Source organism: Erigeron canadensis, chromosome 7, assembly GCF_010389155.1.
Source record: "Erigeron canadensis isolate Cc75 chromosome 7, C_canadensis_v1, whole genome shotgun sequence".
Taxonomy (NCBI): Eukaryota; Viridiplantae; Streptophyta; class Magnoliopsida; order Asterales; family Asteraceae; genus Erigeron; species Erigeron canadensis.
The window spans coordinates 22,782,394-22,854,482 of NC_057767.1; the positions used below are offsets into that span (position 1 = coordinate 22,782,394).

The following is a 72,089-nucleotide window of genomic DNA, read 5'->3' on the forward strand; positions in this document are numbered from 1 at the left end:
TTAAACCGTAACCGAACCGATGAACCCGGTTTTTCAAAACTTAAATTGTTAGACCAAACTTTAGCAATTCAATCTGACCAAACCAATCCATATATCCCGGATTGGTCCGGTTTTTACGGTTTGACGGTTTGATAAACACCCCTATGATATACACCACTTTAACGTCGTTGAACCCCTACCTAAGCACTTCGCTTTTTTCCACAAAACTGCAGTCGATTGTTCAGGCCGACCCGGTTTGAATATTATGCAAAAGTATACTTCTGCCATATGCCAACTAGCGTACAATTATAAGGCAGACGCCTTAGACGAGTACTTACAAATAGCACAAGATATCGAATACCAGTGTTTAGACCACTTCTGTAGGTGTGTTATACAGTTGTATTGTGTTGAGTATTTGAGAAAACTGAATGAAGAAGATATCTAACTGCTCACATCTAAAAATTCTAAGGTGCATGGTTTTTCAGGTATGTTTGGTAGCATTGATTGCATGCATTGGGGATGTAAAAACTGCCCTGTGGCGTGACAAGGGCAATACACCCGTGGCGACAAAGGCCACCCAACAATCATGCTCAAAGTAGTTCATTCATATGATTTTTTGATTTTTGGCATGCTTACTTTGGCCCTGCAGGTTCAAACAACGACATCAACGTCCTCAATGAATCAAATTTATTCGATGATTTGCTCCAAGACAGGGCTCCAACAGTTGAGTATACTATCAACCGCCAAAAATTTAGCAAGGGGTACTACCTAGCTGACGGTATTTATCCCGAGTGGGCCACTTTTTTTAAGTCTTTCAAGTGCCCGATGGAACCGAAAACCACAAAGTTCAAGAGATACCAAGAAGCTGCAAAAAATGATGTAGAGAGAGCATTCGGAGTGCTTCAGCGCCCATACAGCGTGAACAAGATAAAACGTATCATGTTAGTTTGAGTAATTCTGCACAACAAGATTGTTGAAGATAATGGACGCGCAATCACTGCGTTTAAAGAAGAGTTGATACAAAGGACCTAGCTCCCACCCCGTACATGGACCGAAAGGATTTCAACACAGCTTCGGATGTATGGGGAGTTACGCGATAGAAGGGTGCACCATGAATTGCGCAATGCTCTGGTGAACACGTTTGTAACCTCCCAGAAAACTACCGTCAACGTTAATTTGTTTTACTTTTAATAAATGTAATGTTTTTTTATTAATAAATGTAATGTTTTTTAATTTTCAATAAATGTAATGTTTGATTTTTTTTTAATAAAATATGTTGTTTGTTTAATTTTTTATAAATGAAAAAAGAAATAATAATATATTAGAAGAATGGGGTTATAAGAGCATTCACAATGCCCTCGTTCTCCACTCATCTTTCACTCATCCTTCTGCCTAGGTGTGACTCGTCCTTGACTAGTTCTTGGCTCATTTATCCCCCCAAGGACGGAAGACTATTTGACTAGCTAGTCCTTGAAAAAAAATTTTTGTTTGTTTTCTTTGGTTAGCTAGAAGTGTAAAGTGAAATAAATGGTGGTTCTTGGACTAGTCTTGACATTATGGGTGTTTTAAGGGATGAGTCATTGGGTTGTCCTTGGGTTGATGTGGTGCTGACAGGAACTAGTCCTTGGAGGATGAGTCCTGGGCACTGTGAATACTCTAAGGAGGGGAGTGTTTTTAGGGTGTTCCAAGAGAGAGAAAAGTTGACGTGGCAAAAAGAATATGGGAAGAAGAGGGGAAGAATACCCTCGTTATAAGGAGATGCCTAATCACTTGAAGTCAAAATTAGGGTAGGTCATATAACCCATTTGTGCTCTAGAGACACCCCTGATCTCCTTCAAGTTTACTTGATAAGACCCGTGATGAAAATTAATCTATGCTTATTTTTATTAATGAAAATTTTCATTAAGTCCATCAAGCAATTGTAATGTGACATATCTACGTTTATAAATACAACGAAATAAAGTAGAATCAAGGGTAACACAACTCGTTAATTTATCAGAGATCTTGTAACAATTTTTTTTTGTTGGTATTTTATCACTTCATCTTCGTCGAGGTGGATTCCAAAACCATCTAACATTGTCAATATGATTATATGATATGTATTCATTATTGCATATTAAACAAATAGTTCTGAAAACGATTTCTAAAATTAAAGAACACACACTGACAATGTATATGCATTTGCTTTTGTACATTCCATTTTATCAGAAAAACTGGAATAAAATCATGTATTAGTAAAGAATACTCAAATTAATAATAAAATTAACTATCTGTATATGTATTGGTTTTGCTTTCATTACACATTTACATTGTGCCTCACAACTTGAGCCAATAGGTACTCGTCTTGTATGTACACATGTATTTCTATTACACTACTGACAATTGTCATGTGAGGTAATACGGTTTACGTTTATAATCACATATACATAAAAATCTTCTTGTATGTTCATGTATAGTCTTCATGTTCGTGACGGATAAACTAAAATAAATAAATGAAAAATGATGAATCATCCTAATTAATCAACCTAATAATTCTCCTAATTATAAAAACATGAAAAAATCAAGGGGTAACAAAGAAAAATAATTAGTGGATTACACATGTCAAAGTTTTACACCATTAAGATGATTATTAGGTTAAAAACTTAGGAGGATCAATCATTTTCCTAAATGTATATCAAACATTTATCTCGAAAAGATTAAAAGAAAAACACATGACATGAAGAATGGATTCTAAAAAGTAAAATGTAAGGTTGTAAGTAAAACAAATGAATTTAGTTTTTTTTTTTTTTTTTTTTATTTTCATTTGAAAGTGCAAGAAAGGTTTGTCACTGTTTCTTTTTAAGGGTTTAAGACTTTAAGCTATAAATTAGACATATAATCTCACTTTTGTTTCGGTTTAGTTTAGGCATCTCAATAAATATAAATATCAGTCTAGGTTTAAAATTTAACTAGTTACTGGTTTCTCTCTTAAAAATAAATGGTAAAACCTGAAAAATCGTCACTAGATACTCTTGGTAAAGTATTTTAATTTTAAATTAAATATAACTTGTTTGTACAATATGTATTTGATTACTATTTGAAAATGAATTATTGAACTCAATAATAAACTTATATACACATCGTGAAGCTGAAACTAAAAGTCAAGAGGTTGACTTTTTTGTTATAACTTAAGAAGTGATGAAGAGATAATGTCGTATAACTTTAAAATAGTCAATGCAATAGTGCCCACTATATGTACATTTTCTTAAAATTTCTAAGTAAGAAGCTATGATGCACTGAAACTCCAAACAAGTATGTGTACCCGTTTCAGAAATTCCATGGAAACAGAAACTCGTACGAAACATTTTCTTAAAGTTTCTATATTTACCGAAACGTTTATGTGAAGCTTCCATGTTGTATGTAGTTAATATTAGGGTTTTAATGAGCTTTTTCTATTCCAAAAGCGATTGTCATCTTGCGACTGTGCATTCCCCAAACACAAACCAACTATATTATTATACAATTGACATCACCATCAGACTTAAACTATTCCAAAACTTATTAGTAAAATTTTAATCCGTGATCACCGGTCACCATCATCTACCTATATATATATATATATATATATATATTATATATATATATATAAGGTGCTAAATTCATTCCTAAACAAACAAGAACCCTTGGATGGATTTCATTCTTGATTTAGAACCATTAGATCAAATTTAATTATTTCATCTTTATTAAATGACAATATTAATACTTATACTTTTTAAAATTATACAAAAAAATCTTCCTTTATATTTAATTTACACTTTTTGATTTTTCCATCACAAATTTACATTTTTTACCCAATAGTTTTAATAAAATATATTCAATAGATTAATAGCTAATATGTATCCTAATAATTAAATAATATTATCTATCTTATATCTTATATAATATAATAATAGTTACGTAATATCATATGAAAAAATAAAGCATATTTTAGTTTGAAATATTTTAAAATATATAGATCAATTTTCTATTAATAAAAGTAGGAAGCTATATTTTAAACCATAATAAAATAAAATTGAATATTAATAATTTCGTAACACCCTGTATCTACAATATATATATATATATATAATAATGTTGGGTTTAGATATTATCAACGACAGTGTTGAGAAGACGAGTTTAGCTTAATTAGGTGAGTGACAACTTTGGGAACGTCAACCTTTAACATTGATCTGCAATTTTGGAACATGTGGTGATGGAAAAGTTGCGCTCTATTAAACAACATAAAATAAATTATCGAAATTAATGATATATAATTTAGCTTCTAAATATGCATGACTATTGTGATTACTATTATATATGAATTTGAAAAAAAGTATAACGTATTCAGAAAACAATCAAAAAAACAATTTTCATGTAAAGAATAATCATCGGTTGGACTTGATTTGAAAAATTCTCAAAAGTTCTCGTAAAAAAAATTTCTCAAAATAAATTTTCAATATATATATATATAATATATGCTTGTTAGTTAATTAGTAAATGTAGTTTGACATCCCAAGAATTTTTATTAGTAGAATCCGTTAAAGAAATGATCCAAGTTGAAATTACTTTAAATCACTATGATAAACTTGATAACATATGATTCCCAAATGTTACATGTTTATGTATATTGGTAGAATCAGTTGAATAAATGAAAGTTTTTATTTTTGTTTAAAATATGAACATAACATTTTTTGTTTTTGTTATGTTAAAAGGTGGTTTGTAAAAATATAAATTCTGTTAAGGAAGTTAGAATTTAAATGAATCTAACATCCACTTGTCATAATTAACCATGGGCATCCTATTATATTCACATTAATTAATTTATAATTTCCTTAAACATAAAGACTTTATAATACATACACTTAATTTACTTCTTTCTACCCAATTTGCCCTTTCCTATGTAATTCATCTTGATTAGTATATCCGTCCGTTTATGTGTGCACTATTTTTATATCGATATTATACTGTTTTTAATTTGTACAATCTTGCTTAATTTTTTGTACATTTGATCGGATATTCATTATGTGATCATCACTTGATATATATTTTTTTAGTTCAATTTTAGTGATTCCTTAAAAGTAGTATCTTCAAGTTCAATATCATGCAAAGTTGGAAGTAACAATGATACTGCTTCAAAACGGGCAACTAAGAAAAAGAAAATCACATCAGATCGAACATGAAAAGTTTAATTCTATTTTTTCTACAAAAGTTGTAAAATAGTAATTGTTTAAATGTATATTAATTCGAATGAACTCAAAATTACCTCCCCAACTATTTTGTTTCTCTTTTATCAATATATGTCATCTAGTGAACACAAAACTAAAAGGCACTATATGGACAAAACCAAAAGATGTTGTTTTTATTAAATAAAAGTAGATAAAATGTGATTTAGACATTCACTTAAAAGCTAAGCAATATTGTACAAATTAAAAACTAATACAGTACTGATATAATAACGGTCCATACATAAATAGTCAAATTTACTAATGTAGTATTGAATTACGAAGGAAAGGGCAAATTAGGTAAAAACAAAGCATATCAAAGTTTATCTAACATAGAGCCTTTATACTTAAAGGAAATTATAGGTTAATTAATATGGATCATCAAATGCCCTAGGATCATTATATAGCAATTTCCTTTTTTTAATGGTTGTTTCTTTACTTACATATTTCCCCTTTTAACTATAGCTTCTTCACTGGTTGATTTTCATATCTAAAATGCAAACAAGTTGCTTCGTGCATCTCGAGCCAAAGACCGACATTCAAATAAATTAGGATCACTAACGAGCCACTATTATTGAATTCCACTATAAGTAAACGAAAACATACTTACCAAACGTACATCAATTTTTTTTGTCCCATGTAATACTTAAGATCATAACTTTCTAGTTATTAAAGTTACGAAATACCTTATTGAAATCACTTAAAACAGATTAATAGATTATGATAAAATATGATGGAATTAGACTTAGGTGTTTTTAATTGTTCAAAAATGAAAATTTTTCATTCTTCTCATTAGTGTGAGAAAGGATTTTCATTGTGTTTGTCATTTTTAATTTTTGTAAAACAAAAGTACTTCTTTCAAATTCAGATTTATTAATATATATATTAAAAACAAACCTACGGATTTACGTGCAAAGAATAGTATACTTTATATATTTTTTTCTTTCATCACAACACTTTAACTCTTTACAACACTTTAACTCTTTACACTTTTAACACTAAACTGTTATAATATTTTATTTTCTTTTATTTTCACTACAAATTTCAATTAATTTTATTTTCACTACACAATTTCAATTCTTTTTATTTTCACAACAATACTTTAACTCTTCATAAATTTTTATATTTTTTTATTTTCTTTTATTTTCATTGTAAACTTTTTATTCTTTATATTTTCACCATAATATTTTAACTCTTTTCAATTTTAGCACTAAACTTTATACTTTTTTTAAAAAAATTTATATTTTCACCACAACACTTTAACTATTTACACTTTTAGCAGTAAACTTTTATATTTTTCATTTTCTTTTTTTTTTTCACTATAATACTTTAACTTTTTACACTTTTAGCACTAAACATTTATATTTTTTAATTTTCTTTTATTTTCACCACAATACTTTAACGCTTTTCACTTTTATCACTAAGCTTTATACCTTTTTATTTTCTTTTATAGTATACTTTTTATTATTTTTATTTTCACCATAACACTTTAACTCTTTACACATTTAACACTAAACTTTTATACCTTTTTATTTTATTTTATTTTTACCACAAACTTTTGATTCTTTTTATTTTCACCACAATACTTTAACTCTTTACACTTTTAGCACTAAACTTTTTAACTTTTTGATTATTTTTTTTTTTAATTTTTATTTTCACCGAGAACTTTTTATTTTTTTTATTTTCACCACAACATTTTAGCCTCTTACACTTTTAACACTAAACTTTTATACTTTTTGGGTTTTTTTTTTAATATTCACCACAACATTTAAGCCTTTTAAACTTTTAGCACTAAACTTTTATGCGAACTACTTTCACTTTCACACAAAAAGTTCACTATTCGTCTTTTTATCCGTCGTGTGCAAAGTATAATAACCTTTTTGTTATTTTCATTTTCACCACAATTATTTTAACCCTTACAATTTTAACACTAAACTTTTATACTTTTTGATTTTTGTATATTTTCATCACAACATTTTACCCTCTAATCCTTTTAACACTAAACTTTTATGCGAACTACTTTTATACAAAACTTTTACTGTTCATTATTTATCTGACAAATGTCAACTTTTGTTTTATTCTTAATCATTTAAATAATACATGCTTTCTTCAAAAAGTTTGTTGTTTTTTAACCTCGATCCATGAACGCATGCCTATTTCTAATGCATTATCTCATTGTTATCGAGATGTCGTAACTAATATACTCATTTCTATACGCTTTGTTATTTCTATTAAAAATTTATTTCAATAGATATGAATAATTCTTTCTATTAAATCGTAACAAATGTAATGTATCTCGGGGCAACACCCGGATGACATATTTCGTTTGACATATATGTGAACTAAATATGCTTTAAAGGTCATTCGTTCCTCGCTTACCTCATGGACCTCAAAGTGTAATGCATTTAGCAACTTTTGTTTTTTTTATAGCATGTATTTTTTTTTTTATAAATAAAACGTGAATTACTCGTAAATATCAAAAGGTATAACATATGTTGTCTTAAACGATCTTCATTGTTGGGCCTCATTTGCAGAATATATTCTTTCAATAAGTCTTCTATCATCCAGTGATTTAAAGAGGCAAACTCAACCATACTAGAAAGTTTAATAACATCATTTTGCTGTTTAAAAAAAAAAAAAATTTAACAACATATACCTAAGCAACTTAGAATGACAATTAATCTCACCTTAAACTAACCTAACCATAGTTAACAACAATGTCAAAATTTGGTTAACCAAGTGGGAATCCACATATCCACATCCCTATATTTAACCCACACCCACCCTTCAAACAATCCACACATTCTCAAACTAACATTTGAGATCTCACACTACAAGCACACACTAAAACTTTTAAATTTACATGCAAACTTTTTTTAAAAACTACTTTCTGGATTCTTTTATTTTATTTTTATTTCTCCCCCTTCTGAATCCCCCTCTTCTATGCTTCCCATTCTGTTAATCATCTGTATTAAGAAAATTATACTTTTTGAATTAATTTGACTTTTAAATGGGCTTTCTCAGGAATTTATCAACAACAAAAAAGCAAAATTGATTTGGAATATATCTTTTTTCCAACCAGGTGTTTTCAGAATAGTGATCCTTCTTTTTAATTGGGCTCTATCTAAATCACTTTTTATTTATTTATTTATTTCTTTTTTGTATATTTCTTTTTTATTTTCATTAAATTCACCACTTTTAAGGGCTTATTTTTGTCCCCTTGAAGTTGATTTATTCAGAAAATAAGGTTTTTATTATTTGACAAAACCTTAAATTTTCTGATTTTTATTTTATATTTTATTAATCCTGTTAGTTATATTATCTAAACTAAAAAGAAAACAAAAAAATATATAATTGTAAAATAGTAGATGACGTCAGCAACAATGGACTTTTGGAACACCATTGGATATGAACATTCTTCTGTTGCAGGTGGTGAGCTAATGGAAGCACTTCAACCTTTTATCAACAGTGCTCCTTTATCAAATTACCAAAATACCCTTTCTTATTCCTCCCCTTCTACTTCTTATTCTTACCCTTCTCCGTCTTTTTCTCCTTCTACAATCCCACCACAATCTGGGTTATATGACCCGAATTTCTTCTCCAACGGGTTTTCTGATTTTTATACCGAAAACCCGTTATCTTATAACCAACCCGAACCATTATCATCGTTGGGGTCGGAACAACTAACCTCATTTCAAGTAAACCAAATCCAAATTAACTTACCCATAAACGGGACCGACTTGGGTCCGAAACCTGTATCCATGAATCAAACTGGGTCACCTCCAAAACCCACAAAATTGTATCGGGGTGTGAGACAAAGGCATTGGGGTAAATGGGTCGCAGAGATCCGTTTACCTAAAAACCGTACCCGGCTTTGGCTGGGTACTTTTGATTCAGCTGAAGAAGCCGCGCTGGCTTATGACAGCGCGGCTTATAAGCTGCGTGGAGAAAGCGCACGGCTTAACTTTCCTCACCTCCGTCATAACTGGTGCAGTAATGACGGAGGTGTCTACAAGGTGTTACATTCTTCCGTTGACGCCAAGTTAACGGCTATTTGCCGAATCTTGGCTGAGGGGAAGAAAATTGACAGTTGTAAAAAGTCAACCAAAAAGTCAACGCTAAAGTCAACAAAAAAGTCAACTGAGGAAGTTTTGAAGGTTGACAACTCGGAGAGTGATGTTTCCGGTTCCGGTGAATCGTCTCCCTCTTCACGAGTGATGTTTACGGACTTTATGAACGAAGAAAACGCGTGGTGCGATGCCGAGAATTTTTCATTGGAAAGTTTGCCATCTTATGAGATTGATTGGAGTTCATTTTAGTTGTTTTTATGTTACATATATATGGTACAAGTTTAATTAGTAAGGTGTAGCTTGTAATTCTGTAGGGAAAGGGTCACTGCAATCAAGTTTTTGGCATTGCAGGGACTTCAAGACTTTCTATCATTTTGTCTATGTTATTGGGTTAGGAACTACAAGTAATTTGGCTGGTGGTTTTTTTCTTGGCCAAATTACTTGATATATGTTTATTTGTTTAGCCTGTTTTCTTGGTAAATTATATTGTTATTATGTTACTTTTAGTGGTAAAAAAAGTATGTTATTACTTATTAGCACATTACTACTATAAATTTGTTCAACAATTCATGTTATTCTATGTGTTTGGCAAACTTAAGGGATAAATCGATTAATTTTTGTAGGAATATATTTTGTATATGGGGTTGTTTGGCTTAGTTTATCAAAAATAAGCCACGGAAACAAAGACGTATCAAATAGAAACCAAACTTAAATAAACAAAAAGGCTTAAAAATAAGGTAGTAAAACAAAAAACATCTTCTCTAAGATTCAAATATGGAAACTTCTTTATTACTACTCGTAGTACAAATATGTTTCGATTTTTGCCTTTCGGGTATATAATGATGATGGTAATTGTCGTGCTAGACCTACTTGGTAATAGATAGCGACTCTAAACCGTGTATGAGTCTAATAGCATTCAAAATCGATTTCTTGTCTACGTTTCAATAAAATCTCAAATCAATTTCTTATAACATTCTTATTCGGTTTCTACCATATTGCTTTTGATGGCAAATGTGGTATAAGGGGTGTTTGTTATTGTGATTACAAAATAGATTTTGCGTTTTCAAAATAGATTATGCGTTTTCAAAATTGCGTTTTGAAAAATCAGGTGGGTACATACTTCTTTAAAACTGCGTTTTCATAGCAGATAATCACCTTTTCACACAAACAGTTTTTTAGATTATTTGCGTGTTACGAACTTAATAATCAGATAATCACTTCAAAACACATTCCCAATCACCCTCTTAGATATTGTTATAAATTATAACCAAGTTGTACGTGTAACATTCAAATTATAAACTACTTGTATATGTTTCAATAAAATCTCAAATCAATTTGTTACACTTATTCGGTTTAAGTTTCTAACATTAGAAGATAAAACATTTGGTGGGTTTTAATGATATGAATTTTCAAAAATAAAGAAGATTTTATACGACATTGCTCCTTTAAATTCAATTCGTTCAACATTTCGACATACTCTATATGTTTGACGAACTTTCGGTTATATAATGATGATGGTAAATGTCGTGTTAGACCTACTTGGTTATAAATAGTAACTTTAAACCGTGTACGCGTTACACTCAAATTATATATAGTGAATCTAAACCGTGTACGAGTCTTTAGCATTCAAAGTATCAACTTCTTATCTATGTTTTGATAAGATCTGAAATCAATTTCTTACAACATTCTTGTTTGGTTTCTAACATCTTTAATATATATATTAAAACAAAATCATTAATTCCAAATTAGAAAATTAATGACTGTTGATTAAATTTTATCTCTTATTTTCTACCATTTGATCATTTTGATGACATTTTTGGTCCTCATAGTTTTATAAAATAAAGATGTATTATAAAGTCTTTTATATATATTTATTTATTTTAGTTCAATAATGGTACTTCGTGGTTTTTAATGTATATAACTTATAAATAAATAAATCATTTATATAGTATGTTATATTTTCATGTATACAAAGTTTTATATATTTGTACTTCTAATGTGGTGTAAATGATACGAATATTCGATAAAATTTCCACTTAGAATGAGTTGATATAAATATTACAAATATCTCATAATTAACATACTGGTGAACTTGGGATCTCACCGTCAGGCGGCGTTGTAGGATTGCTAGTTTGAGAGGAAAAATTCTTCTACGGGACTAATGAGTTTTTGGGCATTTACCTTTTTTTTACACATTTATTGGAATATACGTGTTCCATGCATATTTTTTAGTTTTATGGCTGACAACATTATTTGTTATCATTTTTCAATGACAAAGAACATGATATTATTATTGTAGTTCAAAAGTTTATAAATACTTAGTTAGATGTTAATCGTTTTCATATATTAAAGGCTTTTTAATGTAAAATGAATGTACGAATCTCGCGTATTCCGCGGGTAATAAGCTAGTTACAAGATAAATTACTTGACAATGTTGCTTTTTGACATTTCAAGGAATAAAAGAGTTCATACTTTTAACCAAACTTCCTTTTTAGTACCAACAAACAATTTAGGAAAGTAATTAATCAACCTAACTTATATGTCTAAAAATTAACCTAAAACATTAAGAATTTGACATGTGGATTTCACTAATTCTCTTTCCTAATCTTGCCTTTTGATTTTTTCACATATCATCATCTTATTATTAGGCATATCTTTAAGCATACTAATTAGGTTGATTTATCAATATCCAATTTATTATGCTCTAGCGAGGAGCTAGACAAGAACAAAAACTTACACAGCATGCTAAATAAAACTATCAGCATGCGAAAAAAAAAAAACTATCAAGTATCAACCGAAGTTTTTAAAAGGTCTTGGCCACGACATGCGAGGCATAAGCTTGGGTCCCAAGCCCATATTGTACGTCACACCAAAAAATTTAAATTGGTCCACACATTAATCATCAATACTTGAGATCAAAATTTAGTTTAAATCAAGAGTTATCGACATAAATCATCTATGTGGTTTACTCAAAAACTCACGTTTCGTCTTTGTGGTTCAATAACCTCATTGACAGTCCTTGACAGGAAGATGAAGTTTGTGTTTCGTCCTTTGAGTTAACGACCGTTTTCTTACCTCCGTTAACACCCTTACGTGCTTCTCATGTGAGGGTATGTAGGTCATTTCCGCGTATAAAGGACCACACTTGAATGTCTTTTCTATTTTTTTTCCTTCTTTCTCTAGCACATATATTTCTGTGAAGGATGATTTCATATATATAAACATCAAAGCACAGAAAAGTAATGCATCATGATTCATTTATGTTGGTATGATTCAAAATTAATGATTTAATGCTTTGTGGTATTTTCAAATTTTTTTCATGCTTGTATCTAGTCGTCAATTGGTTGGCATGCTTTATAGTTGTCTTTATCTTTGGTTTGATAGTTTGGGATCTTTTACTGTCTTCGAGAAAGTACGGATTGTGAGTCTGTGGCAAATGCAAAAGAAATAATGGGTATCCAGTCTTTCTTGTAAATCGTCTACGTATAAATCTGTTCATGTTGTTTTAAAGAATTTTATAGTATAATTCTTTGATCTTGATTTTATTTTTATGATTTGGATTGAGTTTGGTTTGATTTTGTTTAATCTCTTGTAAATTGTATAAAAGAAAGAAGATATTAAAATTAGTAGAACATTATCTTTTAGTTTCAGTTTTATAGAGTTGATTTTAATTATTTTTGAGAGATTGAAGAGAGATTTTGGAGACTTAAGATATAAGGGATGAATGGTAGTTTAATAAAATAAAAGGATGAAGTTTGACTTTTTAGGGGAGAAGTACCAAAGTATCCCTCATGTGGGGATGAAGATTCTTTCAAGTTGTCAAGTTAGAGATATCATGACCTTTGATTTATTATCAAGGGCTAAAATTTAAAGATGATCATTGAATCTTGGCCCTTAATTTTAATCAAAGGGTCAATAATTTTCTAACTTGACTCAAGTTAGGGGCTTAACTTGAGAGAATCTCACTCCTCATGTGGGAGGCACATGCAGGTGTCAATGGAGATGAGATGACAATCGCCAACTCGAACGACGAAACACAAACCTTATTCTTTTATAAAGAACCGTCATTGAAGTTATTGAACCACATAGATGAAACGTGGTCTTGGGGTAAACCAGAGGGAAAATTTATGTCGACAATATATATTCAAGAAGTTACGAGTTTGAACATATAAATGCAAAATAAACATTTTATCATACTTTTGAGGGTGTTTGGTATAAGATAATCAATTAATTATAAGGAATGGTACAAAATAAAAAATAAAAATAACGAGAAAAAACATAAATTATCTGTGAAGAAAATAAATCTCATTATTTAGTATAAACAGAAAAATTGAGCACAAAACACTAAGTATAGGTAAACAAAATTAAAAAAAAAAACATAAAATACACGACTTAACTAGTGTTGCTTTTCAAAAACAAATAGTTTCTAAAAATAGATTTTTCGTTTCTAAAACTGCGTTTTGGAAAAGCATGTATGTATATGTTTTTCCAAACTACGTGTTCAAAGCAGATAATTACTTTTCCATCCATTGTGTTCTATGAACGTAATAATCAAATAATCACTTCAGAACGTAATCTGAAATACCCTCTAATCTTTTTGTAAATAATTTAAATTAATACATAAAATCTCATCAAACTAAAAATAACACAAAAATTAGTTACTTTTTAGTTCTCATTTTGAGTTTTAGTTCTCTTTATGGATTTATTTTCTCGCAAATTTGAATGGATTTATCATCAACCAAGATGAAGAAGTTATATTAATGGTAGGGCATTCATTTATATTGAGATGTCACGAATTATGTACGATTGTATAGATTTATTTTAAGCGTATGAACAAGTCTTTGAATTTGGACTTTCACATAGGATTCGAGTCTCATTCATTACATGTGTGAGATTTTCAAAAGTTTTATGTTACTTGCTAGGCATTCATTTAGTTTAGAAACAAAAGTATGATAATTAACAGTACTAAATGTAAAAAAAATAATTATATGAACTCTTTTTGTCTCTCAAAATGTTCTAGTAATTGAAAATGGCTCTAATTCTATTTTCAACCAAGTTAACATCTTGATCTATACATACATATTAACTTACTTGTATAACATACATTTTTAACGGAAATATTGAAAGCGGTTTTTTCATTATTGAGTATTGGTATTACTGTCCACATCTCACACAATCACTCATCTCCACTCTACCTCATCTTTGACGGGATTCAATATTGTTGTTATTTAATACTCTCTCCGTCTCATATTAAGTGTCTTATTTTGACTTTTTGAGTCTTTTTCTTTCAACTTTGACTGTAAATATTTTTGTTTGTGTTATATAACACTTAATATAACATATATGAATTGATTGAGTTTTAAATGTATTTTTTATTGATATAACTTTTATCAATTAATATATAATAACACAAACAAAAATATTTACGGTCAAAGTTAGATGAAAAAGACTTGACCAGTCAAAATAGAATAATTAAAATGAGACGGAGAGAGTATTTTAATTAACTTGTAAAGTGTGTTATTCTTGTAATAGATCCGTATAAGCTATTAACAACTTGCGTACGTACTCCCCTAATCAAGGTACACATCTTAGACGTAAAGAGCGATTAATACTTTGATAAACACTGTTTCTTTTCCAATAACACACCTGTTTCCTGTGCTTTTGTTATGATTAAAAAAAGAAAGGAATAATCATGTGAAAAGTTGTCTCATTGTAAGCAATAGTTAGGTCAACTTATGAATCGAACTATCGAAGATACCCAATTTGTTAAAAGCACATGAAACATCCCATTTTTTAAAAATAAAAACAGTGAGTACTTGAATCACCCCGCTTCATGATCATTTCTCAAAGGAGGACTCGATTAAGTTATCGAATGATTCAAGTCAAGAACGTATACGTCAAGGGTCGAACAGATCAACTAAATTCATTTTAAGCTTCGTTTAGAAACAATCAAATCTAGAAAGCAACATATACAATATATATCACTTTCGTTAAATTTTAGTAGCTTTGACCAACAATTCTGTTTACACTAACATTGTCAACAATTTTTTATTTTATTTTATTATTACTTTTTTTTAAGGTGAATTTTGCAGAAACTTCGTGTCGCGATTCGATAGAGGTCTAGCATACGTTTTCTTAACCGGATCCGCGCTAGAAAGCTCCCTCAAAGTAAAAATACTTATATCAAATACCCAATGGGAGGGAAAACACCCTACTAATTCGTCCGAAAGCACGACGATTAATAGGGGTAACCTTGCCTCTCATACTTGAACTTAGGTATACCCAAGTCAAACCCTCATAAAAGGACTACATATATCTCAAAGTTGATGGAATGGAGATTCGAACCTGAGACCTATAAGTCAGCAGGGAAACTCCAAACCACTACACCTTGCACTAACATTGTCAACAAATATACATTTAAATATATATAGATGAAGTACATGTAATATATATTTTTTTCATTTTGTACTTGTATAAAGGTTGTGATATAGAAATGTTTTAAGGTCCCCATGTTCCTGCATAATGTATGAACCAAATAGGAAGAATATATAATATTTTCATGATGGAAAATAATATACGAGCTAAGTTCAAGTTTTTATGTTTTTCTCAAATATAATAATAATAATAATAATAATAATAATGATAATGATGATGATGATGATAATAATAATAAAAAAAATATTTATTTGTTTAATATATATATATATATATGTTTGCAACTTGCAATGTCATCGTGTAATGACATAAATCAACATTGAGTCTAAAGTCAGTATAAGATTTGAACTCGACATCTATGAATATACAATTCTAAAACAACCTGTTATGTCAGTATGACTTTGTGCATCAAAAGCCATTACTCAATGCTTGTCTTTTGAATTTTGATAAAAGAGAATGCTTGCCTTTCTTAAATAAATAAATCCTCTTTAACTAAATAACCTAAAAATCCTCATAACACTTTAAAAAAGTGACAAGTGGTATTCATTAATTCTCTTTCTTAATTTTACCCCCTGATTTTTCCACATATCATCATCCAATAATTAGGAGGATTTTTAGGCTAATTAGTTAAGAGGATTAATCACTTCCGTAAATAATTTAAGAGTAATGATATATCAACCTAAGAAATCAACCTAATAATCAGCCTAATAATCAACCTAATTCTTTTATCACTTAACATGTGTAAACCATTCATTCTCTCTCCAAAAATCTTTCTTTGATTATGCCAAATGTCATCATCATGTTATTAGATTGATTATTAAGTTGATCTATTATGTTGATAAATCATTTTCCATAATTTAATGTAAGTCTATGATACTCAATCACCATACTTCATACTTTTATTATTATATATTAAAGATTGTTTAACTTCTACATTGCATCTTCATAGACAAAAATGGAAAATAGAACAAATACATTGATATGTTTGTGTATATAGTCTGTTCACTCTGTTGGCCGTAAATAAATAAAATTTGGTGGTTGTCAAAATTATTTTGAATAATACAAAATTGTTTTTGTATTTACTGGAAAGAACTGGGCGATGTCAAAATTATTTTGGATAATAGGTTGACATCAATAATGCTTGAATTGGCATCAATAGTTGGTTCAGTGTTGAGGCGAGTTAACAAGATAGATCCTTACCAAAAACAAACTTATTTCTCAGTCATCCGATGAACCGGTTAACTGTTACAATACATTTCCTCTGATAGATGAATAATAAACCTGACTAGTGAGTGTCAACTGCGAGCCGATTCACACAAGGGATTGACTTGTGTTGTGTTTTCAAAAACATTAGATACAAACAGTAATAGCTGAAAGTGAAGAAAGTCAAATGAACTGAAAGGGTTAAACAGGTTGAAAAGCATCCAAAATATAGATGCATCACCTTTCAAACTTAACACAGAGAAAAAGAGGCAACCGAACTACCAATTTCATTCTCAATTTTTCATTCGGGCCAATCTTGATTGTGCTTGAAAAGCAAGACTTCCTAACATTTGTCTTTACAAAGTAAATAAAATTCTAGAAATATTAGCCATAACTATGTCAGAATCTGCTTTCAAGAAGCATACCAGAGGTGGTGACCAAAGATTCAGGAAAAACTGCTTTCTTTTAAGCAGATATGCCAAACTCAGATCTTGACCTCTTGTTAGCCTGTGAAGGTTGCATAAAAGAGAATCATGATGAAAATGGTTCGTAGAGATAATCTTTTTACCTTTGATGTTATGATGTAGAACTAAGTTGAAAAAACAAGAAAAAGTGAAATGAACATGATAGACGATTTTTATAACTCACAGAGTGGGAGATTTTCACTCTTTTCCTTGAATACAAAAAAACAGAGCCGTGACTATTAATTTTTTTTAAAGGCAAATATTAAACACCGCATAATTATACATACATTTGTCTACAATGGGACTCGAACCCACAACCCATTGGTAGATGGGCCAACTCAGATACTGCTAAAGCTATAGGCAAAGCCTTGAAGACAAACCACCGCTCAAATAAAACCACCCTTGGTTAAATACCATCAACAGTACATTTACCCAACTACAACTCATTGGTAAAGATAATCAGGTAAGAAATGCAAAATCAGGTAAAAAAAAATTCAAAGTTGATACTAATTGGAGATGGCGAATTCTACTGACTTATGGATAAAGTAAACTGATATGGGTCATACTTTGCATCTAGCTCATCAAAAGGATAAGCTTCAAAAAGTACTAGATTGAACGAATACAGGTTGAGCAGGACAAACACGTCAAAAGTCACCCCAAATGTATCACATGTATAAAGCGAATTTTCGTAATTACCTTGTGTACTTGAAGAAATGGTGCCCAGCGGAAAGCAGATGCATCTACTGACTACTCATTCTACAGCATATTGACACGTCCTGACACCCTTGCACTGCAAGTTGGGCACAGAGGACCCATTCCACCTTGAGTCACAGAATGACCCGGATGGAGATGAAATTCATTTCCACACCAGGGACAGAGACATGTCATCTGATTTCTTCCTGCCTGATTTGGCATCATTGTGTTCTTTCCAAGCCAAAAGTTGGAATCGAACTGTTGCTCCATTGGTGGATTGTAAGAGAAGATCCTAGGATCCCCTTGAATTGGAAGTGGATTATGTTGTGATCTACCTGTTAAGAAACTGAATTCCACGGGTTCAGGTCTACCTGATCGCAGCCCACTCAGACCAAAACCTTCACTATACCTTCCGTCAAGTCTAAACTGCCCATCTGGAGCCTGTCAATATCGAAAACTTACTCCATGTCATTTACAATATTAATAATGGGCTGTTTCGACGCCATTTACTTAATAATGCGTCAAACCGGGTTATGTTCTGCCTCTAAGGAGTAAAAGCATACAAAAGAACAATAATAATATAAGAGTCAAAAGTCAAAACCTGCAAAAATGTACTTTTAGATCCTCATAAAACATTTTACTGCATTATGAAAGATTACTTTTGAAATAACTTTTGTAGTCATTTTTGCCACCTTAATTGTATATAAGTAATTAAGTACTTCTGGACATAACTCATTTGGGCCCAACCAATCCAAACTGTTTCAAATTCATACCCGTAAAACGGCCATTTATTAGAACAAGGTCAAAAAGACATTTCAGATTCATACCCAAGAATCAAGCACGGGACATTTTTTCGAATAGAGATTTCCTGACCAGCAAACACCTTTTTGTGTATAATTTTAGCATTTTAATGTAACTTATATGTTCGATATGATCATAAAAATTTCATAAAATAATAATCTACTTTAATTGTCACTTTGGTTTAAAAGGTTATGCTTAGGTTCGGCACTACTCGGGCACTGGTGTAACTTGAGGGGCTGCTAGGCACGGCTTAGGCGTTAGTCCTTCCAATTATACAGTATTTTGTATTTATATTTACCATTTCTTTCTCATATTTTCAATTATATTTGTTATGTACCTAATTAAATTAAAGATACATAACTTTAACGGGTTATAATATGAATAATTATTATATGTTATAAATAAAAGTTATATACAACATGTAATATCATATTGATATCCTGACATTGATACTCTACTCACTACATTTTTGTGAAAACGTTTGGTATGTAAGTGAAGACGTGAAGAATCATGTGTATTTATGTTATATAGAGGTGAATTTTAAGCATGTTTAAAGCATTTGTTTTGTAGAAAATGAAATGTAAGGTTTATACACACATTTAGCGAAAATATAAGTCTTTTTTACCCGAGGCGCTCGCCTAGTACCTAGGCTTCTTTATTTACCCATAACGCCTCAGAGTGCTTATCTCCTTTTTAAACAAGTATCGTCACAAAACTAATAATACCTTATCCGGCATTATATTGAAGGAGTGAAAAGAGCTAGAAGATGGGATCTCTGCATGTGAAGTGTTGGATTGCAATTGACTCAAATCACCTGTTCTCCACATACCACTTGGGACAACTTCTTGATGAGGTTGGCCATGATTACTCCCAAAACCTGAAGTGAACTTATTTCCTGAATTCTGATATTCTTGACGAGGTTGGCCATGATTGCTTCCAAAAGCAGCAGAAAAGTTATTTCCTGAACTTTTAAATTCTTGATGAACTTGGCTTTGATTGCTTCCAAAACCAGAAGAAAACTTGTTTCCCACATTTTTAAATTCTTTATGCGTTTGGTCATGATTACTTTCAAAACCAGTAGTAAACTTATTCCCTGAATTCTTAAACTCTTTATGAGTTTCGCCATGATTGCTTCCAAAACCAGTAGTAAACTTATTTCCGGAATTTTTAAACGCATCTGGTTTAATTCCCTCCCATGCATTATGAAAGCTACTATTTTCAATGTTGCTGGAAAGATTAAATAATCCACCCATTGAACCTCTTCCTACTTTGAGATCGTCCACCATACTACTATTGACCATACTTAAATTAGTATGAACATCAAAAGCTTCTTCCATCTTTGATGAAACATGAGGGTTTCCAAAAGCAAGACTTAACTCATTGCTGTTAAGATCTCTGTCCGCATCAAATTTGAGCCCATCCAAAGGTGTGGAATACATCTTATTCTCGAAAATGTCATCAGAAAAGTGATCAAGCAATCCTCTTTCGGAACTCTCCTCCTTGCATTCATCCATTGTATTTTCATACAGACTAGTTACATCATCCTGGAACCCAAATGCATGCTCATTTTCTGATGGAACAAGTGAACAAAACTCAAGATTGCTTTTTTTATTAAAACCCAAAACATCTCCTGATTCATTATGTTTTTCATCATTGTTCCTAAAAATATCGAAGTCCTCTAAATTGGTTTCCTCTGATTTATTTGCAGCTTGCCCACCACCAGATAGAAGTAAGCTGCTTTCAGAAGTTATTTGTATCATGGGTTCATCCATCGAAGAAAATGGGAGGTCACTCCCAAGAGTTTTATTTAAATCACTTTCTTCCTCAGAGGCAGCCATGCCTTCCATACTTGCTGCACCAGAACTTCCAAAAGTAATCGTCCCCACATTAAATTGTCCATCTAGCCCGGAGCTTTCCATACCAGAAAAGGGTTTATTTACATCATTATAAGTGCCATGTGAAAGGTTATCAACAGACCTAGTAGAAAGCTTCTCGGCCACTCTTGCTTCATCCTTATCAAGCCCAAAACGATCAAGGAAAAACCCGGATGATGACTCACCAAAAACTCTATCCTTTTCAGATGCTGAATCATGAGAAGCATTACCGATATCCATATCCCTGTTTGTATCAACACTCTTTTCATCGCAAATGCTTGTTTTTGTAGGAATCCCGGTTTCAGAGACAACAGGATCAAGGACTCCAACACTGGTGGCACTACCAGTATCTTGATTGAGCACCTCATCAGTGGCGCATAAAGTAATGTTGCCGGTCCCAATACCATGGCCTCCCTGTTCAACTGGAGATGAAGAGTGCAGGACATTTCCAGAATTCACAACCTGATCAAGATTACAATCTGACTTAATGTCACCACAATCAACACGCATTTCACCAGAAGTGTCAGGCTTTCTGTTGCGCTCATCAATAGAAAATAGGACTTCGTCACCTAAAAGTTCCGACTGCGAAACAGCAGCTTCAGAAACTTGGTCTGGTCTAGAAACTTCATCATTCATGTCACATGATTCTTCAATAAAATTATTTATATCTGCATTGGTATGTCCATCATGTTTACTATGAGATTCAATGTTAAGGTCACTAAAAAACCCATCAGTATCGGATTCATCACCGGAATTTCTTTTGTTCAGGTCACAAGGAGAAGCAGGTCCCTGCATTTCACCAGAATGTATATCATCAGCTTCAATTACAACATTGTCTCCAACAGAAACTGATATTAAGGACTCTCTGTTTGGAACTCCAGTCATCAGAACAGGATCACAATCCATTTCTGACACCAACACTACTGACGGTTCGGTTTTCTCTCTTTCATTTTTCACATTGCACCCCATATGGTCATTTTTCACATCTCCTCCTGCCACTACCTCCATCGCATCCAATGTGACTTGCTCCTCGCAGTTTGCAGGTACAGGTGGGGCTGATAGTGAAGATGGTGTTGGAGACGATGATGATGACGGTGATGGTGATAGTGATGACGACGGATGATCAATGGGGCCATCTATTTTGGTGTCTTCTTGTAGAACAAGATCCACATCCTGTCATAAACAACAAAATGAAGAGAATTAGAAAAGAAAAGGTGAGATGGAAGGATGAATGAAGAGAATATTTGTTATATATGCCAACTTACATTCACAGAAGGTCCTTTCAAAGCAGAATATTCAGAACTGTTAATGTTTACGTGATTTTGCTTTTCCAAGTTTTCTTCTCCAATAATCGACATCATATATGAAGATATATCCTTGCATGACTCAAACTGCCGACCGCTAGGACTGGTTATCAAGGTAAGTGTATCATGTAAGATTAATGAAGCCATAACATCCAAAACTTTAATATCATTGTGACTAACTATGAAGCATAATCTACTTCTTAGATCCACATGACTACTTTAGACAGTATAAGACAAGAGTTGGAATGATTAGAGCAGCACTTCTACTTCCCATATGTAAAATAAGTGTGCATTGTACAAATATCAGAACTGACTTTGAACAACTTCAAGACCTAAAAAAACGTAATCTTAAGTTGAACAAACCTTTTCATCTCCACTACAAACAACAAAACACCCATGCGGCTGTGAACACACTATACTTGGAACGTAAGAGCTTAGAAAGATCCAAAATCTAATTATTTAATACAACCTATGCTATAAGAAATTATTACGAATCCATGGTTTTACCAAGGCTTTATGAGATATTATAGAAAACTATGACTCGTGGACTTGGAAACAAAAAAAAAAACTATGGCAGTACCTGTACATACAATGCGCCACGGATGAAATGTTCAAGAGTATAAATCTACTAAAGAACTTCTATTGTGCAGGTGGAGTTAAAACTTTTATCGTTCCACAAAAGGTTACCACTTCTAAAGTATGCAACTCTAAAGCATTCAAATTGATCCAAATAAATTATAATGATCCAGACTTTCACAGGATTTTCCTAATTTACTAAAATTGACATGCAACATCAACAATTGTATGAAATGACAGGCTAGCATTAAGGTGAGATTAATAATGAAGTAGTTTATGATGACATAAATTAAACTATGCTGGCTCATGAACATGAAATGAATATGTGCATCACCACCATATATAAAAAAAGCATCCCACAAACACTTCTATTTTGAAGTATAGCACAACACTCCAGGCATCCAAGTCATACTCATTTGATGATGGAAATATATATTAACACAAGTAGGAGAACAAGAACATATCGTCTAAATTTTGATAACTAGTGTTAGCAGAAAACCTTGAATAGGAATGTGACTTCAATTGAGAATTGTGAAAACTGGTATTACAGTAGAAGAAACCAGTGAAGCTACAGTACTATTTGATGTATTCATCAAAGCACATAACATTGCATAGCTGTAGACAATTCAACCCTAGATGGCTCTGCATGGGTATGATGCAAGTGGTTAACTAGATAAATTAATATTTTGAGATGCCAGATACAGAGATAAAATTGGAAGCTTTATAGGTGAATCAATCCAAAATGTATGCTTATCTTTACCATCATCTTTGTACTCCTGACTTCATTTAATGGTTCTGTTTTCTATATCCCTAGATTGATCATCACCTTTTTTATAATTACACTTTCCCGCAACTTCAGGTTTTTACCCATAAACATATCACATCTTAGCAAAATATCCAAAAGAAGGCATTGCCGAATAGAATATTTATTTACAAAATATTGACAAATTCAGATGTTATTGTTCATAGGCCGGGTTCTATCTGGAGCGAGTGGTGGGAGTAGGAGGCATAACTATTGCATGTACGTGTTCTTAGAATTGATTTGAAGTGTTTAATGCAGGCGAGGCGAAAAGACAAAAAATGTTAAGTCGATATGATTAGGCAAACTGCCTCAGTGCCTTGTACAAGAGGCAGCTTTAGTTTATTGGGGCTCATGATATCAGAAGGACCAAATTCTGTTCCAAAATGTAAAAAAAAAATTCCATAAAACATCGCTACACATACAGATCCTATGTTCTAGATTTGCACACAATGTACCATGCTCGTACCATAACCAACTAGTTCTATGCACAAACTATGTTGAACATAACAAAAAAAAAAAGTGAAACAGCACAAGGTTACTAGCGTTATATATTATAATCCACTAAACATGTATCCTAGCAAATTAGATCAGGATATGGTACCAAACATGAAAATTGCCTAACCATGAAAAGCCTGCTCTCTATAGAATTCTAACAAATATGACACTCTCCTCACCTTTTCTTATGATAAATTTCTAAAATGACAGTATGAATGCTGAAAATGAAGCATCCGTAATCACTCCCAAAAAGCCAAGTTCATAACTTTAAGCAAACCATGTACATTATAAAACCTAAAAGCAAGACAAAACCCTTAGGTAGTGGCAAATGAACAAATTGTTGCCTCGGCCCCAAACATCTACCAAATTAAACAATTAACACTATTGGCATACACAAGATCATGACACTCTAAATCCAAATTTCATGACTTTAAATCAAGGCACATACATAACATATCATAAAAAACAAAAGCAAGAAAAAAAAACACAAACCTCAAATACCGTCGAACAAACAACCAAATCCGACCTTCCTTCTTCTTAATACACAAACTCAACTTCCATCCTTTCGGCAAAACATCACCAAACTCACTTGCGTCGACTACCCTCCTTTTCCGTCTCCTACTCCCCCATTGTCCATTTAACCCTCTCAAAAAACCCAACAACTCGTCTTCACTCCCCATTCCGACCGTCCTTCTCGTAATCTCCGCCCCATACGGATTATCCAAACCCGATAACTTTCCTAAATCCACCACTACCCCTTTCTCATTCAAAACCCCTTTATCTCTCTCAACATCATACACAACTTCTTTCTTAACAAACCCATTATTACTATTCCCATTTCCACTATTCCTAACTCGTTTATTCGGCGGCCTAATGAACACGACATTTTCATGTTTCCTGGGCCTCCCACGTTTCCGTTTCCTATTTTTCTCCGAATTTAAAAACTCGGCTAACTCGACACTATTATTGTTATCGAATTTATCGATATCGTGAAACTCGAGAGAATTATTTGATTTACAAAAGTGTTTTAGGATGTTTATAATTTGGGTGTTTTCAGCTTGTTCGGGATCGTTAAGTGAAAGGGTGTGGGACCCACCTCGGAGGTGGTGTGTACGGCGGTGGACGGCGGAAGGAAGACGGAAACGTGAGTAGGTTTGTTTACGGCTGCCGGCGGATTCGTTGAAAACATTGTGATTGATTTTGGGGATAACGACGTCGTTTTGGAGATCGAATGAGGATGAAGAAGATTGAGAGAGAGTGTAGAGGTCGGATTGGGAGAGGGTGGTTAGGTCAATAACGGTTGGGATGGAGGAGGGTGGCGAAGGGTGGTCGGTGGCGGTGGAGAGTGTGGTGGTCATGTTGAAAACTGTGGAGAGGGTGATTTGGGGGCCAGGAAGATGTAGCATTTTATTTTATGTTTTTAAAAACATATAAAAATAACTGTATTAAATTATTTTTTGAAATATTTTTTAATAAGGTGTTACTCGTGAATATTAAAAAGCATATCATACATCGTCTTAACTGTATCCAAGCTAAAGAGTCATTTCGCAGAATGGATTCTCATTTTAAATCATTCGATTAGAAATCCCTATTACCTGGATTCAAAGAAAAAAATGTCACTAGAATCCGTCATTGCTGAAAACTATATACAAGACAACCAGAAATATGTTTATAGTAAAACTTAAACTTCAGACTTCTTTGTGAGAAAACAAACCTCTTTGAATTGGAAGATAATAAAAGTGAAAGAAAGAGGTTTATCGACATAATTAAGCCAGTTTCATAAGTTAAGAGACGAGCTTTAAGAATAACATTCTTTTAATCTAATTGTGTTATTTTTGTTAGTGCTCACAACGATGCCGGAATTTGTTACTAATTCAGCGTTTAAGTCAGTTCTTGTAAGCCACTCTCTTTTATTTCACCATTCTATTTTATTGTTGGTCTGACTTGGCGAACGACACCGAATTCTAGTCTCATCGTTTAAGTCAGTTTTTGTTGGCTTTTTCCTGTGATGAAAACCAACAAGATTAGTTGACATTTATCTTGATGTAGTGATGACTGATGATATGCTAGATCCAAGATTGACATGAATAAATCTGATCTTGACGATAGATCTAAATTTATAATGGGACAAGTTTTTATATCTTGTAGGGACAAACTCAAACTATGATAAACTTCGTACACATTGCAACCTTTGAGAAGTTGTCATGTAAGATTATCGGTAATTTGTTCCCAAACATATTTGTGTCATTTTTTTTTCTTCGTATTACTATGGCTAATATCATTTTTCTAAATAATGTTAGTTATTTTAATGAATTTGTATTTGTATTTTTATTATGTTTAATTAATTAATTAATAAATAAAGTAACATGTAAGTGATGAGGTGTTGTTAGTAAATATATGTTAGTTCAAAAATATTGACGTAACACTGATATAGCAAAACCGACTAGTAATTAATCTCATGATTTTTCGGAGCAACCATTGTAGCCAAGGTCTATTCACTTTTAACAAACTCTTCACAAAGATTAAAGAAAAAATTGTATACATATAAATAATAAAAATATGAACACTTTTATACTGTGTAAATTCGTCATATAATATGTTAAACTATTCCAATAATAATAATAATAATAGAAATGGTTCTTTTTAATGGATTTATGCATTTCGTTTGTTTGATTTTTATCAAAACCATATGGTCTCATCAAGAATTGAAGTAGTCGTGAATCGTGATTGCATTGTAAATTTCTTTTGCATTAATACCTAAAATCACAGTTTGTTAGGCCGACCGACTTTTTCTTTTCCATTTCTTTTCCAAGTTATTCTAACTTTAATGTATATTGAAACTGACAAGGACCGGTGGTAGATTAGTGATGAGAGGGGCATTACAACCACTCTACTATTACCACAAATTATAGCTTGACCATTACTATTCATCACACTAAAATGGTGGAATGGGTAAACACTTGAGTAGCAACTTCTGTAATTTCAAACTAACCAACTGACAAGGGTGAAAGGGAAAGCCATGTTCTCCCATTTACTTGATGTGAACAGAAACACGTCAAGATTAAAGGATGAAGAGAGATACATGAATGGAAATAGATATGGAGACATATAACCATCGCATTTTGACTATTTGAGTGACTTTGGAGCTCGAAATGCATCATGTTATGCTCAACCGAGGCTAAAGCACTCCACGTTAAGCTTGAAGACAAAGAAGTTTCATAGAGGTCAACATAATGACTAGTCTTGTGCACTTTTGAGGTTTTATGTTGATTAGCATCATTCCTTTCTTCAGTAACCACTCATGCAGCACTGATAAACTGATCAGAGGATGCACCTACAAGTTAGACAGTACGATTTAAAGCAGAAGAGTATGGGCACACGAATAACACTAATAGCAAAACTGATTTGAATATTAAATAAGTGTATACCTATTTACCAAATAAGGTTATGTATCTCATATCCAGTCACTCATGAACACAATGTAACTTAGACATAGATGAAATGGGTTGAACTCTCTAGTTTCATTCAAAGACAAAGGTCATTCAGGTGTTCAAAGGGTCCATCCAATTATCAAAACAACATTACAAGTCATTATGATTTCTTTTATGCCAATTATAGCCAAAATCTTTCTGAACGACAAATATCCTTATAATAACATTGTCGCTATACAGTTTGCATTATTTCAAAGTTATTAACAACTTTGTAACTACTATTTTCAAGTTTTAACCACTTGGTCTTAGATCAATTGGCCACCTGGGGCCCTCTTTGGGGGTTCTAGGGGAGGGGATGTTGGCTGGGAGACTTGGGATCGAATCTCAATTCCCCATGGTCTTGGGCATTTACCTCTTCAGACGTGTTAGGGCCGTGTTATCGCACCCTTGGTCTCCAGGGGTGCCTTCGGGTTCCAACCGCTAGCATATTGCCCGCTTGGATGTCGCTGCTAGGGTTCGAACCACTAACAAACTAACACGCCGTTCTAAAAAAAATAAAAATAAAAAATAAAAACTATTTTCAAGTTTTGACTGGAATAAGGAAGTACAAAAACAGACTACCAGATTCGCAGATGGATACCAAGACAGCCTTAAATATTATTTCCAATCATGATTGGGCTTAGTGTAACTTTCGGATACTAAGATTGTCTATCATTATCCCTTACTTCAATAACATAGTTTCCATGCTCATAATTCACATGCAATACTGATTATCTATATAAAAAAGAAGAAGCAACATATAGATGTTTGTGGGTCAACCCTAACCTGTTTGAACCGTTATAAATGTGACTTGTTACCCGTATTGACCCTTTACACAACCCACTTGACCGCCCTATGCCATCACTATGTTAAACGCCTAACTTGTGAGATAAAATGGGGTTTTTGTAAACTACTTAGTTGTATCCTTTCACATAGGTATCAAGCTATCAGCAACAACTACTACTACAAGCCACTCATAGATAAAACATCAAAGATAGACCAAAAATTAGAAATTCGAAACCCTAAATTGTTTCAAGGTTATATAACTGTATAGAAACTTTGTAAATTCTAAAGAACGACACATGATTCTGAATTTTAATAACACCTGCAACACGAGTTTGATCGATCAGATTATATATTACTCATAACGGGTCAAGCGGGTAATCTACATACTAAAGACTTATAGTACAATAGAATGTTTACAACTTCCGAAAATCATTTATTTCAATTATAACAAATAAGAAAAAAAAATGATTATTGCTTGAAAAGAGTTTTCATGGTCATATTCGTACATCAACTATTTATTTAATAAATAAAAACGACCATTTGTAGGAGGACATATCAATCCGACCTTACCCATATCCGGCCCATATACTTTGCCACCTCTGATACAAGCATCAGATAATGGTTTTCTAATTGAATTCAATGCAACATATGGCTACAAATTGACTAAAAAGTGATCTTTGTGGTGTTTTCCCCTAAACAACATAGCTGCTAGCATATAGCATAACCACCTGTACAGCTGTATGCAACTCAATCACAGTCTATGTTGGTTAAGAGTTAGTTATTCAGAGCTGATTGTACCTGCATATAATCAGTTAATTCACAAAGTAAAGTCCATGATATTTCACTGGCTTTCTGTGATTATGGTAACTCGGTAAGAGTAACTAAAAATTGGAAGTGAAAGTAAAAGGAATGTCCATTTAGAAACCGGAAGTGGAATTAGATGAAATGACTTCACTCAGTTATAATTTTCACAAAAATTATGGATATAATATTGACCTATTAGTATGAAATAATCCTCACTGCATACTCCCTCAGTTCTGTGATTCATTACCACTACGGTTTTCAATGACAATGGGAAACAGTTGAAGGCGTTCAATAATGATTGTTTTGACAACAGCAGAATACGATAAGATTTGCTGATGAAATGCGACATAAAGCTGATGGAGATTCTTTATTTAATGATGATATAATAAATGCGATGATATATGAATATATATTAGAAGCTAATTAGGTTGCCAAAAGACATTGCAGAAAATGTGATATACGATGGTATGACTGGTGAAGTTTTGAAATGATTGGCGAAAAATTTGGAAAATGTAATGAACCTAAGTTGTATCAGATAGAGCACCATATATCTTCAATATGTCTAAGATAGTGGAGATGTCGTTATTTGGTTCACCATCTCAAAAAGACTTCAAAAAGAAATGAATGTTTTAGATGGAATGCCAGTTTGCGCCAGGGGGGTTGCTCATGCAGTAACCAAGAGAGAGAGCTAGATAACAAGCTTATGTTAAATCTCAAAGGTTTGAAGAAAGATTCTTGAAAAGCAATATCTTGATAAAAAGAAAAAGACCATCGCCATTGAATTTGTCATGTGTATGAAATTTTAACTCAAGATGAAGAATAAGAAAAAGATTCTACACCTATGCTCTTTATAGGCTGCTGTAGATAAACAAGGTCAATTAAACCAATTTAATAAATTCAAAAAGAGTGATAATAACTTCAAGGGTGTAAATATTTCAAATTTAGTGAATAAGACCAAGTCATATTAGTGACATATGCTAAGAGAACCAAGGAGGCCAACAAGATAACGAGAAGTTTAAGGGAAAGAGAACCTGTTTGTAACTATGATAACTTTGAGTGTCATTTTGTTAGGGGAAAGTTACAAGGACTTATCTTGTTCTCCATCATTAAGATTTCAAACCTCTTTCACCCTAAACTCATATTACCTTGACTATCCATGTTTCTTCCAAACAATGTCATTGATATGTCTTGGTCTCCCCATTACCCCATGGGAAGTGATATTAGTACCACACAACTTGATTAATTTACCACAATCATGCATTAACTGTTTGTACAGTGTGCTGTAATATTTGTATTATGCGGTAAATTAATCAAGTTGGGTGGTACGAATATCACTTCCCTTACCCCATATAATCACACCAAAAGAGACCGAGATTCTACGGTCACATTTAAAGTGAGCATCAATCTTGTATCTTACCAATTGGTTTAATTGAGCTTGTCTTTTTAGTTTTTACAAAAGCATGAACACAACACGAGTCACTTATTAAGTCATGGATGCAAAACTCCTTTTGACTTTTCATGTAGAGTTAAGATTTCAGAAGTATGGGAAATTGTTGCAAGAGGACTTATCAAAATGTCGTCTGTTGCCTTTCGATAATTTCATTCAAGCCCTATAAATGGTATGAGCTTCTATCTAGTTCTTTTGCGGTCATTCTACGAGAAGCTCCACAAATGCAAAATGGTGTTGTATCTAAAGCATTCATTACATTCCAGAAGTCTTTAAGTTGGGTAAACTAAGATGCAGCCTTACTGTTGACTTCGACTTATGAAGACACATCATGTTCTAAACTTATAGGATCATAGATTCGAATTCCAAAATTCACCTTCTCAATAGCAAGTAATATATCAATAAGACCAAAATATCAGACATACCTTAAACAAAACAGCTCATAATATGTTACTCAGATATCTAGTTTTTGCTTGTCTGCAAATTCATAAAACTTCTCGTTGAACAAAACCTGCGGATCTTTATGAATCAAGACCCCATTTTCATCATAAGCATCCTTTAAGAACACGGTCCAATTCATCTCTGTTCCGGCCAGATAAAAACTCCTGGGCTGCTTCAACAACATCGAATAAGTATGCTTAGTGAGACTGAACTCCTCTTTAAAAGCCACGATATGATGAATCGACGCTCTTTTCTCCAAAGTCAAACTCAAAAACTCATGAATAACCCCAACTCTATACTTCTCGGCCTCCAACGTCCAAAGATCCAAACTCGCCCCATCAGAATACGGCGAAACAAGAGGAAGCGTATTCAACAAATTCAACTTTCGCTCATCTTGTTCACCCAAATCCAACAACTTCCCATGTTTCACCTTAAACTGAAACGCTTTTTTCGCTTTATCTTCATCTACCATAAACTCTCTTTCCAACGCACTCACCGCAAGTTTAGGATCCCAATTCACTAGCTCCAAAATCCTCTTCCCGTCTCCCTCAACGACCGTCTTAATATACTCCGGATACTCCCTCACACGATCTCGAAAATCCTCGGGTATCCCGAACAACGAACGACAATGATAAATCTTACTTAAGGGAATCCGTTTATTCGCCGACATCATTAACAATTTCCTAACAACATCTACCCTCTCCTTTTCCATTTTCTCCATAACCCCTTTTTCCTCTTCTAAAAAATTTTCCATAAAATCCGTAAACCCGAACCATATCTTATCGTCAGCGTGACGATAAGTTTGGAAAACTAACGGATGACGCTGGATAAACTTTAAAACTTTTCGCCCGCGAGCAAACCCAAGCTCGCGGTAAAGTTTGCCAGCGTCATCGAGCCGCAACACTTGTTGCGGCTGTTTTGACAGGTAGTCTTTTGTTTTTGTCACAAACCGAAAGTGGTTGTCGCGGGTAATGATGTTTTCGAAATACGGGTTTCTTTCGGACTCGTGTTGGACATGTTTTGTCCGTGCAGATTCTTTCTTTTTGCGTTTTTTGGTCTGTGATTTTGGGGTTTTGGTTTTTAAAAATGATGTCGAGTAACATCGGATTGTGTTGGGGGTTTTGGTCGGGTTAGTGACGGCGGTAGAAATTAAACGCCAAAATGACATGGGTTAAAGGATTAAAATGATAATAATTACTGAAAGTTGTTAATGGGAATGAGATTAGTTAGAAGGAGGAGAGTGGCCGGAAAATGTGAAACGACGGCGTATTGGTGGAGGAAACTGGAAAATGTATTAGAAATTTAGTGACAAAAAAGAAAATCTGTGTCGCTGCCCGGGATCGAACCGGAGACCTTTTGCGTGTAAAGCAAACGTGATAACCACTACACCACAGCGACTTTTTTGATTAAATGTGTTTAAGGGAAAGATCATGTAGAATAATTACAAATTAGAAAAATGTTAGATGATGTTAACAATACTTACTTGTGCTTACAGTAGTCCAAATGGTGCGTCCCAAGCATCAAGGACAGAGGACTCCATTGGGATGGAGCGTCCTCCAGCAGCGTTTTGAAGGGGGGTCCTCCTCAAGACTCTGCAGGACGACACGATGTAGGATTGGAAGGAGGACTAATGTGATGTTGGAGTGGGTTAATGTGGGGTAGCATGTGAGGTGGCATATGGGGTAGAAGTTTGTGTTATAGGCAGAGGGAGTTTTGAGGGGAGTCCTGCTGACGTGGCAGTGAAGAAACTGGAGGACTCTCCTCTAACATCATGATATTTCACTCACATAATTTTTTACATATGTCAAAAGAGAAATTCTACAATGACAAATAAATTTTTACAAATAAGTTTTACAAACTTATGTAGACCAATCAAATAAGGAAAGAGAATATAAAAGGAAAAAGATAAGATAATTCTATGGATTTTCATTGGTCTACATAAGTTTGTAAAAGTTTGTTTGTTATTGTAGAATTTCTCATGTTAAAAAGCTTTTCATAAATTTTGTGGTTTGTGAGGAACATCATTTAAACTAAATGATCTAAGTTATCATCTTACAAATTTATAATTAGAATTTGTTTGTTTAAAATAAGAACACATGATCTCCATGCCTAATTAGAGGAGTTAGTACAATAGAAAAAAAAAAAGTTTGTTTAGCCATGTCACATTATATCATCATGATAAAAATGGTATGTGTTTTAATATCATTTTAGTATGTGTATTGAATGTACAAGTCATTTTCTTTTCTTCGTTATGCCTGTGCTTATAAGGAAGACCGTTCTCCGTCTTCTTCTTTGCTACATCAGCATCACATAACCCAAAACTCCTCCTAGAACAATCACTGTTTATAAGGACAACTTCTTCAGAACTTCTTCGCCACATCATCAATTAATTATAATTTCTCTCTCACACACAAATACACCTATATATACGCTACACATATATATAAAACAAAAAAAAGGGATAGAAGTTGGCTGTCTGGACTTGTTGAGCGTCCCCCATCTTCTTGTGGAAGACTTTTATGGAAGACGCAGCGAAAAGGACGATTGGTGTTAATAAACGTCCGGCGTCTTGGACGTTTGGGACACAAGCCAAAGACGGCTATAAGCACCACCCTTATAAGCCTTTTCCAAACACAAAATTTGAAATCTTTTCCCCTGTTACACTTCTTTCAGACACAAAATTCAAATGCTATTTTTTTTTCTTTTTTCTAAAATCTCATCTTGATTATACTTTTGATTTACTTCTCCATTTTCATCTTGCTTTACTAGAAAGGTTTTTTTTACTAAAAAGGTTAACAAATTGTTGATTATGGGTTTTAATGAAAGTACTAAACTGAAGATGATGAAAATTAATTAAAATTCACAATAATAAATATTAGTTTATATATTTGATACATGTTTTTTTTTAGTTATTAAGTATAAGTGATTAAATTATATAAATAATGTTTATATGTATTAAGTAAAAAATAAGTACTTAATAGTAATTCTTTTATTAAATATAAAAAGAAACATGAAATTTAATTTAATATATTAAAATTTTAATTATTAAGTTTATTAAGTAATAAAGAATCAGGGTCGGAGTCTGCTTAAGGCAACCTGGATATCCTATTTAGCTACCTCAAACACGGTTCACTTTGCTCACTTGAATGGATACTGAAAAACGTTAACACAATGGATGGTGAGTTGTAGGTTTTATAAATCAAAAGTCCCTCACATCAACTGGCCTTACCAGTTTCCTATACCATACACGGTCGGGTCTACTGCTCGATTGTATTCATTAGTTAGTAAATCGCTAATTCTTGTTCCTAAATTAAAGAGTAGAGTTAGCACAGCTATATTAGACGTTCATTCACCTTATTAGAAATCAAGTTCCAACTTTAAGCAAATCCGATAATAAAGTTTTGAAAATTGAGAACAAATCTTGAGAGATCACGCAAACATAAACTTTTAGAGATCTTGAAAGATCATCTGGACACCATATTTCGGACGAGGTGTCACAAGCTGAAGTATTGGTTCATGTACATAGCTTGATGATGGAGTGAATCTATAATGCTGTAAGATCATCGAGAGGGTAACTTTCGCTTCATTCAAGGCAAAATTGGATCCCACACAGTTTCGGGGTCCATAACCAAAAGGGATGAATGCTCCTGGATTGTTGTTGGTTGCTTTAGCAATCCCTTCCGAAAATCTTTCTGGTTTAAACAAATGAGCATCCTTTCCCCATATCTCGGGGTCATGATGAAGTGCTAGGACGGGTACATGCAAGTTTATGTTTGCTGGAACAATCAGTTTTCCGACTTTCATTTCCCTTGAAACTTTTCGGATTATGACAACTGCAGGAGGATATAGTCTTAGTGTCTCGTTTATTATCATGCCAATCTGTATCGTACAAAAAAATGACAAATAGTAAGGATCTAAGATCTAAAAAATATAGTTATATATAAAAGTGCATATAGAATAAGAGTGTTATAGATCAATAAGCTTACTATTTTGAGTTTTGCTACGCCATCTGATGAAGGGATTTGTTGCCCAAAAACTTCTTGAACCTCCATCCGTGCTTTTTCTTGCCATTCAGTGTGGATACCTAAAAGAAGAGTCATCCATGAGAGCAAGATGGATGTCATTCCATGGCCGGCTGAGTAAAACGTTTTGCAGTCACCAATAATTTCCTGTATAGAAAACTTGCAATCTTTGTCCATGTAATATTGTGCGTTCAAAAGTAACCCGAGGTAATCACTCTTGAAGTTTTCTTCATCTTGTGAAGTTGGCATACTTTCTCTGTTTCTTATCATTTGCAGAATGATTTCTTGAATGCCCGTATCCAGTTTGTTTGATTCTATAACATCTTTATCTTTGAATATCTTTCTGTGAAGAAGTTTATTACATATAAGATCAATTTAAATAGTTGGATATTTCTTTAATTTATACGAAGGTTATGGTGGTTAAGTTTACCCAAATCCAAGAAGCCTATTTTTGTTTGAGTTTTTTGCGGCTAATAGGCTTAACGCCCCGAGCTTTTGGAAAACTTGCTTTCCTTCCTCATAGCTACTCCCAAATGCGGTCCTCGAAATCACTTCTGATGTTAAAATCTTGAATTCTGCATAAACATCCATCTCTTTAGTTTTAGCATCTTTCCACCGTTTTAGCATCATGCTGACGCTTTCAATCATCGCAGGAATCATGTCCTACAACCAAAGACCAAAAATCTGTACATTAGTATATTTAAGCTAGCTAGTGGCTTTAACATATTTTATAAAATATCCAACTACTTTTATCATTATGTTTAAAATTTACATATATTTAATATTGATTTGACCCAAACTCAAGGAAGGAATAGCCGACTGCCTTCTTCCACGGGTTTCAGGCCCAATACCTCGACGGTGTATGGGGGAGGTTAAGATGAAGACAGACGTTACCCCCTACCTAAGTAGAGAGGCTGATTTGACCCAGACTCACTGTTATCCAAATCCATTTTGACTCGAACTTATATTAATCCTCATGCCCCCCACAGAGTATTCTCCTGGATTCCCCACTGGTTCTTGCTGAAGATTCCAACTTGGAATCAGTATCAATTACATATGTTTATATCTATTCAGTTGCAAGTGTTTGACCATGCGGTTTGTTACTCCTTTGATACTGAGTTGTACTCGGTATGTTAGAGGCTGTTTAACTTTGTAATTATATTCGGATTGGTATTCAGCCTTTCTGCCAGAACTTAATAATCTTTTGGTATATATAAAATGAACCAAAGTAAAATCCCTTTTACCCAAAAAATCTTTGATACTGAGTCAATTGTAGAATTCCTTTTAACTTAACTCATGGTGACATATCGACTACTTAATTCGACCCAAGACTCAATGAATTGGGTAGCTAGCTAGGCAGTGAATTGTTTTCATTGCTGAGTGACATACTTTTAAGTTCTCTCTAGAAACATAGACATTCATTTATTCACTATGCAACATCTATGATAAGGAAATATATGTGTAGATAGTTGCAAGGGTCAACACTTACTGGTTGCAGGCTGTTGCTTATGCCATGGCATTTCAACCCATTTGTTTAAGAAATATATCAATTTAAATCATGTTTAATATCTAATATACAAAATGGGCTGGGATCAAAAAAATCAGCAAGAACATACTCTATATTAAAACTTAGTATATGATCGTATCCTTTTTTTAGTCATATTTGACGACCACAATGTCTGTTAGCATTTAGATATTTTGACTTATAACTTTTTCAAGCTAATTAAACCAATCCAAACAATTATATTAACGGGTAAAATGTTAGCACGGACTTACTTTTAACCTTTGACCATTGAAAGCATGAGTTGCTATTTTTCGCTTTTTTACCCATTTATCTCCTTCAGATAAAAGTAGACCTTCTTTATGTAATCTCTTAAAAACGGGCCCCATATCCGGTCTCCCCATCGAAATTTCTTTTTCACTCATCACTTCTTTGAGAAGCTTTGGTTCCGCGATAACTAATTCAGGTTGAGGACCATGCCAATATAGAAAGTTCTTTCCTGCGTCACAACACGCAACATATAATACTCCGCCGGTTACAGCAGAATAAGTATTAAAGTAAAACAAATAGGATTAAATCATCATAACGTTGAATAAAGAACCAACCGTATATTCTAAAGCATGCGTCCATGTGTGGTTGAACACGAGGGAATATGTTATGCGATGATGTGTCCATTGGCAAGATCATTGATTTGTTTCTCAACATAGAAATTTCCTTGGTGTTGCCATGAATGAAATTATAGGAAGGACCCATAATTTGCTGTGAATTCAACACATTTTTTATACGCGTTGGAACCAGCCAAAACTTGTTATAGAACTTGAAGATAGCAACGAAGAGTATAGAGCATAGTAGGCCTATCAAGTATCCTAAAATATTCAGCATTTTTTATAAGAATATCAGGTGTAGCCTGTGGGATATATATATATATATATCTTCTATTTTGGTACCGGTTTTGCTTTTAAGAATATTAATAAGTACTTCATGGGGATGATAGAGCATAGGGCTAAGAGGCACGGGCGGCTTAACATAATATATGTACTAAGCCCGTTTTTTTTTTTAAATTATTTATGTGATTGAATTTATAAATAATATCTATCTATATATATATTAAAATAAAATATAGATAATTGACGATTATTTTTTTTTATTAAGTAAAAAAAAGTATGAAATTTGAATTAATTATTAAGTTTGACTATGAGTATGTTTATTAGGTCAAAAATAAAAAGGCCTAAGTCATGCTTTAGACCCTCAAATCAAAGGCTTTAATATTTTGTATAGTTGGCCTAGTGTTTGGATTTTGAGTTAGATAATGTTATATTATTTGTATTCCCGCAACACCCTTATTAGTTTTCGCATTAACATCTGCATCTTTTTATTAATAGTAGTTCAATAATATTCCTCTAGTTAATTTCTATTTTTTTTTTCTTATTTAATTTATATGGTAATGAACTAGGTTTCCAAAATTGATCTTGGTTAAAAACAATAAAAACAGTAAGCCATCACTAGTGACATGTCATATGCATAATTGACTATGAAATGATCTACCTAAAAAGACCCTTAGCCGTCATGACTACACTATTTATAAATTTTATTATTTATTTATTGGGAAGGAGTTATATAATATGAAAATTAAGATTAATAAAATATTTAAAAAAAATAAATAAATAGAAAAAGAAGGAAAGTAAATGGCTGAGCTATAAATTACTCTCCAATATAAAAGACAATAATTTTTTTAGATAGATTTTTTAAAAAGTTGAAATAGAGCATATATATATATATATAATATATCTATATAATTATTAAAAGAGTAGTAATCCAAGCCTTTTAAATACATTTTCAAAATCAAACATATACTAAAAAGTTATCACATAGGATTTTACTTTACATGACATCTCCATATTTTTTTTTTACAATATTTATTTTATTATATGCCAAATTTTAGAAACAGAGGTATAAAAAAATACAAAAAACTTATTTATAATAATTACATTCAAATCATTTAACTAAATAAGTAATATCTTTTTCTTAACTAATAAATTATTAATTATTTTTATGTCTCCATTGTAAAGAGGTTGTTGAACTCCACCAAAACCATTCTTTTCTTTTGTATATCCTGGAAGTAAAAAAAAAAAAATAAAGAAAACAACTTTTCTTTGTTCAAAGTTGTCGAACAAGAAGAAAAAAAATTCAAAGGCTAATTTTGTTTTTCTTAGTTCTTGATAAATTAAAAGACAAGCATCCGAATGACGTTGGTTGAAATATAATATAGATTTAACGCAATTCAATCCACAATGGTTAAAGGTAATCAAGCTTATCTCTTTATTATTTATGTTAATTAATTGTATGTTATACGTGATTTATTTTTCGCTCCATTTATTTGTGATTATTACATATTATGTTTGTCATGATAATTTTGAATTACTGTAAAACTGCTACGTACAACACCCAATGACAAGTAAATAATTATTTTGATATCACATCTCATCTCTCATTACAAAACTCTATACATACAAAATTAAAAATTAAAAAACCAAATCCCATATATTAAGAAAAAACCCGTATACTAGAAATGAAAACATTGCATCCAATTGTTTATTATTATATTTCATATTCCGTATAAAAATAATAATACATTTATATGACCAGATTCAAATTTTGTAGGCAAAATGCTAAGGATAGTAACAAATATTATAAATCTTGACAGTATATATATTATTCTGATCTGAATAAATCTAAACATAAAATATATATCAAATATCTCAAGTTTAGCGATTTCATTTGATTTCTTTTCGTTCTTTTTGAGAAATCCGTCCAACACAATGACTTCGAATCTGTCCACAACAATGTGAGTTCTTTCCATGATGATAATTTAATGTAATATCTTGATTGCTATCTAAATTTTATTTAAACTTTTAATAAGTATAATGACTCTTTATTATGAAAACTAAGTTACTATCTTCATATGAATTCGTTTTTAACTCTTTTGGATATATCTTTAATTATGATCGACTTTGAGCTTTTAATGGATGTTTGGTTTGTTGATGCGCAATATGTAGGTTAATTCGTTTCTTTTATGGGTAGTGATTTGTTTTAAAAAAGACGTGAGTTAACAGTTATTTCTTATCCAATACGATGCTAGGAGCAAATACGCAGACACAAGATACCGTCAACCTTGCTCAAACTAATCCTCACGATCCAGGTAGGAAAGCAACACCATTAGGTATCTGATGAATATGTTCAGTTGAGTATATAATCTTTTGTCAATATTAAAAATTTTAAAAAATCAATTAAACATCCGCACATCGTCCGGGTAAAAAACCTATATATATATATATATTAAAACAATAAGAATCATAGTCTTCTTTCAATCTAAAGCTAATTTTAAATATTGCCACATAGGATTTTATCCTACGTGGCATCTCCATACATTTTTTACAATATATTAATTTTATAACCTTTATTTATTCTCAAAATAATCTATTTTATTTTATTAAATATAATATAATATATTAATCATAATTATATACACAAGATAAAAAAATAATATCAAAACTCATATTAAAAAAATAAAATAACGTCCATGCATCTACTAAATTGGCACACATATTTGACAAAAATAATATTATTTATTAAAATATATACAACTTTAAAGACTATATCAAATTTTAGAAATTATTTGAATATATTATTAGATTATATATGACCAATCAATTTTGTTGTTTCTTTTTTTTTTCTTTTTGCCGAAACTTTAACTAAAGCTGGTTGTTATTCTAATCACAAAACAAAGTCTATTATATAATAAAAAGCAAAAACTATAATGATTTTCTCTTATTTATCTTATTGGGTTTTTTTTACTTATTCGTATTGTATTTATGTGTATTTCATATGACTAAATTTATGTGTATTTTATATGACTAAATTTTTGTCATGTTTGGTTTTTTACTTTGTACATATTATTACGTTTGATGAATATATAACATGCTACATTATCGATTTACGTTTGATTTGTTGTAGTGTTAATCTATAAGGTGAATACATTTTTACGCGATTTATGGCTACACAAATGGTGTTGTTGATGATATCAAAATATCTTAGGTTAAATGTTCTTAGAAAGGATGTGTAATCACTATAGTAGGTAAAATGACTGTGCTATCGACATGTCCGAAAAAACAAAGGGTGACCAGAGTGATACATGAATTAACCATGAACTATAACATAATCAACTTTTACATAATAAACCTATAGAATAGCTATTTACTAATGTATAAAATAATCTTTTTAGCTAGCCGCGCATTGCGCGGGAAAAAATACCTAGTATATATATATATAAAATTATACTAAATGAAGATCTATGAGCTTTTGTTAAGGTGCATTAAAAAGTTATACGAGTATGTTTTGTTAATTTAAAGTAAACTTTTAATATAAAAAAAATACAACTTTATTATATACATTAAATAAAATTTTAAAGGCTTCAGTTAACCGTTTCCATATAAAAAAAGGGATTTTCTAACAACTGCCCCAGGGCAATGGTTTATTTTTTCTTTTTATGGATACTATTCTCCAATTTAATGCTCTAAATCAAAACTCACACTAATCTTTAATATTTTTATTTATTACACTCAAATATTTTACATTAAATACTACAATATAATTTACGTTACTTATTCTCAGCAAGTTAAAAGATATACCTTCTCCTACAATATTTTGCATTACTAGCAAATATTATTCAAATCATCCCTAGTATATATCAATTTACAGACAACTTCGTATGCTTTATGTTCATCAAGTTTGGACACAAATATTTTCAATTTTTCATGTTGCACTTCCAATGAGCATATAGCAAATCGTCACTCTTATTTGTAAACAAAATACCATCCAAATAAATAACCCAACAAAAAGTTTTAAAGACTTAAATTCTTCTAATACTTCAAAGTGAAAATAGGATTCAATCCTATATCACTAGCTAAACATTTCTTTCCACTCAAATTTGAAGAACGAGTACCTAAGACCATATTATTCTCTTTATTGCTACATGTGGGTTTCGTGTGTCCGCTTTCTTTGCATATCGAACAAGTCTTGATTGTCTTATTTGCCAACTCTTTTCCACCCATGAGACGTCTTTTTTTTGGACGCCCTTTTGTTACGGACTTTGGAGGACACAAAATATCACCACCTTCTAATTGATCGTCCATAAACGTCTCTTCTTGTGACACATTTTGAAACACACCGCCACTTTGTAATAAATTCCGACACCAACGTAAAGGTAAGTATTCAGGTGGAATTTTAAAACAATCTTTGTGGTTGAGCACCCGAAATATATGCCGACAAAGAATACCCCAAAACTCAAAGTTCTTGCAACTACACAATGCTTTTCTTCCATCCCAAAACACAATGTGCTTTTTATGATTTCCTTCATCAAAGTATTTTATAATGAACTCATTACCATGAACTTGAACAATCATATACTGAGTTGCTTTTGCATTTTCTTCTTAAAACTTTTTGAAAGCAAATGGCGTAAGAGCATGAAAAGCTTGTTTCAATAATGGTGACATGATGCTTGAAGAAGCATGGTTAACTATAGAGGACATATAATCTTGTGATTCTTTTCTCTTTATCTCCTCCACCGCATGATCAATCTAAAAAATTAACATATGGTTAGTTGCAATAAAATAGTAATAAGTATTTCGCATGATGGATCGATTGTAAATCTCACGTATTCTAAAAATTCAAGTGGTACATAAAGTAATTAACATATAAATCATATTAAATGAAAGAAATATGGAGTTAACCTGTTTAACAAAATCCTTCAAACTTGTGTGGGATGAATTTCTTTATGAATGCATTGATACTTTTTATCTACTAGTGGATGTCATCCCTCCGAAAAAATACTCACGTAAATAAGCCGGTGCCCAAAACTTTCGAATATCATACAAACCCACAACATGTTTATTATTCTCCAAATTATATTTTATGACTATTGAGTGCCAATTATGTTCAAACTCTTCAACAGAGACCATCCTATAAACCATATAAAAGTCACTACACCAACTTTGGTATGCAGTACGAAGAAGAGCCGTAAACCAACTACTAAACTTTGAGGTGATATGCCATATACAATAACTATGCTTTGTTGTTGGAAGTTCAATAGAAATTGTTTCGGCCATCCATGGATCTTGATCAGTTTTAATGGTTTTTGGTGGTTTCTTCATTACCGTTACAAACATCTACAATAAAAAAAGAATAATAATGTTAGTAACCGAATATCATGGAATGCATGTAATATTAGTAGATTATGTACCTTCATCAGCCATCTAAATGTTCGTCTTGTCTCATCGCGAAGGAATGCACTTCCAAATAACACCGTTTTTCCATGATTATTAATGCCAACAAAAAGTGCACAAGGCATATCATACGCATTAACCTTGTAAGTGGTGTCAAAAACAACTACATCACCGTAGTTAGTATACCAACTAAAACTTTGAGAATGACACCAAAATAAGTTTTCCAACCTTCTCTCTTCGTCAACCGTGAATACATATTGAAAATTGGGATTTTCTTGTTTTAATTTTTTCATATGATCAATAAGATTTGTAGCATCGCTAGCACCAACCATTCTTCTCACTTTTGCAAATAAATTATGAACATCTTTTTCTAGAAAAGAAAGATCTCCATGTTTGACTTGCTTTTGGAGTCCATTACATTAATGATTTGTCGTACATTAAGTCCGGCATCTTTGAATAGTAAAATTTGATGCTCATCTTCTTGAGTGATAATGCGGTTAGCGGGAAGAAAACGTATTTCATCGGGTGATAGCAACTCATGATTGTGATGTTTGATGAATGTTGTCACATGCCATTCTACCAGGAATATATCGAAACTTTTTTTTAAAGTAATACGAATATGAGCATTACACTCACACTTTATAGACTCTCTATTTCGTTGCTGCTTAGAGGGTTCAATTTGTTTGAGTGGTTTTTTACCACCTCGGTGACAATACATATCCCGTCTTACTATCCTATCATTTTTCTTAATAAATTGATCTTTGCGAATAGAAAATCCATTTTTGTAGGCATAGTTTTTATAGAAAAGATGTGCCTCTTCAAAAGTCGAGAAAGTTTGCCCAACAAAAGGTTCATAATCAATTAGAGTTTCATCACCTTCCTCGGTCGGGGGCTTGTTCAAATCCAAATTTATCATGACTAAATACTTTGCAATAAGAAATTTATACAAACATGGGTGCTACATAAACACTACAAAAGAGTACGTTCTTATGGATAACTATAAAAGGATACGTTCAAAAAAATATAAGAAATTAGTAACAGTGTTACATATAAAGAATGAATGTTTAGTTACCTATGATTTTTGATATGTCTTCCACTCTCTTTCAATACATATTCATTAGAAATGAAAAATATTTGTGTGTCTTTCAGTAAAGATGAACAAGCCACATATATACAAGAAGTCAATTAAGTATTAAAAGTTGTCTATTATTTGATATTTACAGTGATGATTTGCAATATGATTAGGATATTTTTAAGAAGGTTTGAACGAATCATCTTTTAAGTTGATGGAAATAGGTATTTAATGTAAAATATTTGAGTGTAAATAAAATTATTAAAGATTGATGAGAGTTTTGATTTAGAGCATTAAATTAGAGAATAGTATCCATAATAAGAAAAGTAAACTATTGCCCTTGGGGCGACGGTTAGAAAATCCCATAAAAAAACACAAACTATCTTAAGACACCTTCTTGGGGTGACGGTTAGAAAATCCCATAAAAAAACACAAACTATCTTAAGACACCTTCATAAGTTAAAGGATAGAGAATAAAGACATACAAACAAACGAACCCTCTTGCATAACTCTTCATAATTCATAATATAGAGTACGACAAACAACTAAAAGTCACCAACAACTAACATCTTTGCTTTGAAGATGCTATATTCTTATTAGTATTTTATTATAGTTCGTGTATACAATTATGATTTATAGTTTAGACACATTTTTTTATTTAAAAGTTAAATGATATTATTATTATTAACATATTTTGTTTTTCACAGTAATACAAACATAAGCTATATTATATTGTTAAGTTTAGTATAATGTAGATAGTTTTTAGATAGTAATAAGTTTAAATAGCTTGAAGATATGTAAAACTAATAAAGAAATTTATTTTTTAGAATAACGTGTTCAACTTTTGGTAAATTATGTACGGATTTTTAAAAATTAATATTTTATATTTACAATAATTACGTTTTTGATTCGTTAAATAATTTAAAATTATAATTCATCATCAAGTTTTGGATCAATTATTTTTATCAATATGAGTAAGATAATTTTGATAGTGCATATATCGGGGATAACAAGTGTGACAACCTTCAGTTTATTTAATATTAACATTGGAAACATCAACTTGACCACATATATGACAAAACTTATCTAAATGATAGTAGCAAAACAATAATTAATTAATTATGTAAATAATTTAGAATACATGCAAGAGACAAGGAGATAATCCAAATAAATCAGTAAAATGGTAATCGCATTAGAAATCTCATCTAGTCTAGTGATGCTTTATAAGGTCTCTCCTAACCACGAGGGTCATTTTCACCTTGTCATATTGACTAACTTTGACCGTAAATAACTTTGTTTGTACTATATAATAGTTGATGAAACTTATATGAACGAAAAGTACATTAAAAACCCAATCCATTCATATATTTTATATCAAGTGTTACATGATACAATTAAAGTTATTTACAGTCAAAGTTAGTCAACATAACAACTAAAATGGAACGGATGGAGTAATATATTAGTTTTTTTTCCCTTAATTATCTTTTCCCAACTCAATACCAATAATAAATCTTCCTATCCTCTTCCTCAATTTTAATTATATTTCTATTTTATATTTATTTAAAAATATATAAAACTATTATTTTAAAACCACACTTTTATTCATAAAACACACACAATAGAATACTTTTAAAAATATACATATAGATTAACACTAATAACGCCACCCAAATTGTGAGTCGGTAAAGTCCATGCCACTGCCACCAACATTGTGGGGATGTATTCATGGTGTTCTGGGAACCCGTCTTCTCTTTGCCAAGGATTGGTGTTCAGGTTATTACGATTTGATCGATGAGCTTCAATCTCGGTCATAAACACCGGCGTTAATTACAGAAATCGTCCCTGTCGTCAACCCATACTTACAGCTTTCATCCCTAAGTATCATAAATTACAGTTTTAGTCAAAATAACTTTGCTCCATTAATAGTTTTGGTCCAACTTCAAAACAGAAGTTTAATTACCAGTCACGTGACCAGCGCATGATGGACATTTTAGTCTTTTTCTCCTCAAGGACTAAAAGTGTAACTAACTTTTCTAACAATAAACTTTTTTTAATTAATAGTATATACATATATGTTGTTGTTGTTGCTGCTTGGGTTTCAATTTTTTCCCCATATACATACATATACACATTATCAACATACTTCATATACATATACTTTTCCAAATCTATATACTTTTTCAGATTTCACATTTTATCATTTTTTTTCAAATGTTAATCAAGAGATCTAAACCCAAACTAATGCTTACAAATCAAATCCATCAATCAAACAACTTCGCATCATGACAAAAATCAACTAAAGAAAGGAGAAACAAACAAAGAGGAAAAAGAAGGTAGGTACAATGTATAGTTTTGGTAATGAAATTTTGAAAACAACAAAATGAAAGAAAGTTTATCAATATCTCTCTCTCACATGTTAAAAGTATGGATACGACTCTTCTTCAATCTGAAACCGGATCATGTATGTATTTCAGATCTAGAATATTTTTGTTAGATCTGGGAATTCGTGGTGGGTTCTATTTCATATGTTTTCAAACTTGATTTGTGGTGATGGTAGATGAAAAAATTAAGATGAATGGCTGAACCTACAACCTTGAATCAACCCTTTCTGCCACCACCTTGTTTCGTCAATTTTGAAGGTGGTAGGATCTTGTTTCATCGATTTTGAAGAAGTTGTTCTGAAGATCTAAAAAATTTTTGTTGGAATATATTGAATGATCGAGATTTATTATTATTTTTATGATGTTGTTCACATTTTTATTGTTTAGTATTTTGAAGATAAAAAAAAAAATTTGGAATATATGTACGTATAATTTAGATCTATAAGTTCTTGGAATGCTTTTGATTTGATTATGAATTGGGGAATGAAAAAGAGGAAAGGAAATACATGTAGATTTTACATGATGATGATGAGGAAGATGATATATGCAAAAAAAAGGGAGTTAATTACGCTTTTGATCCAGTGTTGGAAAATGACGAAAATACCCATTGCGTGGCTGTCACGTGATAGCTTTTTAAACGGACGTTATTACCCAGGACCAAAAGTGTTGACGGGACAAAGTTTTTTGGACTAAAACTATAAATTATTAAACTTAGAGACGAAAGCTGCAAGTAAAGGTCCACGACGGGGACGATTTCTGTAATTAACTCTAAACGCCGACCTTTAACGTTTATGTTGTAAATGACGGCCCTCACATCCGTTATGATGTTGTTGTCGTCGAGCATATTAGAGATCTCAATGGTTTTTCTTAACGGGCTTAACTTTATCCATTTATTGTGTGTATTTATTGGTTAGGCCCAAATTAGACCATGGCCAATTGTCCAGTACCGCTCCTGTATTACAATTTACACATGTAATTGTAGTTGTACCAGTTTAATTTGTACAAATCTCGGTAACTAATTACATTTTTCTGCTATGTCTTTACTAAAGGCTTATTTTTCCTGCTACGTCTACTAGAAGTATATCTCTAATGGTAACTGGTTGTACAGTTAATCCGGTTACCTAGAACGTAAGAATGAGGATTGAATGTGGTTAATATCTGGCGATTCCCTTACGGTAAGGCGGAGCCTTTTATACGCCAAATATGTGTGTAAGTATGTTATGATTAGATTAGCCATCCCCCCCCCTATTTATAGGTGATTCATAACTTTTTTCCCAAGTAGGGTTTTCAATGTAGAGCATATCACTTCCGAAAGTAAGTGATATGGTATTATCTCTTTCCCTTAAATGTGGGATTCTTGATAAGTACGTATCATTTCCTTACTTACCGGAGGTTGACTTTATCTTAGGGTGTACCCTGCGTGCCAACGTCTGGGTGGGTACGTCATCAGTAACGATCAAGAACGTATCCTAAGATATGACGGATGTCAATTTAAAGAATTAGTATCTACCAATATATATATAACAAAGTTCTAAATTCATTACTAAACAAACAAGAACCTTTGGATGGGTTTTATCTTTTATTTAGAACCATTAGATCAAATTTAATTATTTCTTCTTTATTAAATGACAACATTAATACTTATACTTTGTATGATTATACAAAAAATCCCCTATTAAATTTAATTTATACTTTTTGATTTTGCATCACAAATTTATACTTTTTACCCAATAATTCTAATACTTTTTATGATTATACAAAAAATCCCATATTAAATTTAATTTACACTTTTTGGTTTTTTATCATAAATTTACACTTTTTACCCAATAATCTAATATAAGAAATCAAAAATAATAACTAATATATATCTAACTAGATTATTTTCTCGCGTAATACGCGAGATAAACATATTAAGTTATATGATTTATAATATAATTATGCAAAAAATATTATATTGAAGGTGATTAAATAGTAGGATTTATATCTTTATATATCTATGTTGTTAATAACGGTGGTATAACAATTATCGATCCTTCCCTAAAATAAAGGTCAAAATAACGGTCCCCTTATTAACGGTGGTATTTACCATTATTTTACCGGTATTTTGATTTGTAATCTTGGTCATAACACTGATATTACCGGTTCTTCCTTTTTTTCTTTATAAATAGCGCAACCCTAATTGAATAAAATCCCAAATTGATGATAAAGAGAGAGACGACCTGTTTTTTTTCTTGTTGATGAATCAGATCGATGTGAATGACTGAATGAGAAGAAGAAATATTTTTTTGGGAGAAGAAGACATGAGTATTAGAGAGTAGTAGAATGTGACAGAACTTTACAATTGTCTTCCACCTCTCCAAGTTTTATTAAAATTTCCCCTTTAACCCCCAAAGTCTTGATTTTTTCTATTTTGGCTATTATATTTATTTAATTTTTAAACATTCTTTTTAAATATTTATATAAACTTACAAATTTATTATTTTTATAATCACGTTATACCACTGCTATAACCGATATCTCAAATACCGGTCCTCGACCGTTATAACCGATATCTAAGTATTAACAACATAGCTTTATATAATGATGATGTAAAATAATAGAAAATAGTTCTTCCTAAAATTTGATATACAATCGTGTACTTTTATATACTCATTTGACTCATATACTTGATTGTTAACGTCCATAATATTTATGCATAACTTATGTGATTTCAATATTTACTTTTCTTAAATGACATATTAATATACTCGTACTGTTAAATTACATGTATATCTGGGATGAACCAGGACTCTTAAAAAAAAACCTTTATTAATCCACTCACAAATGTGAAGAGTGATATTATATTTAAAACCTTAGATATACTCCAAATGTTCCAAAATAAGTCATAATAAAAATGCATATAATCATAAAATATATAATTATTGTGTCCCAGAAGTGTATCAATATACCTAAGTATAATGAACACAAAGAGTTGTAGAGGGGGGTGAATACAACTTTTCCTTAATTCTTAACTAACTTTAAAAAAAAATGTTTTAAAGACTCAGATTGCGATATATATAATATAGGAAACAAGAATCAATAAAACAGTAAAGTAGAAATCAATCATTCTTGAACACAGATTGTGGTTTTCAAATGTAATCCTTTATTCAAATAAAATCTATACAAAGAATTACAGGGTTGTTGCGGAAACAAGATAACCTACAAATATCTAAACAACCCTTAAAATGACAAACAACAATCAAGAAGTTCTCGCTCAAGAGAAGCAGCCCAAACTAACTTTCTACAGACTAAGTTGTGTGTAAGAGCAGAGAGAACTTGTATGAAAACTGATTTAAAGGAATGCCACACTTATGCATACAAGGAATGTGACTTTTATAGGAGAAAGCCATTCTTCTCTTGGTATCCAATTAAGCCACGTATTGTTCTTCTGTTGGACGATCAAAAGAATATTTGATCGTGTCTTCATAGTACTTGTGGTCCCCAAAACCTGCAGCAAGTCATTTTGATCCTCCAATAAGAATATGGACACGCATATGTATTTCTGTCACCAACCTAGATTCTAGGAACTTTCCTAGTCACATCATTTGTCCTTATCAACAAGTCTAGGTTGTTATCTTCATTTGATTATCAGACACAGATTGCTTATTTGTCAAGAGCAAATCTGTCTAAGTGTTCCCAAGCAGACTGCTAAGTCCAAGTTGACTTCCAATACCAGCTTGGTCTTCTATCTTCAATCCTCCTCTTCGACTTAAATTGAATGCTATAACAATTTGATGCAGCTTGAACAACACTTGCTTCCATAAGATAAACATTTACAAAGTATGAAGCATGATCTGGGTTAGTTTCAGATTGCATGCTGTGTCAGCTTAGTCTGACCCAGATCAGATTACAAGAACCAAAAGATTTTAAGTGTTTATATATAAGATTTGTCATCACCAAATTTACAATTAACAATGGGACTCAACAATCTCCCCCTATTTGATGATGACAAAACCAATCACACTATCTAACTATCAGCTTACAAAGAATCAAAGTAAGATATGACTAACAGATTTTGACCCATTGAATCTTTTGGGTTCTTTTCAATCACACTTGAAGTTTTGAACAAGGAAGCTGATATGAATTATTTTACATTAAACATTACAAATATGAGTCACAAAAACATATTACAATTTAAACTTATTGACCTCCTAAAATGTCAACAGTTTTTTGTTTAACTTCAAATGAAGGGGCAATTATAACATCTACATATCTATTCAACCATTCATCAATGAGAATCTGCTCAAACCCATTACCTTGCCCACCAAAAATAATACAAAATCTGTACAAGGTAAATAGGTGCATTGTTGGTACCTGTTTGATCTCAGCAGTTCTCTGAAAAACAAGTTTCCCTCTTGCATTTACAAAGTACATCCCTTGCTCAGGTTCAGTAATGTGCACCCCACACCTTGCGTTTTTGTACACCAAGAGGTAGAGACAGATTGAGATGGCTAAGGAGTTTGTCAAGAGCTTTAGGTGCCAATTGCTCAAGTAGTTCTGAAGGGTTCAAGTTCTTTATGAAATCTATATGATCACCTTTAGGACCATCAAGCTTTACTTGTTTTCTTCTTCTTTTCTTGAGAGGCTCTTCAGACTCATCATCTTCCAAATCAAAATGCTTGGGTCTTGAAAGACTTGACATATCAATCTTGTTTTTCACAATAATATTCAGCTTCTTTTCAAGAGCTTTCAAGACTGTCTCTCTATGAATGCCAAGTTGGTTGAAAATAATATCATGAAGTTCAACCCATTCAGTATATCCTAGATCAAACAAATGGTTCAGATCATAGGTCTCCCAAGCATTTTCAAATCCTTCTCTTGTGCATCTGATGCTTGGTATGGGTTGTGGCTTTTTCCTTTTCAATTGGACCTGAAGGATGGTCTCTGGGTATTTTCTGTAATTCAGTCTGTCTTTTACTTTTTTTTATATCCATAGCTTCCCATCCAGCATGAGCTTGTGCACTTTGCTGCACATCCTTAACCTTTTGTGATGGCTTAGCAAAGTACACCTCCTTTCTCTTCCTACTTACTTCTTTCTTTTTTGATCCCACAGCTGCCAAGTTTTCATCTTCTTCCATATTCCATTGCTCTTGTGCAATCTTGGCCAGCTCAGGATCAGATTCCAAAGCAGATAACCTCAATCTCTCAAGTTTGTCTTCCATAATCATCTGGTAAGCTGTCTTTACAGATACATTCATTTCGATTGCCTTTTCTACAGCAAGTTACCAGTATTTTTCTTCCTCAGTTTGAACCTTCACACCACTAGAGCCTTCACCAGTCTCTCTTTTCTTCATCATGTATTGGCCCAAAGTGGTGGTGTCTTCACTGGAAGATGAATCAGCATCAACAACCTTTGGAGTTGGGTCAGCTTGAGCAGAAACAGATTGTGAAGACTTTCCCTTAGCTACATCACTTTCTTCACCAAATTCCTTCCTTATCTCTCCAACTATTTTCATAACCTTATCAGTCTCCCCCTCAGTTGTGTCATCTATCTTTTCAACTTCTTCATTCTCCTCATCCTTTTCACCACCAGAACCAAAAACAACCATTCTTCTGTCATTGGTCTCCCTTTCTTTTCTGTCCTTTGCATTTCTTTCATCCAACTTCTTTAGATACTCAACAATTTTTTTTCTACATCAATTCTTTCTTGTTCAATTTCAGCCTCACTCCTTTCACTCCTTTTCTTCTCCCCCTTTTTGTCATCATCAGCTGGGAAGGAGCTTATAGGAATGGCAATGATTGCACTGAGTTTTGTGCTGATTAGATCAATCCTGAAGTTGTTTACAGACCAAGTTCTATGCAAATCAACAAAATCATTATGATGGTTGGCCAATTTTGTTTCCACACTTTTAGAGACATCCACCAACTCTTTCTTGAACTCAGCTTGAGATTTGTTGGCATTTTTGAGTTCAATGGTGACATCTCTTATGAATTTATTGGATGTTTTCTCAAACTGACCCAGAGTGCTCTTGTTTATGTCATTCTGCTCATTGATTGCCTTAGTTAGACCATCAAGAGACTCTGCCAGCTTGCTTTGACTTTTCTCCATCAAGTTAACTGCTCTTTTGATATCTTCTTGCAATGCAGTCTGACCTTGACTCAGCTTTTCCACCTTTTTATCCATCAATTCCTAATCCTTTTGGATCTTTACCAAGCTTTCAACCAACTTTGAGCTCTCAACCTTCTGGGTTGAAATGAACTCAGTGAGCTGATTTACCACATCTAAAAATGTGATGGTGGCAACTTGGGAAGAACTTGCATTTGGCTTAAAGGCCACTGACTCTGGAAAGAGTAGACTGCAATCCTTAATATCAGGGTCAGTTGGCTCATAGAGAAGGGGGTGGAGGCTAAGGGAGTTTTGGTGAATTTTCTCATGAGAGTGAGTCTCATGAGCAGATTTATCAGTGGAGATGATGTGTTGAACAATCTGAGAAGGATTGACTAGTAATTCAGATTGTGGGCCAGTGGGAATGTGTTGATCTTGATTTTGATCAACTTCTCCACTGGCATCTTCCATTAGAGCATCCCTTGAGGATGGATGGACAAGCACATCATCGAATGAAGAGTCACTTCCGGAGATAGTGACTATATTCTTATTGACATCGTGAGGACCATCAATGGTTTCCTTTGCTGCACAAGGGGCTATCATGACCTCCCTAAAGAGAGCCATGTAACCTACAGGATCCCTGATATCGCCTATTTTATACATAGTTATTTTACGCGATATCGTTTCTTTTACTTATTTTATACTTCATTTGTTATCACTTTTATAAACTTTTATACTTAATATGTGATTTTATTGGGTTATAGGTGTATAAGATGAAAAATGGCGAAAATAGACCAAATGAAGATTATTTGTCAATGAGGAGCCGAGGATGCTATTACTTGAACCATGAACTTAAAGAGTAAAAGTCCACCACTTTTATATACACTTGGCTAGATAGAGGATCATACTACAAGAGGAAGTCAAACAAAGTCAAATTTAATTTGCACGTTGATGACATACCCTTCTATTGGTACAAAGGCCTTAACATAATGGCTGAGATACAAAGGACCATTCGTGACGAAAGCTCCTGCAACGAACAACAAACGATAAGAATCATTCCCCTATAAAGTAGGGATTTGATCTTATCGTCCCCAACTGATAATTAGGGAAATTATATCCCCGGCCTAAGACTTAGGAAACCCTAAGCGGCCTACATGTTCCTCAAGAACACTTCTTCTATAAAAGGAGAGCTGTAAGACCTACTAAAGGCATTCACTCGAATAAAAAGAAAACTTAACTGGCGTAAAGAGACCAACTCTACCTTCGGGGAATCGCCAATAAACGAGCTCAATCACCCTTTAATCCACATCACATAAACCTTGGTTCGGTGCGCAAACATTTGGCGCCATCTGTGGGACCCACTACTTAGGATCTCATACCATTGTAGGCATTGTTTTCTGTATCGAATCGAGACATGGCTGATGTCCCGCCAGGGTTTGGTCAGAATTCCCAACAAACCAACGAAAATGAAAACTCTGGAAACCCCACCCCAGGGTCCAGACCCACAACCAAAGCGGCTGGGGGCGATGGCCGACCCGTCGATCATGGAGCCGACATCAACACTAGTCGCCTCGAACAAACATCGGAGGGACGAAGGGGATTCGCACTAGGGTCCTTGTCCGGACCCCCGCAATTGTTCGATCCGGACTACATCATTAGAAATTATGGCCACATTAGCCGTACCATCAGGTATCTCAGGAGCACAGGAGCACTCGATAGCGTCACCAGGACGCTGAACTTTGACGGGGACACAGACGACAACTACGACGCTGATACCCCCCCGAGAGGGCTTCGGCGCTATCCGTGGAATCCAAGATTTCGGCCCGAAGAAGGTTATGGGTTTGGCCTGGGAAGCGAAGGTTTAAGACCTCGAACACCCCTACACTAAACACAATCAGAAGGCGCAGAAGCTCCAATACAAGGGAACACGGCGCCCGAAGCCAATCTTAGAGGCGACGTCCCCACTGCGGGACAGGGCAACCAGACTCCGAACGTGTCCCGATCTGAACCGACCCCGAGAGGGCCTGACGCAACAGGTAACGCACCTCCAAGACATGAGATACCACCCGGAGGCATTCAGGAGTCCGGACTGGAACGCATCAAAATTCAGGACAAACCCATGTCGGGTCTTCTGCTTCGGTCTTTCGAGTACCCACCGAAGGGACACAACAGTACGTGGGCCCGACCTTCCATGCGCTCCCAGGCTCTATTCTCTCAGGGCCCATGGGCCAAGGTCAACCAGGGCCTTTAGGGCAGGTCCCGCCAGGTCCTACGGGACAAAGTTATCCTATACCGTAGGGTTTTGGATACGAAGGCATGAATGGAGCGGGAGGTTCACAACATATTTCCCGACCATATGGCATCCAACCCATCGAAGGGGCCTACGGAAATCCTCAGACAGGGCAGCTACAGTTCCATCAGTATTATCCACCGCAACATATCGTTCCCCTCTCCGCACCAGGACCTTACGGACCACAGAACTTGGGGCTCTGATGTATCAAAATGCCCTAGAATTGCAAATGGTAGGGGGAAGCGTCGAAAACTCACCATTCATCGCATGGATACAGAACTATCCTCTCCCAAAAGATCTAAAATACCCCTCTCATCTCGGAACATACAAAGGGAAAAGTGACCCGGATGACTTCATTGAAGCAGTCGAAGGCGTGGCCGAAATGAAGGTCTGGAATGTACCGGTTGCGTGTAGGATGTTCAGGTATGCGCTCGAAGGGGATGCCAGAGAATGGCTAAAAAGCGTGGCGAAAGGGTCCATCACTAGCTTTGAGGACCTTAAGGAAAAATTTAGAGCTCGCTTAAGCCAACAGAAGAAACATAAGAAACTCCATGTGGCAGCCCATGGGGTAAAGCAAAGGGAAACAGAGCCTTGCAGGGCATTCCTCGACAGGTTCACCACCGAAACAGAAGATATCGTGGATCTTCCCGAGTCACAAAGGATATCGGCACTGTTACATGGCCTTTGAAGCAGGGGACTCGTTGAATTTTTGTATAGAGACCTCCCGAAAACTTACGAAGCCGTTCAGAAAAGAGGGCACGTATACCTTGATGCAAGGGATACCGCGCTGAAGCCAGACATTAGCCCGACTCAAGACAAGGAGACTCAGACGAATAGGAAAGGGAAATGGAATAACGACAGAGAAAGGCCAAGATACGACCCGTACAACAAGGACGAAAAAGGATATCTGAAGGTCAACCTACCGGAACTCCATAAGAGTCCGAAGGAGATACTCCTCACTGAAAGTGTCGCAAAGACCTTTCCAACACCTCCTAGGTTGAGCGGCAAAAATAGGAAGGACCCCAAAAAATACTGTGAGTTTCACAGGGATTATGGCCACGACACGAATGCATGTTGGCAATTGAGAAAAACAATCGAAGAAGCAATCAACGAAGGAAAGCTGTCACACTTGGTGAAAAGCGTTAGACAACAGCAACATCCTAAGAAGGAAGATGACACAGATGACAAAAAGAAAGTCCCCGACAAAACTATCTACACTATCGTGAAGAAAAAGATTGGATACTCGTCCCGAAGGCCCAAAAGGGGGAATGTACCCAGCATCACCTTCCTACCCATCTATAATGGCAGAATCTTCAGAGACCCCCTAATAATTTCAGCATTCCTAGAGGTCTCAAAGGTAAAAGAAATAGTAGTAGATACCGGGAGTGAGTGCAATGTCCTGTACGAAGAAGTATTCTGGAAGCTAAATCCTTTGTCACGAATGAACTTCAGAAAGGCAGGGGCTTCGATTCAAGGGTACTCTGGCGACACAGCCGAACCATTGGGAAAATTATCTATGCAAACAATGATCGGAAAGGGACATTGGAAACGAAAAGAGAAGATCACATTCATGGTAGTTAGTGGAACTTCACCTTTTCAAGCAATTCTGGGCAGGCCCGAAATCCAAAAGTTTGGAATGATTCCATCCATAATGCACGGCCTGATCAAGTACGAAACGAATGGAAGAATAGCAACCTTAGAAGGAAAGGCCAAAAAGCTTTCTAACGAAGGCTGAGATGGCTGTAGTGAAATATCTATGAATGACAGGCCATACCATGGATAATAATGAATGGCCCATTTGACAAGGCCCATTAGATTTTCTTTTTCCAAAGCCTAGAGGATATGATATATAACCTCAACTTTTATGTAATAAAGGCTTTTTATTTCCTCCTTCCTTCTTTATTTTTTTTTTAAAAAAAAGAAGAAAAAGAAAAAAAAATATAAGATGCAAAAGTATGCGCCACAAAAATCTCAAAATAAAATGGGGATGCCCATGAATATAAAACTCCGGAGAACAAAAGGACCAATAGTCCTAACAGACACCTACGGATATATCCACACAAAACAAGCATGCAAAACAAATAGGTGCAAAATAAGACGACATTCAAGCTGCAAAAAAAAAAAAAAAAAAAAAGAGAAAAGAGAAAGACAACATTCAAGCTGCAAGAAAGACGACTCCTAAAGCTGCAAACACGGTTAATATTAACAAGACACAAGTTTCAAATATCTACAAACATTAAAAGTAAGTTATCCAAAACAACATTACGAGCTGTTATCAAAAGAAGATTGTTCGAAAAGGGCACATTCGCCACGACAAAGGCACGCAGGCCATCACTGGGGGTTAGCAGCAACTTTAGGTTGAATCACATTGGGGGTAATCTTGAGCAAGTCATCCACAGCAGCATTGGGATCAACAATAATCTTCTCCAAAAACGGAAAAGAAGCTTCCTTCCATTTTTGTTCAGCAACCTCAAGGTCCAGAGAAGCAGTGGCAACAAAATCACCTCTGCAACGAAGGTCACACTTACCCTCTGCAGAAAACTCCTCTAACACGGTGGACCTTTCTTCTGCCCTCTCAGCAGAAGTTAATTTCGCCAACAGCTGCCTAACTTCATCACTATACAACAAAGATTTGCTCACATGAGGAATGACCTCTGTAATCAACCTAACCCTGTCCTCCTTCAACAAATCAATCTGACCACGTAACAACTTGGCAACCTCACGCTTTGCGGCGAATTCATCCTGCAACTTCAATACTGCTTCATCATGAACAATTGCATCTGCCTTCAACAAATTAATTTGTCGCCTCAAATCTTGAACAATATCTGATGATTCAATAGTAGTGACAAAACAGGCCTCTCTAGCCTTCAAATCTTCAATGGTTGTTGACAAAGAATGCATCTCCAAATTCTTGGACCTAAGATCAACAGATATCCTAGAAAAACGCCTTGCAATAACCGCATCAAGATATGTATGGAACTGACGATCTTTTTTAAAGACACGAAGGAATGTCTCATTGTCCATATTGTCAATTTTCTTGACATCTTCTGCATTCATGTCCTCACCATTCAACCATTCTAGAATCTCTTGATCATGGAGGTCTACAAAGAAATAATTTTTTGTAAAAAAAAAAAAAAAAACAAACAGGAAATAATAGAAAGAAGAAGCACAAAAAAAAATTAACACCTGACTTTGGAGTAGCAGGCTTGCGAAACATAGTGTCTTTGTCACTCTCCACAACCTTTTTCCTCTTTAAAAGACGCCTTGCAACAGACTGAGCACCAATTGATCCAGGAACATCCCTCTTCTTCTTCTTACCTTTGCTAAAGGTAGAGGCAGGCACAACTTCGACATCAGATATATCAACATTCAGGATGGGAGGATTCACCGCACTCGAAACCTTAGGATTCTCATTTTGAATACCAGACGAACCAGCATCAGCAACAAGGCTTCCCTGTTCTTCATTGTGAGGTATTATGGTCACCTCCTTCACACCTTTCTTCACAAATTTCCTAAAAGTCATATCTGCATAAAACAGAGAACAAAATGTCATAAATAAATGACCACTCGACAATAAATGCAAATAGCCAAATTCAGCCCTTACCATCGATTTCTACACTCCCAGGTGGCAAGACACCTATCAGTGTTGCCTTATACAACACACAATCAGGATAACAAGCAACCTTTATGGGATTCATCCGGATCTCCCGACACAAATCATCACCAACATATTCAGGAAAGGAATTTTCAAAATCTTTATGCATGCACAATAACTTCCTATCAGTCACAGCCTCATAACCAGCAGGGATCAAAGATGCTCTCATAAACACAAAATCGCTTTTCCAATCACGAATATCAAAACCACCTTTGTTAAAACAACCAGCTTTTGAACGATTACCCACACTAACCCAATCCCCAGATGGATGTGTCTGTGCAAAATACCTAAACAAATCTAAGGATGGCTCGCCACCATATGCTCTACACATAACTTCAAATGCAATTATTATGGATAGTCCTAATGGTGTGATAGTAGAGATATGGATATCAAAAAAATCTAGAACATCAAGAATAAAAGTAGAGAAGGGGTATCTGACATTACCATCAGTCATCGATTTAATGTAAAAACCGACATACCCATCTGGGGGAGTCAGTATAGTATCGCCATCAGATGGTATTTGAAACAAGGATATTTTCCCAGGAAAATATTTATCCACAAACTTCTGTAATTTAGACCAAATAACAGTTGATTCGGTCGATTCAATACCACCCTTCAGCATCGGAACACTAAGAATCGAAAGGCAAAGACAGAGCAGTTGCGTACCTAGTGATCGGACGATGTGCATAGCAGAAACCCTATAACAAGAAAGGGGAGTGTTTTTTCTAAAATAAAGAGAAAATAAGCCAAAAACAAGTGGTATGGCTATTTATATGATCGGCTGCATGGAGTTTTCGCCCGTCGATCACTTTCCTAGGGATTCGTGCAAACCTACCCCCTGATATTGATAGGTAATTAAGACGGTCTTTAATCAATTTTCATAAACAACCCCCCAAAGAATGAAGAATGATTAGATTTAGTCTAAGGCAATATACATCTCGCGAAACATATCACCTCGGACTGGGGGGCTTCATGACATACCCTTATATCGGTACAAAGGCGTTAACATAATGGCTGAGATACGAAGGACCATTCGTGACGAAGGCTCCTGCAACGAACAGCAAAGGATAAGAATCATTCTCCTATAAAGTAGGGATTTGATCTTATCTTCCCCAACTGATAATTAGGGAAATTATATCCCCGGCCTAAGACTTAGGAAACCCTAAGCGGCCTACTTGTTCTTCAAGAACACTTCTCCTATAAAAGGAGTGCCGTAAGACCTACTAAAGGCATTCACTCGAATACAAAGAAAACTTAACTGGCGTAAAGAGACCAGCTCTACCTTCGGGGAATCTCCAATAAACGAGCTCAATCATCCTTTAATCTACATCACATAAACTTGGCCCATCCCATTTTTCATCAAGCGTAAATGTAATTGTTGGCCCATCCCATTTTTCATAAAGGCTACACGAGCCCAGGAAGCAAGAAAAGTAATAAGTTGGCCCATCTCATTTTTCATCAAGCCTAAATGTAATTGGGATCACTATTTGCTAGACAAAAAAGAAAGAAGAATTGGGCTTTGTGAGTCGGTGGATACAAAACACATTGACTATGGAATTAATTCCATATACTTGGATGTTGACATCAACAAAAAAAGGAAAGAAGGCACCGCCTCTTTTGTTTCACGTGGGCTCTCAAGCAAAAACTATCCTATATATATTTAGATAATGCAGCCGAGAAGTTTTTGGAGGGGTGACAACAAAAAATCTATCTATCGACATAAATAATAAAAAGGGTTTTTGTTTCGTACAAGAGGGATTTGGAGGTCGGTTGAATAGAAGGGCAGGACTCCAGAGGTGTTTGGAGGGAATTGTACGTAAGGTGTGGTCGGCTAGTAGGGGTTTTGTGCGAAGGAGCTAAAAAGGTTTATTGCCTTGGATTTTCGAAAGTCAGCCGCAAAGGAAAAAGCAACTTTTTGTTCAACTACAACATCATCACAACAGCCAAATCTCTCGTTCAAACTCTTTCTCTTTTGTTAAAATTAGTTATCTTATTTGCAAGACTTTAATTACTATACATTTACTATTATGGATTATAATTATTTGATGATTGTTAGTTTTATTTATTTTGTCATGAGTAGCTAATTTTCTTTACACCCACTTGGATAATGTGAGCATGTCATAAAGTTGTCACCTTGTCATTATAATTGTTGAGCGCGGTTTTTACGTTTAGTCGAAGATCCATGTTTGTCCAAGTTTATATATTGTTTTGGTTTCTTATGTAAATTAGTTGGTAATTAATTATAGAAGTTCGAGAGAAATCTATAGGATTGCTAATTAGTTTATGAAAGAATTCATCGTTCGTTAATTAATTCAAAGTCATTAGAGTTCGAGAGAAACTAGTGATAGAAATTAGAATAATCAAATTTGGATGAATATGTTAGTCGTTTATGATAGAGAGATCTAATTAGACGATTAAGAAGCAGTTCGAGAGAAAGCTTTTTAGGTTAAATCGTAAAACCAACTTAGGACTTAATGCTTGATTGTTAGGGTAGAAATTATTCGCGAGAGCGATAACTATACTTTTGACAATTAAATATTTGAGTATAACGAGAGTTCATCTTAATTACATATTAAGTAGTTCAACATAAAAAGTGACATTGTGATAATTTGACATGTGAGCTATTCCAAGTGGGTGTGTTTTTTAATATTATTAACATAAAAATCTCTTTTCAATTGAATTCTACGGAATTGCTAATTTACTAATTTTTACTAACTACTTTCAAAAACCAATATGACGGGAGTCTTTAAAATCCAAAACTCTTTTTTAAACTACTTAAAACTCGCTTACTCTTAATTAGTCTCTGTGGTTCGACCTGGACTTACCTTGAAACTATATTGCATACGAACCGGTCCACTGCCCGAGAGTGTGTAGTAGTCAGTTCTAGGGTATTTCTTGTTTATAAATTTAAGACTAGATTTTACACATCAATCCCTCTGTCCAAGGACAAATGCAGACACAAACCCTGCAGGTGTAATATTAAGGGTAGATGATTGCCCTTCGACAGTGGTGTGTTGTTGCACCAAAGTATCCTGAGGGAGAATATTTGAGGCGTTCAATACAAGCAGTCTTGTTGGATACAAGCAGTGTCACCTTGGCGTTCAATATTTGCATCCTTTAGCTGATCATCCTCAGAAATGATGTGCATAGACTCTGACTCATGTTGGATCAGGGCTGGATCCACTGTTGTCCCTTTAATGATATCATCAACCTTTTGGGAGGCTGATGATGGTGAAATGGGTGGATTCACAATATGACCTTGGGAGGAGGTCTTTGTTTGAATACCTTCACCCTGTTTGGAGGGTTGGGTAGTATCAGTTGTTCCCTTTAACTCGTCTACACTCCGTTGGGAGAGTGAAGATGGGTGAGGTGATTTCGGTTGATCAGCTTGGGTGGCAGGGACAACTTTGGAACGTTCCTAAGCTTCCAACACACCATGTGGGACTTTAAGTCTTATAATTGTTGATTTGTCAACCCCAGAAGCTGATCCAGATCACTTTGAGCGTTTCTTTTTGACATAGTGAGGAACTAAGTTCTCAACCATGGATCTTTTAGAGGCAGATTTTGAAATGGTGGATGAGGGTATGGCTAGAGTGGCTGATGATTTGGCCAATTCTTCACCCTCTTTAGAAGAAGAAGAAGTAGATTTGGAAGAGTGTAAGGGTTCAAGAGGTTGTGTACCTCAACTCTCCTGATTGGCAGATTGAGTGTAGGACTCAGATTGCGTCGAAGGAGAGGCAGCTTCCTCTAATGCTTGTTGTTCCCTTTCTCTTCTACTGCAAGATTCAAGGTAAATCTGCATTGCTTGGGTTAAGCCTTGCGCAGTTACCTTGGGACTATTAAAAATATTAGAGTTGATGGCCTTACATTCGACAGTTTGGCCAGTTGCCAAACTGAAGTCACCATCAAGGAATGAAAAAGTTGCAACTCAAGAACATTAGGCTGATCAAAACTGCCTGCCTTCATTTGTAAGGATTTGCACAAAGTACTAAGAAGATAATTCCAAATGGCAGTCAAAAATTTCATTTTAACCACTGAAGCCAATGGACCTGAATATTCACAGATTGGTAAAATAATTTTGGCTTCAGTGTGAGAGGCGACCATTTCATAATCATCTTCAGGCATATGAGACAGTTCAAATGCAGACCTAAGTCTTTTTAAAGTAATATATACCTATTTCTTAACATTAAGAACTGTGTACCTCGGATTGCAACATCATTCTTCTTTGTTCTTCCTACCACACAGCTCGCCCAAAATTCACAAAGGAGATCTTGAAACACCTAGTCTGGCTTTTCAATCAACATCTTGTCAAACGGATGATGCCATAAAAAGGCAACAATGTCATCGTAGCCTTCTGCCCAAGAAGGTGGTTGAATATTGGCACAAACTAGATTGACGATCTTGATTTTACCAATATCAATATCAGACGGACTCACAACCACATCATTTCCCACCATATAAGGTGAAAGTTTATTCGCGCTTACTGGAGCTGGGTAATGGACTCCCGATTCCGATGAAAAATCATTATTTTTATTATTGTTTGATTGAGTAGAAGCAGATGATGAAGATGCCATTGATTATTAATAAAATTAAGAAAGAAGATTTAAACGATTAGAAAATCACTGTAACAGGACACATATTAGATAAGCATAGATAAGAGATGAAGAGTGAAAATGCAATTGATTTGGGGATTAGGTTAAATTGAGTATATATAGTTTATTATAATTAATAATTTTCAAAATAACTGTTTGGAGGAAAGAGAAAGAAAGATTTTGATTAGTGGAATAACAACTAGTGGGAGTTTTTTTTGCAGAAACAACCGTTACCACCACACGTGTCATTTACCAATAAGAGAGAAAATAAATAAATAAGTAAACATAATAAAATAGTGAAAATAATAAAACGAACTGAGTTATTTAATAACAAAACTAACCACTAAGCTGGGTTAGACTCAGCTTACTCTCTTGCACAAGAAAAGTAATCAAGTGTGAGAGAGCAGTCTGGTTGGACACAGCTTACCCTTAAATTTTGAGAAATAATTCAAGGGGTCAGATTTGTTATTACTTACCTCACTACATCTTACATATTCAACATACCAAGCTTACTTATAAGATAATTGAACCTTGGTTCATCCAATGGCTTTGTGAACAAGTCAGCAAGCTGATTATCAGTAGGGATGCAGTGTAATTCAACATCTTCTTTCATCACATGATCTTTAATGAAATGATATCTTATATCAATATGCTTAGTCCTCGAATGAATCACCGGATTGTTGGAAATTGCTATGGCACTTGTGTTGTCACAAAAGATTGGAGTCTTTGAAGCAGTGACACCATAGTTGTTTTGGTCAAAAATCACCTAAGATAATCTACGTCTAAGACTTAGATCAATTAAGTAACCAAACTTTCGTTCGTGAGGTTGTGTGCTTGTAAAATATGTTGAGTTACAAAGATGCGTTGATAAAAAGACTTTTGAAAACAGATTATGTCTACTAAACAATAAAGAAGGTCAATGTAATCGCAAACTAATGTAAATAATGCAAGATATGTCAAGATAAACAAGATATTGAGCAAGAATCAAATAAATAATGCGTAAAGCAAAGACTAAAGAGCAAGAACACCGATATTTGATGACGAGGTAAACCCCTTAATCCTTAGAGGATCGCCGAAATAAAAACCCCGGGAGGAAGCAATCGTCCCTCCGTGCTACTTTTATTAAGATAAATAGAAGATAATTACAATTTGAGAGCCCAAGTGATTGATCTAAGTGTTACAATGATGTAAAGTGTTTTGTGTGATGTGTTTACAGAAGAAAATAGAGAGAAAAGAGTGTTTTTTCAGTGATGAGTCGATGTGTGTAAGCCTAGCAATCACTTGTCCCTTTTATAGAGAAAATATCCAACTAACTATCCTAAAAATCTGGGATCTTGAGCTGGAAATTAGGGATCTTAAGTATCCTGAGCAGATTTTTCTCTTTGACTTAATTACTCGGTAAATGGACGTTGTGGAGCCATTTCCACACGTTGTTAACTATAAATTCCGACTTTGGGGACAAGTCTTCGTTTTACCTGTTCCTGTATTACTTAGTCAAAGTAAAATAATGGTCATATATCTTAGAGCTCCAAGATCCTGAGCTACGAAGATCTTGGAACCCGAAGATGTTGGACCACGAAGATCTTGAACCTGAAGTTCTTGGAGATGAAAATCTCAGGCATAACAATAGTCTTGCAGCTGAAATTGCATCCACAAAACTTGTGAACAACAACTTCCTGCAGCAACATACTCAGCTTCTGCAGTGGAGATGGAAACTGAATGTTGCTTTTTTGCTTGACTAGCTTACAAGTCTGTTTCCAAGAAATTGACAAGCTCCTGATGTGCTTTTTCTATCTATCTTACAGTCTGCAAAGTCAAAATCTGAATAGCCAATTAGATCAAATCCTGAGTCTTTGGGATACCAAAGACCCAGATTGGGACTTCCCTTAAGGTATCTAAAGATTCTCTTTACAGCTTCAAGATGTGATTCTTTAGGTTCGCTTGATATCCTGCACAAAGACATGTAGCAAACATAATATCAGGTCTACTCGCAGTCAAGTAAAGTAATGAACCTATCATACCCCTATAAGTTGTGACATCAGTAGGTTTACCACCTTTGTTCTCACTCAGCTTATCACCAGTTCCCTTAGGAGTTTTCATAGGTGAGCAATCACTAAAACCAAATTTGCTTAACTAGTCTTTAACATATTTTCCTTGATTTATGAAAATTCCATTTTTATTCTGTTTAACTTGTAAACCAAGAAAATAGTTAAGTTCACCCATCATGCTCATTTCATACTTTTTAGACATTAACTGAGAAAACTTCTTACAAAGTCTTTCATTGCTAGACCCAAATATTATGTCATCTACATATATTTGCACAAGCAGAATATCACCATTGTACTTTCTCACAAACAAAGTCTTGTCACCATTACCTCTTTTGAACTTGTTTTCCAGTAAAAATTTAGATAAAGTATCATACCATGCTCTTGGAGCTTGTTTGAGACCATAGAGAGCCTTATCAAGCTTAAACACATGGTCAGGATACTTTGAGATTTCTAAACCTGGAGGTTGTTCAACATAGACTTCTTCTTCAGAAAAGTACTCTTCACATCCATTTGATAAACCTTGAAGCCTTTGTGAGCAGAGTAAGCCAGGAACATTCTGATGGCTTCCAATCTTGCCACAGGAGCAAAGGTTTCATCATAATCAATACCATATTCTTGTCTGTATCCAAGAGCAACCAGTCTAGCCTTGTTTCTGGTCACAACTCCCCTTTCATCCATTTTGTTTCTGTAGACCCATTTGGTTCCAATAACAGTTTTATGATGAGGTCTTGGAATAAGCTCCCAAACCTTCTTTCTTTCAAACTGAGTTAACTCATCTTGCATTGTCCTTACTGATATGTCGTATTTTATGCCCATTTCCCATAGCTTAAGTAGTCGATTATTGATGTTTAAGAGTCGTTTTCATATACATTTGGTGCGTTTATGGTATTTGTTAGTGTTTCAGGTTGATAATAGGTACCTAAGCGATAATCTGAAGAAAATGAAGTTTCTGGAGTAAAACAAGTGCTTACGGACGTTTTACGAGGCAAGAGAGTGAAGATTAGAAGAAAGTCAAAGAAACTCAATGCTGGTCAACGCAAGTCAACGGGAACTGCGGCGCAATCCCAGACTGCGTCGCAGTGATTTTTGTCGAGGATAAAACTATTTCGCAGTTACCTTAAACTGCGACGCAGTTAGACCATATACGCCAAAAGACCAGTCAAGGAAGTCAAAGTCAACAGAAGTCAAATGGGAAGACTGCGATGCAGTTTGGCGCCGAATCTGCATAATTTTGAGATCGTATAAATAGCTTGCAAAAACATTCTAAAAACACTAACTTCACTTTCCAAACGATTTTTGAGTATTTTTCAAGGGTTTTTGAAGGATCTCAAGCTCGATTGGAATCATTCCGTTATTCGTTTTCAATTCCTTATACTCGGTAACGATGAATTCTCTATATTTGATTCGTTATTTGTATTTTAATATGAGTGCCTAATCGCCTTTTCATCCATCTTGATGGAGTGAGACAATATGTAAGGATTGCACAATATTTTATAATTCAAGTGATTTGATTTAACGTTGTGTCGTGATCTTAATCTATTAACTCTTTGTTATTTAATTATTAAATGCGGATAGTTTTTATACAAGCTTAGTGCCAACTAGGGTTGGGTAGAAGTCATTTTGATCGCTTGGTTAGAAGCGATTGGTTCTATGACGGGTACGGTAGAAGGTAATTAATATTTAATAAGGATTAACGGGTTGATGGTTGGGTACAATCAATAGACACAATTGTTATCTGAAATGACCAGAACCATTGTTGAACTAGAGAAGTTATAAAAAGGCATCTCGGGGTACCAGTCTTAATAATGGAACTAGTTTATACAAGAGAGTCAAATAAGTTGTTAACTTGACGGGTACGGAGTTGAAGATTAATTTGAGTCTCAGTCATTTAATCAACTAATTGGATTTGAACTTCATAAAATGTGCAATCTTAACATGTTGTCGAGCGAAATCAAGATGGATGACCTTTAAATTCTTGTTTTTAAACAACAAACTCTTCTCTCAATTAATCCTGAGGGATTACTGACTTTTCTTACTAACTACTTGCAATGTGGCAATTCGGCCACAAAACCCCCATTTTTACTTGAATCACTTAATTGTTACAATTGCTTATAAAAGTCCTTGCGAACGATCTCGGCTTACCAGTTTTTCACTATACTGCATGCGATCAGGTACACTGCCTGTGAGTGCGTAGTAGTCAGTCTTTCGGTAAATCGTGTTTATAAATTTTAAAGCTAGATTTCGCACATCAAGTTTTTGGCGCCGTTGCCGGGGACTTAAACTATGTAGTTGTTAGTTTTGTGATTCGATCCTTCCTTGCATTCATTTGTGAGGAAGTTATTTGTTTTTAATAGATAAATTTTATTTTTGGTTTTAGTTTTGTTTTGTTAGTTTCTGGTGCGGTTAACGGTATTTCTTGTGGTGCGTGTGCAGGTGCTTTGTAGTTGATGAACACAAGAGCCTCTGGTAGACCTTTGCTTAGTCCTCAGTCTAATCCCGGGAAAGCCAAAAGACGCTTACTTAGATCAAACAACACGGAGCCCTCAAACACCGACAAAATAGATTCAGGTACCGAAAACCGTGACCAATCGAACGTAGACTTGGATCAACACTACTCAAAGAATGATTCAACGTACGAAGTTCACTTAAGTTCTAAAATCTCCGAAAGTAGTCGTTTGTTCAAAACTGGTGATAGCTCATAGGAAGAAGATAATCAGGATAAAACTCATAAACCGGATTCAACAGAAATTTCTCAAGCAAATCTTCAAGTAAATCAACCAGTTAGAGTAAGGAGAATGGGTGATCAAAAGCAACCGGTCAACCCCAACAACTGTCTTTATGGTGACCGTAGAAGAAATGTACCCACTAATAGGGGTACTCCTATTCGCCTTCCAACCACCGGAGTTAACTTTTCTCTCAAAGGAAGTCATTTGAAAAGTGTGGAGGAAGAGAAGTTTGACGGGGTGACTAACAATGATCCGTATGGCCATCTAGAGAGGTTTGAGAAAATTTGTAGGTTCTACCACTATGGCGCGAATCAGGATGATAATGTGAAGCTTGAGCTTTTTCCACTCACTTTATGTGGAAGAGCTAAGGCGTGGCTCAAGGAACAGCCAGTTGATTTGTATACCACTTGGGATGAGCTTCGTGTAGGGTTTATTGATGAGTTATATTCTATAAGGACTCAAAGGCAGTTGGAAAACAAGATCCGGTCATTCACTCAAGATCAGGGGAAGATGTAGTAGATGCTTGGAAACGGTATAAGGAGATGATCAGGAACTGTCCAGGAAACAATCTGAACACGGAAGCTGTGGTTGAAATCTTTTATGACGGTTTACTTAAGAGAACTCGAAGGGAACTTGCCGGGGCATTTGGGGGTAGTTTGAACAATGTGACCCCGACTGAAGGTTACAAAATCCTAGATGATATGGCTTAGGAGTTTTCGGATCGTGAAGAACTTGTAAGTAAGAGAACTGTTGGTAAGACCGTGGCAAAGCTAGAGAGTAGTGAAAAATCAAGTTTGGTTGCTGAAGTCAATGCCCTCACAAAGCAGATGAATGAGAGGTTTGACAACCAAGACGTGAGATTCAAAAGCATTGAAAGGGATGTTAAGGTGATTGCTGATGGCTGTGACTACTGTGGAGACATGCATTATTCAGAGGATTGCCCGGATAAGCCGGCTCAAGAAGTCAACTATGTCCGGAATCTGCAAGGGAACTTTAATCAGAATACCGTTTATCAAAATCGGTCATCAGGTACTTCTTTTCCTTCATCTAACTTTAATGCTAATAATTCTGGTTTTAGTGGAAGCAGGTTTAGCAGGTTCAACAATCAGCAGAATGCGAATGCTGAATTAAGAGATATCATGAAGGATTTGGTCGGTGCTCAGAAAGTGACCAATGAGAAGATGGCATCTCAATGGGATGCTATGACTACTAGATTGGATGGTTTGGCTAATAAGCTTGAGCAGAGCTCGAAGAGTACTCAAGCAACATTTCAGGAATTGAGGCAAAGCTTGAAAGGCTAGGAACTTCAAACAGGCAACTTGGTACCTTACCGAGCAATACTCAGTAGAATTCTAAGCCTCAGCAGAACAGCCAAGGATCTGGAACCAAATACAACCATCCAAACGCTAGAAATGAACAAGTCAACGCAATAACAACAAGAGCAGGTAAAACTTATGACTCTGCAAATTCTTTACCTAATGTTGTTACTCCTCTTGTGCAGGTTGAAGATGAAGGAACTGTTGATGAAGAGATCGAGATGGAGCCGAGCCCGACCGTGAAAACTCCGACCGTTCGGTCTACCAATGTTGAGAAACCTACTATTGAGACACCTCTGGTGAAACCTTACCAACCGAAGGTGTCGTTTCCTCAACAGTTGAAGAGGGGGAAGATCAAGGAGAACTTTAAGAAGTTTGTTGATTTAATTCAAAATGTTAACATTACTGTCCCGTTAGTTGATCTTCTTGCAGGTATGCCTAACTATTCAAAGTTTCTCAAAGATCTCATTTCGGATAGGAAGAAGCTAGAAGAAAGCAAGACGACAGTGATGAGTGTCGAGGTTTCCGCCATAATAAAGAACGAGATACCCCTAAGTTGGAAGATCCAGGGAGTTTTCTTATTTCTTGTTCTTTTGGGATTAAATTGTATAAGGCATTGGCCGATCTTGGAGCCAGCATTAATTTAATGCCTTATTCGGTCTACAAGAAATTGTCCTTAGGTGAATTGTCCCCGACCCGCATGAGCATTAGGCTTGCGGATAGATCATTCCAATATCCCATGGGGATAGCGGAAAACTTGCAGATTAAGGTGGGTCATATGATTTTCTTGGTAGATTTTGTTATACTAGAAATGAAGGCAGACGTCAATGTGCCTCTAATCTTAGGCCGACCATTCCTTATGACTGCGAATGCTATCATCCGGGTTAAGGCTAAGGAAATTTCTTTAGGTGTCGGTGATGACCGAGTCGTATTTAATGTTGATAGAGCTCTTAAACATCCTTACTCGTGTGATGAATCTTGTTTCAGGATAGATGTTATTGAAGAATAGGATGCTTTGGAAAAGGAGCTTATGGATTACTTGGATATGGAGGATGGGCAAAAGCTTTGTTAGCTTGTAATGAAGAAGAACAGGAGATGGTTGATGAGATGATGCAAGAGATCATGGCATTAAGCGTTGATGAAACTCCACCGGATGATGAATCTTTTGAAGAGATCAAGGTTGATAGGAGCAAACGGGTGCTTACTTCGGTTGAGAGCCCTCCTACCGATTTGGAGCTCAAACTGCTTTCGGATAATTTGGAGTATGCATACTTAGAAGGTACATCTTTCCTCCCTGTTGTCATTTCATCTTCCTTGATGGTGGATGAAAAATCTAGGCTTATTACTGTCTTGAAGGCCCATAGAAGGGCCTTTGCATGGAAAATTTCCGATATTCCGGGTATAAGTCCAGAATTTTGTAAGCACACAATAAATTTTGTTGATAATGTCAAACCTATTGTGCAAAGACAACGGAGATTAAATCCGAACATGAAAGATGTTGTGAAGAAGGAAGTTATTAAGTTGTTGGATGCGGGAATCATATTCCCCATCTCGGATAGTTCATGGGTGAGTCCGGTACATTGTGTACCGAAAAAGGGTGGGATGACTGTTGTGCTAAATGATAAAAATGAATTAATTCCCACTAGAATTGTCACGGGTTGGAGGGTATGTATTGATTATCGGAAGCTAAATGATGCAACCCGCAAGGACCACTTCCCATTGCCCTTTATCGATCAAATGCTCGAACGGCTCGCCGAAAATGAGTATTTTTGTTTTTTGGATGGGTTTTCTGGGTACTTTCAAATACCTGTTGACACGAAAGACCAAGAGAATACCATCTTTACTTGCCCCTTTGGCACTTATGCCTATAGGAGGATGCCATTCGGTCTTTGTAATGCCCTGAGGACTTTCCAAAGTTGTATGATTGCTATTTTTCAGGATATGATTGAAACATCCATGGAAGTTTTTATGGATGATTTTTCTGTGTTTGGAAATAAAAGTTTTTTCTAAAATCACCCGGTCTATGACCAAGTTGTTAGAGAAAGATGTTCCATTTGTGTTTGATAAAGAGTGTCTTGATGTATTCAACTTGTTGAAAGAAAATTTGACCAATGCACCCATCATGACTCCCCCTAATTGGTCATTACCATTCGAGTTGATGTGTGATGTTAGCGACTTTGCTTTAGGGGCCGTTTTAGGCCAAGGGGAGGATAAACATTTCCGTCCTATTTCGTATGCTAGCAAGACATTAAACCCAGCCCAACAAAATTACACTATGACTGAAAAAGAGTTGTTGGCTGTTGTTTATGCTTTTGATAAATTTCGACCCTACTTGGTCCTTAACAAGACCATTGTTTATACTGATCACTCTACCTTAAGGTACTTGTTCTCGAAACAAGATGCCAAGCCCTGTCTTATTCGTTGGGTCTTGCTTTTGCAAGAATTTGACATCGAGATAAAAAAGATAAAAAAGGGGCCGAGAATGTGGCAGCTGACCATCTTAGTAGGCTCGAAAATCCTCACCCGTGAGGAATTACAAGAGCATGAAATTAATGATGGTTTTCCTGATGAGTTTTTGATGAAGCTTGAAACAGGACCTTGGTTTGCCGATATTGCTAACTATCTTAGTTCAGGTGCAATTCCAGAAGATATGTCGAAGCAAGAAAGGAGGAAACTTTTTACCGAGGCTAAGCATTATTTTTGGGAAAATCCATTTTTGTTTAAAACTTGTGCAGATGGGATGATAAGGACGTATGTGTCGGAAGATGAGACCCGACGAATTCTTGATGCTTGTCACCACGGGCCATCCGGTGGACATTATGGATCGTCAGTCACTGGTAAGAAACTGTATGATGCTGGATTCTATTGGCCGACCGTGTTCAAGGAAGCGCAAACTTTGGTAGAGGTTTGTGATGTGTGTCAAATACAAGGTAACATTTCCAAACGTAATGAAATGCCTCAACATTTTATTCAGGTATGTGAAGTTTTTGATGTTTGGGGCATAGACTTTATGGGACCTTTTCTCCCATCACATAGGAACTTGTATATTCTTGTTGCTGTCGATTATGTTTCGAAGTGGGCCGAGGCTAAAGCCTTGTCAACAAATGATGCACGTGTTGTCATTCACTTTTTAAAACAACTTTTCTGTAGGTTTGGAATGCCCAAGGCCTTAATCAGTGACCGCGGAAGCCACTTCGCGAATCACCAACTCGCTAAGGTGCTAAAGAGGTACGGTG

The 72,089-nt window shown here is 34.3% G+C and overlaps 7 protein-coding genes and 1 non-coding gene across 8 annotated transcripts; 2 read left to right on the forward strand and 6 right to left on the reverse strand.

Moving 5' to 3' along the window:
* Window positions 1-8,545: 8,545 nt before the first annotated feature.
* Window positions 8,546-9,823, forward strand: LOC122608168 (ethylene-responsive transcription factor RAP2-4-like). Its single transcript, XM_043781259.1, has one exon. It carries the CDS (start codon window positions 8,588-8,590, stop codon window positions 9,536-9,538), a length of 951 nt encoding a protein of 316 aa, XP_043637194.1. The 5' UTR covers window positions 8,546-8,587; the 3' UTR covers window positions 9,539-9,823.
* Window positions 9,824-17,074: 7,251 nt separating this feature from the next.
* On the reverse strand, window positions 17,075-25,334 carry LOC122608051. Its single transcript, XM_043781134.1, has 5 exons — window positions 24,429-25,334; window positions 22,025-22,166; window positions 19,611-21,932; window positions 18,088-18,525; window positions 17,075-17,434 (listed from the first exon to the last, which is right to left on the reverse strand). Exons 1-4 carry the CDS (start codon window positions 25,292-25,294, stop codon window positions 18,148-18,150), a joined length of 3,708 nt encoding a protein of 1,235 aa, XP_043637069.1. The 5' UTR covers window positions 25,295-25,334; the 3' UTR covers window positions 17,075-17,434; window positions 18,088-18,147.
* Window positions 25,335-26,832: 1,498 nt separating this feature from the next.
* LOC122607513 (protein WHAT'S THIS FACTOR 1 homolog, chloroplastic) lies at window positions 26,833-32,175 on the reverse strand. Its single transcript, XM_043780502.1, has 2 exons — window positions 30,869-32,175; window positions 26,833-27,270 (listed from the first exon to the last, which is right to left on the reverse strand). Exon 1 carries the CDS (start codon window positions 32,050-32,052, stop codon window positions 30,898-30,900), a length of 1,155 nt encoding a protein of 384 aa, XP_043636437.1. The 5' UTR covers window positions 32,053-32,175; the 3' UTR covers window positions 26,833-27,270; window positions 30,869-30,897.
* Window positions 32,176-32,209: 34 nt separating this feature from the next.
* Window positions 32,210-32,282, reverse strand: TRNAV-UAC. Its single transcript has one exon. It is a non-coding gene; the product is annotated as a tRNA-Val (tRNA).
* Window positions 32,283-34,169: 1,887 nt separating this feature from the next.
* LOC122608682 (cytochrome P450 CYP749A22-like) lies at window positions 34,170-37,289 on the reverse strand. Its single transcript, XM_043781772.1, has 5 exons — window positions 37,013-37,289; window positions 36,683-36,906; window positions 35,337-35,569; window positions 34,871-35,249; window positions 34,170-34,763 (listed from the first exon to the last, which is right to left on the reverse strand). Exons 1-5 carry the CDS (start codon window positions 37,287-37,289, stop codon window positions 34,332-34,334), a joined length of 1,545 nt encoding a protein of 514 aa, XP_043637707.1. The 3' UTR covers window positions 34,170-34,331.
* A 4,037-nt stretch (window positions 37,290-41,326) lies between these two features.
* Window positions 41,327-41,869, reverse strand: LOC122609105 (protein FAR1-RELATED SEQUENCE 5-like). The gene has a single exon (XM_043782165.1). It carries the CDS (start codon window positions 41,867-41,869, stop codon window positions 41,327-41,329), a length of 543 nt encoding a protein of 180 aa, XP_043638100.1.
* A 12,411-nt stretch (window positions 41,870-54,280) lies between these two features.
* LOC122609106 lies at window positions 54,281-56,251 on the forward strand. Its single transcript, XM_043782166.1, has 2 exons — window positions 54,281-55,128; window positions 55,210-56,251. Exons 1-2 carry the CDS (start codon window positions 54,281-54,283, stop codon window positions 56,249-56,251), a joined length of 1,890 nt encoding a protein of 629 aa, XP_043638101.1.
* Window positions 56,252-65,261: 9,010 nt separating this feature from the next.
* Window positions 65,262-65,627, reverse strand: LOC122609107 (uncharacterized mitochondrial protein AtMg00820-like). The gene has a single exon (XM_043782168.1). It carries the CDS (start codon window positions 65,625-65,627, stop codon window positions 65,262-65,264), a length of 366 nt encoding a protein of 121 aa, XP_043638103.1.
* Window positions 65,628-72,089: the final 6,462 nt, after the last annotated feature.

What these genes read in the sequence shown, in the direction of transcription:
- LOC122608168 (XM_043781259.1), top strand. Translation starts at nt 8,588, where the DNA reads ATGACGTCAGCAACAATGGACTTTTGGAACACCATTGGATATGAACAT.
- LOC122608051 (XM_043781134.1), bottom strand. Translation starts at nt 25,294, where the DNA reads ATGACCACCACACTCTCCACCGCCACCGACCACCCTTCGCCACCCTCC. An exon ending in TTTGTTCGACGGTATTTGAG is followed by an intron (nt 22,167 to 24,428) that starts GTTTGTGTTTTT and finishes CTTGATAACCAG; the next exon opens with TCCTAGCGGTCGGCAGTTTG. An exon ending in TCAATATAATGCCGGATAAG is followed by an intron (nt 18,526 to 19,610) that starts GTATTATTAGTT and finishes CGATATTGACAG; the next exon opens with GCTCCAGATGGGCAGTTTAG.
- LOC122607513 (XM_043780502.1), bottom strand. Translation starts at nt 32,052, where the DNA reads ATGTCATTTTGGCGTTTAATTTCTACCGCCGTCACTAACCCGACCAAA.
- LOC122608682 (XM_043781772.1), bottom strand. Translation starts at nt 37,289, where the DNA reads ATGCTGAATATTTTAGGATACTTGATAGGCCTACTATGCTCTATACTC. An exon ending in TCAATGGTCAAAGGTTAAAA is followed by an intron (nt 35,570 to 36,682) that starts GTAAGTCCGTGC and finishes CTTTGGTTGTAG; the next exon opens with GACATGATTCCTGCGATGAT. An exon ending in AATAGGCTTCTTGGATTTGG is followed by an intron (nt 35,250 to 35,336) that starts GTAAACTTAACC and finishes ACTTCTTCACAG; the next exon opens with AAAGATATTCAAAGATAAAG.
- LOC122609105 (XM_043782165.1), bottom strand. Translation starts at nt 41,869, where the DNA reads ATGATTGTTCAAGTTCATGGTAATGAGTTCATTATAAAATACTTTGAT.
- LOC122609106 (XM_043782166.1), top strand. Translation starts at nt 54,281, where the DNA reads ATGAGATACCACCCGGAGGCATTCAGGAGTCCGGACTGGAACGCATCA. An exon ending in TGCAGGGCATTCCTCGACAG is followed by an intron (nt 55,129 to 55,209) that starts GTTCACCACCGA and finishes CCTTTGAAGCAG; the next exon opens with GGGACTCGTTGAATTTTTGT.
- LOC122609107 (XM_043782168.1), bottom strand. Translation starts at nt 65,627, where the DNA reads ATGGGCATAAAATACGACATATCAGTAAGGACAATGCAAGATGAGTTA.